The sequence below is a fragment of the Triticum dicoccoides genome, chromosome 6B, assembly GCF_002162155.2.
Source record: "Triticum dicoccoides isolate Atlit2015 ecotype Zavitan chromosome 6B, WEW_v2.0, whole genome shotgun sequence".
NCBI classification, from domain to species: domain Eukaryota; kingdom Viridiplantae; phylum Streptophyta; class Magnoliopsida; order Poales; family Poaceae; genus Triticum; species Triticum dicoccoides.
The window spans coordinates 709,788,081-709,847,570 of record NC_041391.1 but is presented as its reverse complement, the minus strand read 5'-3'; the positions used below and the strand labels follow the sequence as shown (position 1 = coordinate 709,847,570).

Sequence of the window (59,490 nt, the reverse complement as noted above, 5' to 3'; positions counted from 1 at the left end):
GACAGCGGGCCCCACCCCTGGTCAAACCCCAGTCAGCGCTGGGTTTGACCGGGATTAGCTCCTGTGTCACTGACGTGTGGCCCCCACACGTCAGATTTGACCTGGAGGTGCCCAGTTGACCTGCTGACGTCATGATGACGTCAGGCTGGCGCATTAATTCAATTACTGGATTTATTTATTATTCAGAAAATTCCAGAAAATGCCTATAACTTCTAAAAATCATAGAAAATTAACCGTAACTCCAAATGAAATAAATTATATATGAAAAATTATCAGAAAAATTCAAGGAATCCATCTGTACCATTTTCATGCATGTTAGAACAACTTATAGCTGCTGTTTAGCACAAATCATATAAATGGCATCTGAATAATCACATATGGAGTTTGAATTTGAATCTTGTATTCAAACCAACTTCATTTAATCTGTTGCTAGTTGCATTAGCCCAAAACACATTCATTTTGCCATGTCATGATCATGCATCACATTGTGCATTGCATTGATTGTGTTCCCTTCTGTGTTGCCGGTATTTGTCCCCTCTCGATAGACGTGATACCGATGATGTGATCGTTGACACTGATGAAGACTCAATGTTATCTTCAGAAGTGCCAGGCAAGCAAAACCCCCTTGTTCATTCCGATAAAATCCCACTCTCTCGCTCCTGCTCTCTTTTACTGCATTAGGACAACATCGATTCATCTGTTACTTGCTGCGGTAGCTGAACCCCTTTATCCTCTGCATGACCTGTCATTGCCACAGTAAATAGATGAAACCCACTAGTATGAGTAGGAGTTGCTTGAGCCCTGTTGTGCCTACTCATTCTTGCTTGTTTGTCATGCCTGCTACTGCTTAGAGTTGAGTCAGGTCTGATTCATCGGGGATGAATCAGAGGCGTGTGAATCTGTCCTACTGTGTGTGAGCTAAGCGTGTGAACACGATTTGGTAAAGGTAGCGGTGAGAGGCCATGTAGGAGTACATGGTGGGTTGTCTCATTGCAGCCGTCCTCAGGAACTGAGTTCTGTGTTTGTGATCCATGATTCAGCTACTACCACGCATTGGGCCCGAAACCAATGGACCCTCTCGGCTTCTTAATCACCCTTGTCCTCTGTCCAGGAGTTGCAAGTAGTTTCTGGTGTTTGTAGTATGCTGGAGGCCGTGCGCAGCGCTGACCGTAGGGGTGGGCTGTGATGCGGTAGGCACGTGGCACGGTGTACCGGGCGCCCGTTTGGTGTCTCGGGAACCCTGTTCACATCGTTTGGGGCTGTGAGCGAAACTCCGGCCGGATCTCCTCATGGATGGAACCCGAATAGGCGATAAACCTGGACTAGAGACTTAGGTGATTAGGTAGGTCGTGGCCGACACCCACGTTGGGCTTCCGCTTGAAGGTTGCCGAGTACATGTCGTGTAAACGGCGGTAAGTGGTGAGAGCGTGTGTGAAGAAGTACACCCCTGCAGGGTTAATATCATCTATTCGAATAGCCGTGTCCGCGGTAAAGGACTTCTGGGTTGCTTATATCAGTTCATAGACAAGTGAAAGTGGATACTTTAAAATACGCAAGATAAGCGTGAGTGCTATGGATGGCGTTCTCGTAGGGAGACGGGAGCGGATCCATAGTGGTGTATTGATATGGTGAATATGTGGACTCGTGTGCGCCACCTCAAAAGAGTCGCTTGCAGTCGTAGTTAGGATAGCCACCGAGTCAAAGCTGGCTTGCTGCAGTTAAACCCCACCACCCCTTTGTTGATAATGATGCATATGTAGATAGTTCTGATGTAAGTCTTGCTGGGTACATTTGTACTCACGTTTGCCTATTTTATGTTTTTGCAGAGAGACTTCGGTCTCGCTAGTAGTTCCACGTGGACTTCGACGTTTAGCTTGATACCTCAGCTACGATCTTGTGCCCTCGGCAGGATCTGATAGATAGTCAGGCTTCTCAGCCTTTTTTCATTTATAGATGTCTGTACTCAGACATGATAGCTTCCGCGTGTGCTTTGATTTGTATGCTCTGATTGTTGGGTCATGAGACCCATGTTTGTAATATCTCGCTCCCCGGAGCCTATTGATTAAAATACTTGAGTTGTAGAGTCATGTTGTGATGCCATGTTGTATTTGCACATATCGAGCATATTGTGTGTATGTTATTGAAATGCTTGGTATGTGTGGGATCTGACCATCTAGTTGTTTATCTTTAGTAGCCTCTCTTACGGGGAAATGTCTCCTAGTGTTTCCACCGAGCCATGGTAGCTTGCTACTGCTCCGAAACACTTAGGCTGGCCGGCATGTGTCCTTCTTCGTTCCTGTGTCTGTCCCTTCGGGGAAATGTCACGCGATGAATACCGGAGTCCTGTTAGCCCGCTACAGCCCGGTTTACCGGAGTCCTGCTAGCCCAGTGCTACAGCCTGGATTCACTCGCTGATGACCGACACGTTCGATGCTGGGTCATGGATGCCTGTCCCTGTAAGTCTGTGCCACTTTGGGTTTACGACTAGCCATGTCAGCCCGGGCTCCTTATCATGTGGATGCTAGCGACACTGTCATATACGTGTGCCAAAAGGCGCAGACGGTCCCGGGCAAAGGTAAGGCGACACCCGTGGGAATACCGTGCGTGAGGCCGCAAAGTGATATGAGGTGTTACATGCTAGATCGATGTGGCATCGAGTCGGGGTCCTGACATAGGGTTACACAGAGTCGGTTACAAAGGTAGGAGATCTACATATCCGTATCGCCAAGCTTGCCTTCCATGCCAAGGAAAGTCCCATCCGGACACGGGACGAAGTCTTCAATCTTGTAACTTCATAGTCTTGGAGTCCGGCCGATGATGATAGTTCGGCTATCCGGACACCCCCTAGTCCGGAACTCCCTCAACTGTGCTGGCGTCTATCATCCTGTTGCCGAGGCGCGTACGATCCACCCCTTGGGGGAGGGATGGGCACTCGACGTCGATCATCGCGATCGAATCGGGGATCATACTGCTCACGGTTCTTGTACTGATCGTGCCGGTCCCCATGTCCCTCACGCCTCGGGGGCGATCTGGGCTGTGAGCCGACTGAACTGTATTTGCAGCCACGGATCTGCTGTGAATCCTGTTCCGCGACTGCGATACAGCTGAATTTTGATCTCCTGCTGCCCGGAGTAAATCACTGATCTGCATCAAACCTCTGCCAGCCTCTGACTGGGAAGGCTGGATTGACTCTGCTATACGGGCCGCAACTGCTAAATTCTGAATCGGAGTTTGATATACCTGAGTCGATGGTGGAAAGAGCTGACGTCGACTGGAGTCCGGAACCCGTTGTTGCGCACGCTCGTCGAGTGCTTGCTGAAGGTTCTCCAGTCGAGTGCACTCAGCCAGGTTGGCCAAGCGCACGTCCTCTAAGGCACGAGCCTCAGGGGTTTCTCCAACGATAGGAGTGTGAAGTGCGTCCATGTTCCGGCGGCTAAGTTCTTCCCTCTGCAGCGAATTGAGGGGCTCGAAGAGGTACTCTTCATGGGCATGCGACGGGTTGCCTCCGCCGTTGCCTCCTTCGGCGCCGGGAAAACCGGGAGGACCGTGTGGTCCATCGACCATTAGAACCTCCGCCGCTGGATCACTGATGTCGCACTCGGATGCAGTCTCTGCGGAGCCAGTCAAATAGGCCACAGAGAGATTCGTCGGGCTCGATTGTCGCGACTTGGGGGTGGCCGACTGATGGGCCACCGCGTGCCTCACCCACAGCTGAAGCCTTGACCGACCGGAGCGCTTGCGCCGGCGGGAAGCGGGGAGGGAGGATGACAGAACAACTGACCGATACTGGGTTGACGGTTGCCGCAGGAGGACGCCGCGGACGCACACGCGAAAGTGCGTCGCTCCGCGGACTGGGAGCGCGTCGATGTCGAGCGGAGCCTCCTGAAGCCAAGCAGAGTCGTCGGCGACGAACGTGAGCGCGCCGAGACGGATCTCGCGGCCCTCAACCAAAACTCCGCCTGAAACCATGATCAAGGGGATCGGGAAAATTGCAACTTCTCCAATAATTCGCTAAGACACTGGCCCCACGGTGGGTGCCAACTGTCGTGGTTCTAAGTCTGACAGTAGTGTAGGGGGGTACTAATGGAGAGGCAAGATCCTAGCTATGGAGTAGTTGTATACGCAAGAGATTTACGAGTTCAGGCCCTTCTCGGAGGAAGTAACAGCCCTACATCTCAGAGCCCGGAGGCGGTCGACTGGATTATATGCGTATGAGTTACAGGGGTGCGAACCCTTTACACTGAGGAGGGAGGTGGCTTATATAGAGTTTTCCAGACCCCTCCAGCCCTCAGTTATGCAGGGTTTAAAGTACATTGAGACCGGGGGTTACTGGTAACACCCACATAAAGTGCTATGAAGACCATAAAGGCTACTTAATGACAGACCATTACATGCAGAGTGACTTTAGATCTCCTGGCCGTCGAGTGGTTAGCTTCATGGTCGAGTGATTAGCTTCATGGTCCAGTGTCCTCGAGTCTGTCGAGTGGAACACCTCTAGGTCGACTGACAGGTGGTTTCTTCTAGAGATGTCCTTGGGTAGGGTAGTTTGGACAGGTCCATGACCCTACCCTAGGTACATAGCTTCATCAGCGCCCCCCTTTCCTCTTTCCCCCTTCCCCCTTCCTTCTCCAACAAGGCAAGAAGGGGGAGTCCTACTCCCGATGGGAGTAGGACTCCTCCAGGCGCACCCCTAGGGGGCCAGCCGCACCTCCCCCTCCCTCCTTTATATACGGGGGCAGGGGGGCACCTCTAGACACACAAGTTGATCTTCGTCATCGTTCCTTAGCCGTGTGCGGTGCCCCCCTCCACCATATTCCACCTCGATCTTATCGTTGTGGTGCTTAGGCGAAGCCCTACGTCGGTAGAACATCATCATCGTCACCATGCCGTCGTGCTGACGGAACTCATCCCCGACACCCTACTGGATCGGAGTCCGGGGATCGTCATCGAGCTGAACGTGTGCTGAACTCGGAGGTGTCATACGTTCGGTGCTTGGATCGGTCGGATCGTGAAGACGTACGACTACATCAACCGCGTTGTCATAACACTTCCGCTTTCGGTCTACGAGGGTACGTGGACACACTCTCCCCTCTCGTTGCTATGCATCACCATGATCTTGCGTGTGCGTAGGATTTTTTTTTTGAAATTACTACGTTCCCCAACAGTTTTGTTTATCCATTTGCCAGATTTCAGAAAATGCAGCAATTGCTAGCCTGATTCGGACATACTTAAGCATAGATACGAGGGAGAAACTCTCATCGTAGTCAACACCTTGAACTTGTCGAAAACCTTTTTGCGACAATTCTAGCTTTGTAGATAGTAACACTACCATCAGCGTTCGTCTTCCTCTTGAAGATCTATTTATTTTCTATGGCTTGCCGATCATCGGGCAAGTCAACCAAAGTCCATACTTCGTTCTCATACATGGATCCCATCTCAGATTTCATGGCCTCAAGCCATTTTGCGGAATCTGGGCTCACCATCACTTCTTCATAGTTTGTAGGTTCGTCATGGTCTAGTAACATAACCTCCAAAAAAGGATTACCATACCACTCTGGTGCGGATCTTACTCTGATTGACCTACGAGGTTCAGTAACAACTTGATCTGAAGTTTCATGATCATCATCATTAACCTCGTCACTAATTGGTGTAGACGTCACAGGAACCGGTTTCTGTGATGAACTATTTTCCAATAAGGGAGCAGGTACTATTACCTCATCAAGTTCTACTTTCCTCCCACTCACTTCTTTCGAGAGAAACTCCTTCTCTAGAAAGGATCCATCTTAGCAACGAATATTTTGCCTTTGGATCTGTGATAGAAGGTGTACCCCACAGTCTCTTTTGGGTATCCTATGAAGACACATTTCTCCGATTTGGGGGCTTATCAGGTTGAAACTTTTTCACATAAGCATCGCAACTCCAAACTTTAAGAAATGACAGCTTAGGTTTATTTCTAAACCATAGTTCATATGGTGTCGTCTCAACGGATTTAGATGGTGCCCTATTTAACGTGAATGCAGCTATCTCTAATGCATAACCCCAAAACGATATTGGTAAATCGGTAAGAGACATCATTGATCGCACCATATCTAGTAAATTACGATTACGATGTTCGGACACACCATTACGCTGTGGTGTTCCAGTTGGCATGAGTTTGTGAAACTATTCCACATTGTTTTAACTGAAGGCCAAACTCGTAACACAAATATTCATCTCCCCGATCATATCGCGGAAACTTTATTTTCTTGTTACGATGATTATCCACTTCACTCTGAAATTCTTTGAACCTTTCAACTATTTCAGACTTATGTTTCATCAAGTAGATATACCCATATCTGCTCAAATCATCTGCGAAGGTCAGAAAATAACGATACCCGCCATGAGCCTTAATACTCATTGGTCTGCATACATCAGTATGTATTATTTCCAACAAGTCAGTAGCTCGTTCCATTGTTCTGGAGAACGGAGTTTTAGTCATCTTGCCCAAAAGACACGGTTCGCAAGCATCAAATGATTCATAACCAAGTGATTCCGAAAATGCATCTTTATGGAGTTTCTTCATGCGCTTTACACCGATATGACCCAACGGCAGTGCCACAAATAAGTTGCACTATCATTACTAACTTTGCATCTTTTGGCATCAATATTATGAATATGTGTATCACTACGATCGAGATCCAACAAACTATTTTCATTGGGTGTATGACCATTGAAGGTTTTATTCATGTAAACAGAACAACAATTATTCTCCGACTTTAAATGAATAAGCGTATTGCAATAAACATGATCAAATCATATTCATGCTCAATGCAAATGCCAAATAACATTTATTTAGGTCTAACACTAATCCCGAAAGTATAGGGAGTGTGTGATGATGATCATATCAATCTTGGAACTACTTCCAACACCCATCGTCACTTCCCCTCAACTAGTCTCTATTTATTATGTAACTCCTGTTTCGAGTTACTAATCTTAGCAACCGAACAAGTATCAAATACTCGGGGGGCTACTATAAACACTAGTAAGGCACACATCAATAACCTGTATATCAAATATACCCTTGTTCACTTTGCCATCGTTCTTATCCACCAAATATTCAGGGCATTTCCGTTTCTAGTGACCATTTCCTTTGCAGTGTAAGCACTCAATTTCAGGCTTTGGTCCAGCTTTGGGCTTCTTCGCAGGAGTGACAACTTGCTTGTCATTCTACTTGAAGTTCCCTTTCTTTCCCTTTGCACTTTTCTTGAAACTAGTGGTCTTTGTCAACCATCAACACTTGATGCTCTTTCTTGATTTCTACCTTTGCCGATTTCATCATCATGAAGAGCTTGGGAATCGTTTCCGTTATCCCTTGCATATTATAGTTCAGCACGAAGTTCTAGTAACTTGGTGATGGTGACTAGAGAACTCTGTCAATCACTATCTTATCTGGAGGATTAACTCCCACTTGATTCAAGTGATTGTTGTACCCAGACATTCTGAGCACATGCTCACTAGTTGAGCAATTCTCCTCCATATTTTAGGCAAAGTACTTGCCAGGGGTCTCATACCTCTCGACACGGGCATGAGTATGAAATACCAATTTCAACTATTGGAACATCTTATATCCTCCATGGCGTTCAAAACAATTTTCGAAGTCCCGTTTATAAGCCATAAAGCATGGTGCACTAAACTATCAAGTAGTTATCATACCGAGTTTTGTCAAACGTTCATAACGTCTGCATCTACTCCTGCAATAGGTCTGTGACCTAGTGGTGCATCAAGGACATAATTCTTCTGTGCAGAAATGAGGATAATCCTCCGATCACAGATCCAATCCGCATCATTGCTACTTGTTGGAAATATGCCCTAGAGGCAATAATAAAATGGTTATTATTATATTTCCTTGTTCATGATAATTTTCTATTGTTCATGCTAAAATTGTATTAACTCAAAACCGTAATACATGTGTGAATACACAGACCACAACATGTCCCTAGTGAGCCTCTAGTTGACTAGCTCGTTGATCAATAGATGGTTATGGTTTCCTGACCATGGACATAGGATGTCATTGATAACAGGATCACATCATTAGGAGAATGATGTCATGGACAAGACCCAATCCTAAGCATAGTGCAAGATCATATAGTTCATTTGCTAAGAGCTTTTCTAATGTCAAGTATCATTTCCTTAGACCATGAGATTCTGCAACTCCCGGATACCGTAGGAATACTTTGGGTGTACCAAACGTCACAATGTAACTGGGTGGCTATAAAGATGCACTACATGTATCTCCGAAAGTGTCTGTTGGGTTGGCACGAATCAAGACTGGGATTTGTCACTCCATATGATGGAGAGGTATCTCTGGGCCCACTCGGTATTGCATCATCATAATGAGCTCAATGTGACTAAGTAGTTAGTAACAGTATCATGCATTACAGAACGAGTAAAGTGACTTGCCAGTAACGAGATTGAACGATGTATTGGGATACCGATGATCGAATCTCGGGCAAGTAACGTACCGATTGACAAAGGGAATTGTATACGGGATTGCTTGAATCCCCGACATCGTAGTTCATCCGATGAGATAATAGTGGAACATGTGGGAGCCAACATGGGTATCCAGATCCCGCTGTTGGTTATTGGCCGGAGAACGTCTCGATCATGTCTGCATGGTTCCCGAACCCGTAGGGTGTACACACTTAAGGCTCGGTGACGCTAGAGTTGTTATGGGAAATAGTAGGTGGTTACCGAAGGTTGTTCGGAGTCCCGGATGAGATCCCGAATGTGACGAGGAACTCCGGAATGGTCCGGAGGTGAAGATATGTATATTGGATGAAGGGTATTGGAGTCCGGAATTGTTCTGGGAGTACCGGGTGACGACCAGCGTGATCGAAAGGTGTTTCGGAGGCCCCGACAAGCGTTCGGAGGCCTTATGGGCCAAGGGGAGGGGGCACACCAGCCCACTAAGGGGCTGTGCGCCCCTCCCAACCCCTCTCACGTAACCTGGAGAGGTGGGGGCGCCTCCCCTAGGGCAGCTGCCCCTCCCGGCTTGGGGGGCAAGTTTCCTAGGAGTGGGGGCGCCCGAACCCATCTAGGGTTTCCCCTGTGGCCGCCACCCCTCCCCTAGGGAACCCTAGGGCACCTCCTCCACACCCCTTCCCCATATATATAGTGAGGAAGAGAGAGGGCAGCCGCACCCTTCCCCTGGCGCAGCCCCTCCCTCCTCTAACACTTCCTCCTCCTCCGTAGTGCTTAGCGAAGCTCTGCCGGAGAACCATGAGCTCCATCGCCACCACGCTGTCGTGCTGTCGGATCTCTCCCTCAACTTCTCCTCTCCCCTTGCTGGATCAAGAAGGAGGAAACGTCCCCGGGTTGTACGTGTGTTGAACGTGGAGGCGCCGTCCGTTCGGTGCTAGATCGGATCTTCCGCGATTTGAATCACCGCGAGTACGACTCCTTCATCCGCGTTCTTGTAACGCTTCCGCATCGCAATCTTCAAGGGTATGAAGATACACTCATCCTCTCCCTCTCTTGTTGCTAGAATCTCCATAGATTGATCTTGGTGATGCATAGAAAATTTTGAATTATTGCTATGTTCCCCAACAGTGGCATTATGAGCTAGGTCTATGCATAGTTTCTATGCACGAGTAGAACACAAGTTGTTGTGGGCGTCGATTTTGTCAATTTACTTGCCACTACTAGTCTTATCTTGATTCGGCGGCATCGTGAGATGAAGCGGCCTGGACCGACCTTACATGTATGCTTACGTGAGACAGGTTCCATCGACTGACATGCACTTGTTGCATAAGGTGGCTAGCGGGTGCCAGTCTCTCCCACTTTAGTCAGATCGGATTCGATGAAAAGGGTCCTTATGAAGGGTAAATAGCAATTGGCATATCACCGTTGTGACTTTTGCGTAGGTAAGAAACGTTCTTGCTAGAAACCCATAGCACCCATGTAAAACATGCAACAACAATTAGAGGACGTCTAACTTGTTTTTGTAGGGTATGCTATGTGATGTGATATGGCCAAAAAGAATGTGATGAATGATATATGTGATGTATGAGATTGATCATGTTCTTGTAATAGGAATCCCGACTTGCATGTAAATGAGTATGACAACCGGCAGGAGCCATAGGAGTTGTCTTAATTTATTGTATGACCTGCGTGTCATTGAAAACGCCATGTAATTACTTTACTTTATTGCTAACCGTTAGCCATAGTAGTAGAAGTAATAGTTGGCGAGACAACTTCATGAAGACACGATGATGGAGATCATGATGATGGAGATCATGGTGTCATGCCGGTGACGAAGGTGATCATGCCGTGCCTCAAAGATGAAGATCAAAGGCGCGAGATGATATTGGCCATATCATGTCACTCTATGATTTGCATGTGATGTTTGTCATGTTTACATCTTATTTTCTTAGTACGATGGTAGCATAAATAAGATGATCCCTCATAAAATTTCAAGAAAGTGTTCCCTCTAACTGTGCACCGTTGCGAAGGTTCGTTGTTTTTAAGCACCACGTGATGATCGGGTGTGATAGATTCTAACGTTCGCATACAACAGGTGTAAGCCAGATTTACACATGCAAAACACTTAGGTTGACTTGACGAGCCTAGCATGTATAGACATGGCCTCGGAACACAAGAGACCGAAAGGTCGAACATGAGTCGTATAGCAGATATGATCAACATGAAGATGTTCACCGATGATGACTAGTCCGTCTCACGTGATGATCGGACATGGTCTAGTTGACTCAGATCATGTATCACTTGGATGACTAGAGGGATGTCTATCTGAGTGGGAGTTCATTAAATAATTTGATTAGATGAACTTAATTATCATGAACATAGTCAAAAGGTCTTTGCAAATTATGTCGTAGCTTACGCTTTAGTTCTACTATTTAAGATACGTTCCTAGAGAAAATTTTATTTGAAAGTTGATGGTAGAAATTATGCGGACTGGGTCCGTATACTGAGGATTGTCCTCATTGCTGCACAGTAGGCTTATGTCCTTAATGCACCGCTCAGTGTGATGAACCTCGAGCGTCGTTTTTGGATGTTGCGAACATCTGACATACCCGTTTTGATGATTACATGATAGTTCAGTGTGTAATGCTAAATGGTTTAGAACTGAGGCACCAAAGATGTTTTTGAAACATCGCATAACATATGAGATGTTCCAAGGACTGAAATTGGGATTTTAGGCTCGTGCCCACGTCAAGAGGTATGAGACCTCTGACAAATTTCTTAACCTGCAAACTAAGGGAGAAAAGCTCAATCATTGAGCATGTGCTCAGATTGTCTAAGTACTACAATATCTTTAATCGAGTGGGAGTTAATCTTCCAGATGAGATAGTGATGGTTCTTCAGAGGCACTGCCACCAAGCTACTGGAGCTTTGTGATGAACTATAACATATCAGGGATAGACATGATGATCCTTGAGCAATTCGCGATGTTTGACACCGCAAAAGTAGAAATTGAGTAGGAGCATCAATTGTTGATGGTTAGTAAAACCACTAGTTTCAAGAAGGGCAAGGGCAAGAAGGGATACTTCATGAAACGGCAAATTAGTTGCTGCTCTAGTGAAGAAAACCAAGGTTGAACCCAAACCCGAGACTAAGTGCTTCTGTAATGAGGGAACGGTCACTGAAGCAGAACTACCATGGATACTTGGTAGATGAGAAGGCTGGCAAGGTGGACAGAAGTATATTGGATATACATTATATTAAATGTGTACTTTACTAGTACTCCTAGTAGCACCAGGGTATTAAGATACCGGTTCGGTTGTTAAGTGTTAGTAACTCGAAATAAAAGAGCTACGAAATAAACGAAGACTAGCTAAAGGTGAGATGACGATGTGTGTTGGAAGTGTTTCCAAGGTTGATGTGATCAAGCATCGCATGCTCCCTCTACCATCGAGATTGGTGTTAAACCTAAATAATTGTTATTTGGTGTTTGCATTGAGCATAGACATGATTGGATTATGTTTATCGCAATACGATTATTCATTTAAGGACAATAATGGTTACTCTGTTTATTTGAATAATACCTTCCATGTTCTTGCACCTAAAATGAATGGTTTACGATCGTAGTGATACACATGTTCATGCCAAAATATATAAGATAGTAATGATAGTACCACATACTTGTGGCACTGCCATTTGAGTCATATTGGTATAAAACGCACGAAGAAGCTCCATGTTGATGGATCTTTGGACTCACTCCTTTTTGAAAATATTGAGACATGCGAACCATGTCTATTGGTATATATGCATGAAGAAACTCCATGCATATGGATCGTTTGGACTCACTTGATTTTGAATCACTTGAGACATGCAAATCATACCACATGGGCAAGATGACTGAAAGGCCTCGTTTTCAGTGAGATGGAACAAAAGAGCAACTTGTTGGAAGTAATACATATGATGTGTGCAATCCAATGAGTGTTGAGGCACGCAGTGAATATCGTTATGCTCTTACTTCACAGATGATTTGAGTAGATTCTAAGTATATTTACTTGATGAAACACAAGTCTGAAATATTGAAAGGTTCAAGTAATTTCAGAGTGAAGTTGAAGATCATCATGACAAGAGAATAAAATGTCTATGATATGATCATAGAGATAAATATCTGAGTTACGAGTTTGGTACACAATTAAGAAATTGTGGAAATTGTTTCACGACTAATACCGCCTGTAACACCATAGTGTGATGGTGTGTCCGAACATCATAGTTGCACCCTATTGGATATGGTGCATACCATGATGTCCCTTATCAAATTACCACTATCATTTATGGGTTAGGCATTAGAGACAACCGCATTCACTTTAAATAGGGCACCATGTAATTCCGTTGAGATGACACCGTATGAACTACGGTTTAGAGAAACCTAAGTTGTCATTTCCTAAAAGTTTGGGGCTGCGACGCTTATGTGAAAAATTTCAGGCTGATAAGCTCGAACCCAAAGCGGAAAAATGCATCTTCATAGGACACCCCAAAACCATTGGGTATACCTCCTGTCTCAGATCCGGAAGCAAAAGGGATTGTTTCTAGAGTCGGGTCCTTTCTCGAGGAAAAGTTTCTCTCGAAAGAATTGAGTGGGAGGATGGTGGACACTTGATGAGGTTATTGAACCGTCACTTCAACTAGTGTGTAGCAGGGCAAATGAAGTTGTTCCTGTGGCGCTTACACCAATTGAAGTGGAAGCTAATGATATTGATCATGAAACTTCGGATAAAGTTACTACCAAAACTCGTAGGTCGACAAAGATACGTACTACTCTAGAGTGGTACGTAATCCTGTCTTGGAGGTCATGTTGCTAGACAACAATGAACCTACGAGCTATGGAGAAGCGATGGTGGGCCCGGATTCCGACGAATGGCTCGAGGCCATAAAATCCGAGAGAGGATCCATGTATGAAAACAAGGTATAGACTTTGAAAGAACTACTCGATGGTCGTAAGGCTGTTGAGTACAGATGGATTTAAAAAAAAGATGGACAATGATGGTAAGTGTCACCATTAAGAAAGCTCGACTTGTCGCTAAGATGTTTTCCGACAAGTTCAAGTAATTGACTACGATGAGATTTTCTCACTCGTAGCAATGCTAAGAGTCCGTTGGAATTATATTAGCAGTTACTGCATTATTTATGAAATCTTGCAGATAGGATGTCAATACATTGTTTCCTGAATGATTTTCTTGAGGAAAGGTTGTATGTGATACAACTAGAAGGTTTTGTCAATCCTAAAAGATGCTAACAACTATGCAAAGCTCGAGCAATCCTTCTAAGGACTGGAGTAAGCATCTCGGAGTTGGAATATACCCTTTGATGAGATGATCAAAGATTTTGGGTTTATACAAAGTTTATGAGAAACTTGTATTTCCAAAGAAGTGAGTGGGAGCACTATAGCATTTCTGATGAGTATATGTTGTTGACATATTGTTGATCAAAAATGATGTAGAATTTCTGGAAAGCATATAAGGTTATTTGAAAAGTGTTTTTCAATGGAAAACCTGGATTAAGCTACTTGAACATTGAGCATCAAGATCTATAAGGATAGACCAAAATCGCTTGATAGTACTTTCAAATGAGTATGAACCGTGACAAGATTTTGAAGGAGTTCAAAATAGATCGGCAAAGGAGTTCTTGGCTGTGTTATAAGGTGTGAGTATTGAGTAAGACTCAAGACCTGACCACGGCATAAGAGAGAGAAAGGACGAAGGTCGTCCCCTATGCTTTAGACGTAGGCTCTATAGTATGCTATGCCGTGTACCGCACCTCAAGTGTGCCTTGCCATGAGTCAGTCATGGGGTACAAGAGTGATCCAGGAATGGATCACAGGAAAGCGGTCAAGGTTATCCTTGGTGACTAGTGGACTAAGGAATTTTCTCGATTATGGAGGTGGTAAAAGAGTTCGTCGTAAAGGGTTACGCCAATGCAAACTTTGACACTAATCCGGATGACTCTGAGTAGTAAACCGGATTCGTATAGTAGAGCAGTTATTTGGAATAGCTCCAAGTAGCGTCTGCTAGCTGCATCTATAAGATGACATAGATATTTGTAAAGCACACACGGATCTGAAAGGTTCAGACCCGTTGACTAATAAACCTCTCTCACAAGCGAGATATGATCAAACACCATGGGTGTTGGATTCAATACAATCACATAATGATGTGAACTAGATTATTGACTCTAGTGCAAGTGGGAGACTATTGGAAATATGCCCTAGAGGCAATAATAAAATGGTTATTATTATATTTCCTTGTTCATGATAATTTTCTATTGTTCATGCTAAAATTGTATTAACTGGAAACCGTAATACATGTGTGAATACATAGACCACAACATGTCCCTAGTGAGCCTCTAGTTGACTAGCTCGTTGATCAATAGATGGTTATGGTTTCCTGACCTTGGACATAGGATGTCATTGATAACGGGATCACATCATTAGGATAATTATGTGATGGACAAGACCCAATCCTAAGCATAGTGCAAGATCGTATAGTTCGTTTGCTAAGAGCTTTTCTAATGTCAAGTATCATTTCCTTAGACCATGAGATTCTGCAACTCCCGAATACCGTAGGAATACTTTGGGTGTACCAAACATCACAATGTAACTGGGTGGCTATAAAGATGCACTACATGTATCTCCAAAAGTGTCTGTTGGGTTGGCACGAATCAAGACTGGGATTTGTCACTCCGTATGATGGAGAGGTATCTCTGGGCCCACTCGGTATTGCATCATCATAATGAGCTCAATGTGACTAATTAGTTAGTCACGGTATCATGCATTACGGAACGAGTAAAGTGACTTGCCGGTAACGAGATTGAACGATGTATTGGGATACCGATGATCGAATATCGGGCATGTAACGTACCGATTGAAAAAGGGAATTGTATACGGGATTGCTTGAATCCCCGACATCGTGGTTCATCCGATGAGATCATCGTGGAACATGTGGGAGCCAACATGGGTATCCAGATCCCGCTGTTGGTTATTGGCCGGAGAACGTCTCAGTCATGTCTGCATGGTTCTCGAACCCGTAGGGTCTACACACTTAAGGTTCGGTGACGCTAGAGTTGTTATGGGAAATAGTATGTGGTTACCGAAGGTTGTTCGGAGTCTCGGATGAGATCCCAGATGTGACGAGGAACTCCAGAATGGTCTGGAGGTGAAGAGCGGTATATTGGATGAAGGGTATTGGCGTCTGGAATTGTTCTGGGAGTACCGGGTGACGACCAGCGTGATCGAAAGGTGTTTCGGAGGCCCCGACAAGCGTTCGGGGGCCTTATGGGCCAAGGGGAGGGGGCACACCAGCCCACTAAGGGGCTGTGCGCCCCTCCCAACCCCTCTCACGTAACCTGGAGAGGTGGGGGCGCCTCCCCTAGGGCAGCCGCCCCTCCCGGCTTGGGAGGCATGTTTCCTAGGGGTGGGGGCGCCCAAACCCATCTAGGGTTTCCCCTGTGGCCGCCACCCCTCCCCTAGGGCGCCTCCTCCACCCCTTCCCCGTATATATAGTGAGGGAGAGAGAGGGAAACCGCACCCTTCCCCTGGCGCAGCCCCTCCCTCCTCCAACACTTCCTCCTCCTCCGTAGTGCTTAGCGAAGCTCTGCCGGAGAACCACGAGCTCCATCACCACCACGCCGCCGTGCTGTCGGAGCTCCCCCTCAACTTCTCCTCTCCCCTTGCTGGATCAAGAAGGAGGAAACGTCCCCGGGCTGTACGTGTGTTGAACGCGGTGGCGCCGTCCGTTCGGCGCTAGATCGGATCTTCCGTGATTTGAATCACCGCGAGTACGACTCCTTCATTCGCGTTCTTGTAACGCTTACGCATCGCAATCTTCAAGTGTATGAAGATACACTCATCCTCTCCCTCTCTTATTGCTAGAATCTCCATAGATTGATCTTGGTGATGCATAGAAAATTTTGAATTATTGCTACGTTCCCCATCACTACTAACATCTTTCAACATAGTTTTTCTCTAGGAACATATCAAAATAAACATAGGGAAGCAACAACGTGAGCTATTGATCTACAACATAATTTGCAAAATACTATGAGGACTAAGTTCGTGATAAATTTAAGTTCAATTAATCATATTACTTAAGAACTCCCACTTAGATAGACATCCCTCTAATCATCTAAGTGATCACGTGATCCAAATCAACTAAATCATAACCGATCATCACGTGAAATGGAGTAGTTTTCAATGATGAACATCACTATGTTGATCATATCTACTACATGATTCATGCTCGACCTTTCGGTCTCAGTGTTCCGAGGCCATATCTGCATATGCTAGGCTCGTCAAGTTTAACCTGAGTATTCTGCGTGTGCAAAACTGGCTTGCACCCGTTGTAGATAGACGTAGAGCTTATCACACCCGATCATCACGTGGTGTCTGGGCACGACAAACTTTGGCAACGGTGCATACTCAGGGAGAACACTTTTATCTTGAAATTTAGTGCGAGATCATCTTATAATGCTACCGTCAATCAAAGCAAAATAAGATGCATAAAAGATAAACATCACATGCAATCAATATAAGTGATATGATATGGCCATCATCATCTTGTGCTTGTGATCTCCATCTCCGAAGCACCATCATGATCACCATCGTCACCGGCACGACACCTTGATGTCCATCGTAGCATCGTTGTCGTCTCGCCAACTATTCCTTCTATGACTATCGCTACCGCTTAGTGATAAAGTAAAGCAATTACAGGGCGATTGCATTGCATACAATAAAGCGACAACCATATGGCTCCTGCCAGTTGCCGATAACTCGGTTACAAAACATGATCATCTCATACAATAAAATATAGCATCATGCCTTGACCATATCACATCACAACATGCCCTGCAAAAACAAGTTAGACATCCTCTACTTTGTTGTTGCAAATTTTACATGGCTGTTATGGGCTGAGCAAGAACCATTTTTACCTACGCATCAAAACCACAACGATAGTTCGTCAAGTTAGTGCTGTTTTAACCTTCTCAAGGACCGGGCGTAGCCACTCTCGGTTTAACTAAAGTTGGAGAAACTGACACCCGCTAGTCACCTGTGTGCATAGCACTGCGGTAAAACCAGTCTCGCGTAAGCATACGCGTAATGTCGGTCCGGGCCGCTTCATCCAACAATACCACCGAACCAAAGTGTGACATGCTGGTAAGCAGTATGACTTGTATCGCCCACAACTCACTTGTGTTCTACTCGTGTATATAACATCAATGCAAAAAACCAGGCTCGGATGCCACTGTTGGGGAACGTAGTAATTTCAAAAAAATCCTACGCACACGCAAGATCATGGTGATGCATAGCGACGAGAGGGGAGAGTGTGTCCACGTACCCTCGTAGACCGAAAGCGGAAGCGTTAGCACAACGCGGTTGATGTAGTCGTACGTCTTCACGATCCGACCGATCAAGTACCGAACGCACGACACCTCCGAGTTCTTGCACACGTTTAGCTCGATGGCGTCCCTCAAACTCCGATCCAGCCGAGCTTTGAGGGAGAGTTCCATCAGCACGAAGGCGTGGTGACGATGATGATGTTCTACCGATGCAGGGCTTCGCCTAAGCACCTCTACAATATTATCGAGGTGGATTATGGTGGAGGGGGCACCGCACACGGCTAAGAGATCCAAGGGATCAATTGTTGTGTCTATGGGGTGCCCCTCCTCCGTATATAAAGGAGGGGATGAGAGGGGCGGCCAGGAGGAGGAGGCGCGCCCAATGGGGGGAGTTCTACTCCCACCGGGAGTAGGATTCCTCCCTTCCAAGTAGTAGGAGTAGGAGTCAAGAAAGGGGAGAGAGAAGAGAAGGAAGGAGGGGGCGCAGCCCCTCCCCCTAGTCCAATTCGGACTAGGCCGTGAGGGGCGCCCATCCTCTCCTCTCTCTTTCCCCTAAAGCCCAATAAGGCCCATATACTCCCCGGCGAATTCCCGTAACTCTTCGGTACTCCGAAAAATACCCGAATCACTCGGAACCTTTCCGATGTCCGAATATAGTCGTCCAATATATCAATCTTTAAACCATTTCGAGACTCCTCGTCATGTCCCCGATCTCATCCGGGACTCCGAACTACCTTCGGTACATCAAAACACATAAACTCACAATATAACCATCATCGAACTTTAAGCGTGCAGACCCTACGGGTTCGAGAACATTGTAGACATGACCGAGACACGTCTCCGTTCAATAACCAATAGCGGAACCTGGATGCTCATATTGGCTCCCACATATTCTACGGAGATCTTTGTCGGTCAAACCGCATAACAACATACGTTGTTCCCTTTGTCATAGGTATGTTACTTGCCCGAGATTCGATCGTCGGTATCTCAATATCTAGTTCAATCTCGTTACCGGCAAGTCTCTTTACTCATTCCGTAATACATCATCCTGCAACTAACCCATTAGTTACAATGCTTGCAAGGCTTATAGTGATGTGCATTACTGAGTGGGCCCAGAGATACCTCTCCGACAATCGGAGTGACAAATCCTAATCTCGAAATACGCCAACCCAACAAGTACCTTCGTAGACACCCGTAGAGCACCTGTATAATCACCCAGTTACGTTGTGACGTTTGGTAGCACGCAAAGTGTCCCTCCGGTAAACGGGAGTTGCATAATCTCATAGTCATTGGAACATGTATAAGTCATGAAGAAAGCAATAGCAACATACTAAACGATCAAGTGCTAAGCTAACGGAATGGGTCAAGTCAATCACATCATTCTCCTAATGATGTGATCCCGTTAATCAAATGACAACTCATGTCTATGGTTAGGAAACATAACCATCTTTAATTAATGAGCTAGTCAAGTAGAGGCATACTAGTGACACTCTGTTTGTCTATGTATTCACACATGTATTATGTTTCTGGTTAGTGCAATTCTAGCATGAATAATAAACATTTATCATGATATAAGGAAATAAATAATTACTTTATTATTGCCTCTAGGGCATATTTACTTCATTAGGTTCCAGAGTTGTATGGATTGTGAAATTCACACAATTGAGAAATCTTGAAGAAAAATGTCACTTAGAGAAACAGATTATGAACAGATGATTGTGTGAGGTGTTTAGAGTGTGGAAGTTGAAGAATAAACACCTTTTAAAGATTTTTTGAAAATCATCAGAATCAACAAAGGCAGTAAAAGTAACTTTTAATTACCCTTGACGAAAAACATGACGAACTGAGTGTGTAGATTTGAAGTTCGTCAGTCCAGATCTTCCACGCCCTAACTTGGCAGAGGAAGACAGCTACGGCGGCGGCAGAGTGAAGATATCTGCGGCCGGCGCGAGTACGACAGCGACGAGGTTGAGGCAGTGAAGCTCTTCCTCACCGGCGGCGGTGAAGGTAGCGGCGGCGCTAGGGCTTGAGAGCTCGAGCAAGGTGAAAAACCGGTCGCCCGAGGAAAATGGACGAACGTGCCCCTGACCCTTCTCATCCTAGCATATAGTGTGGTGGAGATCGTGTGAGATCGTGAGTGAATAGATAAATCTTATCATGAGATGTGGAACGGTTTGAGCGGCAAAACCCGTAGGCCATCACGCAAGACCGAGAAATGAAAACTATGTGTGATATCGTCCACACGGTTCTAATAGAAGAATCCTTTGCGAAGTCTTAAATTATAATCCACGGGTTTAAAAAGGGAACTGTGTGCATTTAGGGTGCACATAATTTCACCAACACAATTGTCTGTGATGACTTTGCACACATAAGTTATAGGACAATCGTGTGTGTTAACCAACAAACGGTTCATATTGACACACCGTGTGAGATATATATGTTTTCCATCACATACAATTATCATGAAGACTGTGTGCGATAAAACACTTACTAGACCATAAAAGATACTTTCCTCCTCGACACCTCTGTGACCTGATATTTTAAGCGTTTGCAAACTTTGACGGAAGATAACCATGACCGTCGAACATAGATCCAGCAACCAAAAGAGTCCACCCAAAACCCTCACAAACGTACCATGGAGATCTCATCGAACGGACAAAGGGAAGACACGACACCACTCACACCAACTTCTTATTTTAGATCAACGACATGACATGGGAGCACGACGAACAACTGACAATTGGCTGCAGCAGGGTGCATGCTCAAAGCTGGCCGGAGTCGGCGATGATGACAGACTTGGCACACATGCCACTACGGGTGCCCACCTTCTTGATGTTCCTGACGACGTCCATGCCCTTGACGACCTCACCGAATACGACATGCCTACCGTCGAGCCACTGGCAGGGGATGGTGCAGATGAAGAACTGGGAACTATTGGTGTTCGGCCCCACATTGGCCATGGACACCATCCCGGGCTTGGTGTGCTTGAGGACGGACTTCTCGTCGCGGAACTTGTCGCCATAGATGGACTCACTGCCGGTGTTGTTGCCCTTGGTGATGTCGCCGCTCAGGCAGATGAAGCCGGGTATCACGCGGTGGAACTTGCTGCCCTTGAAGTGCATCAGCTTGCCGTTCCTGCCGACGCCCTGCTCGCCAGTGCAGAGTGTGCGGAAGTTCTCCGCCGTCTTGGGCACGTCCTTGGCGAAGAGCTCCATTACGATGCGGCCTGCGGGGGCGCCGCCGATGGTCACGTTGAAGAACACCATTGGAGGAAGGGGCTTGTGGGCGTCGAGGAGGGCACGCCACACAAGGCAGACGCACCGGGACTTGGCGACGGCGCGGCAGGGGAGGCGACGGAGGATGTCGAGTAGTACATCGTAGGGGAAGCACACACCATTGCTGTCGCCGTCGGTCTCCTCCATGTGCAGATCGATCAGCAAGGAGAAGGCGCGGATGTTGGGATCGATAGAGGGAAACAAAGGAGTCCGTCTCCGTCCATAGTTGAGCTGTGCGTAATATCCATCTGTCCGGTACGTGTACGTGCGTGTGTTGGTTCGAATTCCATGTTCAACACGCAACGCAACGCACGTTTTGTCTTTCTTCTATATGCGGGGATTGATTTTGCTTTTGTCTTTCTATATTTTGAGAATGGTGAAGAAAATTTATATTATTTTGGCAAATTTTTACAAATGTTCTAAGAGCTTGCAAAGTGTCATCATGAAATCACATTTGTGGAAATCATGGCAAAAAAAATATCAATACTCCGAAAATGCTACTTTCGAAAGCATTTTGGAGCACTGATTTTGTTTTTGTCATGACTTTTACAAATGCGATTTCATGATAAAATTTTACAAGCTCTTAGAACATTTGTGAAAGTTTTTGAACATTTTAAAAAAAAATTGAGTTACTGAGCTTGGGGTGAAGAAAGGGAGTTTAGTCTCGCCAGCTTCAGCATATAACATTTCATATTTTTCTTCTCGTATGTATATTGATCAGCATGGCCCGTGAATTAATTGATTGAAAACTATTAAAATATTCTTACAACGGTTTATCATACGAAGGGTGGAACGCTACTCACTAGAAAACCATTGGAACGAGTATATTGAAACTAAACTTGGTGATCTCATGTGCCATCAAGCTTGCTTGCCTTTTGATCTTGATCAACTCGAAGGTTTGGAAAAGCTTTGTCAACCCCAGCGTTTCTTTTTTTTAGATCGATGCACGGCTGAATGCAGATCTGTCCACACCATCATTTGCAAGGAAAGGAGTATACAAAGGCGTCCCCAAAATAATAGGTCAGTGAAGAGTGTCACCGATGTACAGGCCTGCTAGGCAAGCACAAAGTGTTGGAAATATGCCCTAGAGGCAATAATAAAAGCATTATTATTATATTTCCTTGTTCATGATAATTGTCTTTTATTCATGCTATAACTGTATTATCTGGAAATCGTAATACACGTGTGAATACATAGACCATAACATGTCCCTAGTGAACCTCTAGTTGACTAGCTCGTTGGTAAACAGATAGTCATGGTTTCCTGACTATGGACATTAGATGTCATTGACAACGGGATCACATCATTAGGAGAATGACGTGATGGACAAGACCCAATCCTAAGCATAGCACAAGATCGTGTAGTTCGTTTTGCTAGAGCTTTTCCAATGTCAAGTATCTCTTCCTTAGACCATGAGATCGTGTAACTCTCGGATACCGTAGGAGTGCTTTGGGTGTACCAAACGTCACAACGTAACTGGGTGACTATAAAGGTGCACTATAGGTATCTCCAAAAGTGTCTGTTGGGTTGACACGGATCGAGACTGGGATTTGTCACTCCGTATGACGGAGAGGTATCTCTGGGCCCACTCGGTAATGCATCATCATAATGAGCTCAAAGTGACCAAGTGTTTGGTCACGGGATCATGCATTATGATACGAGTAAAGTGACTTGCCGGTAACGGGACTGAATGAGGTATTAGGATACCGACGATCGAGTCTCGGGCAAGTAACGTACCGATTGACAAAGGGAATTGTATACGGGGTTGTTCGAATCCTCGACATCATGGTTCATCCGATGAGATCATCGAGGAGTATGTGGGAACCAACATGGGTATCCAGATCCAGCTGTTGGTTATTTCCCGAGAGCCGTCTCGGTCATGTCTACGTGTCTCCCGAACCCGTAGGGTCTACACACTTAAGGTTCGGTGACGCTAGGGTTGTATGAATATGAGTATGCAGTATACCGAATGTTGTTCGGAGTCCCGGATGAGATCCCGGACATCACGAGGAGTTTCGGAATGGTCCGGAGGTAAAGAATTATATCTAGGAAGTGGTATTTCGGCCATCAGGAAAGTTTCGGGGTCACCCGGTATTGTACCGGGACCACCGGAAGGGTCCCGGGGGTCCACCGGGTGGGGCCACCCATCCCGGAGGGCCCCATGGGCTGAAGTGGGAGGGGAACCAGCCCATAGTGGGCTGGTGCGCCCCCCTAGGCCCACCCCCTGCGCCTAGGGTTGAAACCCTAGGGTGGGGGGCGCACCACATGCCTTGGGGGGCACTCCTCCCCCCTTGGCCGCCGCCCCCTTGGGAGATTGAATCTCCCAGGGCCAGCGCCCCCCCCTGGGGGCCTATATAAAGGGAGGGGGGGAGGGGCAGCCGCACCCCTGAAGTTCTGGCGCCCCCTCCCCCTGCTACACCTCTTCCTCACCCGTCACGTGCTTGGCGAAGCCCTGCCGGAGTGCTGTTGTTCCACCACCACCACGCCGTTGTGCTGCTGCTGGAGCCATCATCATCAACCTCTCCTTCCCCCTTGCTGGATCAAGACGGAGGAGACGTTACGCTGACCGTACGTGTGTTGAACGCGGAGGTGCCGTCCGTTCGGCGCTAGGATCTCCGGTGATAGGATCACGACGAGAACGACTACTTCAACCCCATTCTTTTGAACGCTTCCGCGTGATCTACAAGTGGTATGTAGATGCAATCACTCTCCCATGACTCGTTGCTAGATGAACTCATAGATGGATCTTGGTGAAACCGTAGGAAAATTTTAATTTTCTACAACGTTCCCCAACAGTGGCATCATGAGCTAGGTCTATGCGTAGTTCTCTATTGCACGAGTAGAACACAATTTTGTTGTGGGCATAGATCTTGTCAACTTGCTTGCCGCTACTAGTCTTATCTTGCTTCAGCGGTATTGTGGGATGAAGCGGCCCGGACCAACCTTACACGTACGCTTACGTGAGACCGGTTCCACCGACTGACATGCACTAGTTGCATAAGGTGGCTGGCGGGTGTCTGTCTCTCCCACTTTAGTTGGAGCGGATTCGATGAAAAGGGTCCTTATGAAGGGTAAATAGAAGTTGTCAAAATCACGTTGTGGTTATTCGTAGGTAAGAAAACGTTCTTGCTAGAACCCAATTGCAGCCACGTAAAAGATGCAACAACAATTAGAGGACGTCTAACTTGTTTTTGCAGCAATTGTCATGTGATGTGATATGGCCAGAAGTGTGATGAATGATGAATGATATATTGTGATGTATGAGATCATGTTCTTGTAATAGGAATCACGACTTGCATGTCGATGAGTATGACAACCGGCAGGAGCCATAGGAGTTGTCTTTTTTTTGTATGACCTGCGTGTCATTGAAGAACGCCATGTAAACTACTTTACTTTATTGCTAAACGCGTTAGTCATAGAAGTAGAAGTAGTCGTTGGCGTGACAACTTCATGAAGACACGATGATGGAGATCATGATGATGGAGATCATGGTGTCATGCCGGTGACAAGATGATCATGGAGCCCCGAAGATGAAGATCAAAGGAGCTATATGATATTGGCCATATCATGTCACTACTTTATATAATTGCATGTGATGTTTATTATGTTTTATGCATCTTGTTTACTTAGAACGACGGTAGTAAATAAGATGATCCCTTACAACAATTTCAAGAAGTGTTCTCCCCTAACTGTGCACCGTTGCTAAAGTTCGTCGTTTCGAAGCACCACGTGATGATCGGGTGTCATAGATCCTTACGTTCACATACAACGGGTGTAAGACAGTTTTACACATGCAAAACACTTAGGGTTAACTTGACGAGCCTAGCATGTATAGACATGGCCTCAGAACACGGAGACCGAAAGGTCGAACACGAGTCGTATGGAAGATACGATCAACATGAGAATGTTCACCGACCATGACTAGTCCGTCTCACGTGATGATCGGACACGGCCTAGTCGACTCGGATCGTGTAACACTTAGATGACCAGAGGGATGTCTAATCTGAGTGGGAGTTCATTATATTAATTTGATTAGATGAACTTAATTATCATGAACTTAGTCTAAAACCTTTGCAAAATATGTCTTGTAGATCAAATGGCCAACGCTCATGTCAACATGAACTTCAACGCGTTCCTAGAGAAAACCAAGCTGAAAGATGATGGCAGCAACTATACGGACTGGGTCCGGAACCTGAGGATCATCCTCATAGCTGCCAGGAAACAATATGTCCTAGAAGGACCGCTAGGTGACGCTCCCGTCCCAGAGAACCAAGACATTATGAATGCTTGGCAGTCTCGTGCTGATGATTACTCCCTCATTCAGTGCGGCATGCTTTACAGCTTAGAACCGGGGCTCCAAAAGCGTTTTGAGCAACACGGAGCATATGAGATGTTCGAGGAGCTGAAACTAGTTTTCCAAGCTCATGCCCGGGTCGAGAGATATGACGTCTCCGACAAGTTCTATAGTTGTAAGATGGAGGAAAATAGTTCTGTCAGTGAGCACATACTCAAAATGTCTGGGTTGCACAACCGCCTATCCCAGCTGGACATTAACCTCCCGGATGAGGCGGTCATTGACAGAATCCTTCAGTCGCTCCCACCAAGCTACAAGAGCTTTGTGATGAACTACAATATGCAGGGGATGGTGAAGACCATTCCTGAAGCATTCTCGATGCTGAAGTCAGCAGAGGTTGAAATCAGGAAAAAACATCAAGTGTTGATGGTCAATAAGACCACTAAGTTCAAGAAGGGCAAGGGTAAGAAGAACTTCAAGAAGGACGGCAAAGATGTTGCCGCGCCCGGTAAGCCAGTTGCCGGGAAGAAGTCAAAGAATGGACCCAAGCCTGAGACTGAGTGCTTTTATTGCAAGGGGAAGGGTCACTGGAAGCGGAACTGCCCCAAATACTTAGCGGATAAGAAGGCCGGCAACACCAGAGGTATATTTGATATACATGTAATTGATGTGTACCTTACCAGTACTCGTAGTAACTCCTGGGTATTTGATACCGGTGCCGTTGCTCATATTTGTAACTCACAGCAGGAGCTGCGGAATAAGCGGAGACTGGCGAAGGACGAGGTGACGATGCGCGTCGGGAATGGTTCCAGAGTCGATGTGATCGCCGTCGGCACGCTACCTCTACATTTACCTACGGGATTAGTTTTGAACCTTAATAATTGTTATTTGGTGCCAAGTTTGAGCATGAACATTGTATCTGGATCTCGTTTGATACGAGATGGCTACTCATTTAAATCCGAGAATAATGGTTGTTCTATTTATATGAGAGATATATTTTATGGTCATGCCCCAATGGTCAATGATTTATTCTTAATGAATCTCGAACGTAATATTACACATATTCATAGCATGAATACCAAAAGATGTAAAGTTGATAACGATAGTCCCACATACTTGTGGCACTGCCGCCTTGGTCACATTGGTGTCAAGCGCATGAAGAAGCTCCATGCTGATGGACTTTTAGAGTCTCTCGATTATGAATCATTTGACACATGCGAACCATGCCTCATGGGCAAAATGACGAAGACTCCGTTCTCCGGAACAATGGAGCGAGCAACCAACTTGTTGGAAATCATACATACCGATGTGTGCGGTCCAATGAGTGTTGAGGCTCGCGGAGGATATCGTTATGTTCTCACTCTCACTGATGACTTGAGTAGATATGGGTATGTCTACTTGATGAAACACAAGTCTGAGACCTTTGAAAAGTTCAAGGAATTTCAGAATGAAGTAGAGAATCAACGTGACCGAAAGATAAAATTCTTACGATCGGATCGTGGAGGAGAATATTTAAGTCACGAATTTGGTACACACTTAAGAAAATGTGGAATCGTTTCACAACTCACGCCACCTGGAACACCTCAGCGAAACGGTGTGTCCGAACGTCGTAATCGCACTCTATTGGATATGGTGCGATCTATGATGTCTCTTACCGATTTACCGCTATCATTTTGGGGATACGCTCTGGAGACAGCTACATTCACTTTAAATAGGGCACCGTCTAAATCCGTTGAGACGACACCGTATGAATTATGGTTTGGGAAGAAACCTAAGCTGTCGTTTCTAAAAGTTTGGGGATGCGATGCTTATGTCAAGAAACTTCAACCTGAAAAGCTCGAACCCAAGTCGGAAAAATGCGTCTTCATAGGATACCCTAAAGAAACCATTGGGTATACCTTCTACTTAAGATCCGAGGGCAAGATCTTTGTTGCCAAGAACGGATCCTTTCTGGAAAAGGAGTTTCTCTCGAAAGAACTAAGTGGGAGGAAAGTAGAACTCGATGAAGTACTACCTCTCGAACGGGAAAGTAGTGCAGCTCAGGAAAATGTTCCTGTGATGCCTACACCAACTGAAGAGGAAAATAATGATGATGATCAAGGTACTTCGGATCAAGTTGCTACTGAACTTCGTAGGTCCACAAGGACACGTTCCGCACCAGAGTGGTACGGCAACCCTGTCCTGGAAATCATGTTGTTAGACAACGGTGAACCTTCGAACTATGAAGAAGCGATGGCGGGCCCAGATTCCAACAAATGGCTAGAAGCCATGAAATCCGAGATAGAATCCATGTATGAAAACAAAGTATGGACTTTGACTGACTTGCCCGATGATCGGCGAGCGATAGAAAACAAATGGACCTTTAAGAAGAAGACGGACGCGGATGGTAATGTTACCGTCTATAAAGCTCGACTTGTCGCTAAGGGTTATCGGCAAGTTCAAGGGATTGACTACGAGGAGACTTTCTCTCCCGTAGCAAAGCTTAAGTCCGTCCGAATCATGTTACCAATTGTCGCATACTATGATTATGAGATATGGCAAATGGACGTCAAAACGGCATTCCTTAACGGGCATCTTAAGGAAGAACTGTATATGATGCAGCCGGAGGGTTTTGTCGATCCTAAGAATGCTAACAAAGTATGCAAGCTCCAGCGATCCATTTATGGGCTGGTGCAAGCATCTCGGAGTTGGAACATTCGCTTTGATGAAATGATCAAAGCGTTTGGGTTTTCGCAGACTTATGGAGAAGCCTGCGTTTACAAGAAAGTGAGTGGGAGCTCTGTAGCATTTCTCATATTATATGTAGATGACATACTATTGATGGGAAATGATATAGAATTCTTGGACAGCATTAAGGCCTACTTGAATAAGTGTTTTTCAATGAAGGACCTTGGAGAAGCTGCTTATATATTAGGCATCAAGATCTACAGAGATAGATCAAGACGCCTCATAGGTCTTTCACAAAGCACATACCTTGATAAGATTTTGAAGAAGTTCAAAATGGATCAGTCCAAGAAGGGGTTCTTGCCTGTATTGCAAGGTGTGAGATTGAGCTCGGCTCAATGCCCGACCACGACAAAAGATAAAGAAGAGATGAGCGTCATCCCCTATGCCTCAGCCATAGGATCTATTATGTATGCCATGCTGTGTACCAGACCTGATGTAAACCTTGCCGTAAGTTTGGTAGGAAGGTAACAAAGTAATCCCGGTAAGGAACACTGGACAGCGGTCAAGAATATCCTAAAGTACCTGAAAAGGACGAAGGACATGTTTCTCGTTTATGGAGGTGATGAAGAGCTCATCGTAAAGGGTTACGTCGATGCTAGCTTCGACACAGATCTGGATGACTCTAAGTCACAAACCGGATACGTGTATATGTTGAATAGTGGAGCAGTAAGCTGGTGCAGTTGCAAGTAGAGCGTCGTGGCGGGATCTACATGTGAAGCGGAGTACATGGCAGCCTCGGAGGCAGCGCATGAAGCAATTTGAGTGAAGGAGTTCATCACCGACCTAGGAGTCATACCTAATGCGTCGGGGCCGATCAAACTCTTCTGTGACAACACTGGAGCTATTGCCCTTGCCAAGGAGCCCAGGTTTCACAAGAAGACCAGGCACATCAAGCGTCGTTTCAACTCCATATGTGAAAATGTTCAAGATGGAGACATAGATATTTGCAAAGTACATACGGATCTGAATGTCGCAGATCCGTTAACTAAACCTCTCTCGCGAGCAACACATGATCAACACCAGAACTCTATGGGTGTTCGATTCATCATAATGTAACTAGATTATTGACTCTAGTGCAAGTGGGAGACTGTTGGAAATATGCCCTAGAGGCAATAATAAAAGCATTATTATTATATTTCCTTGTTCATGATAATTGTCTTTTATTCATGCTATAACTGTATTATCCGGAAATCGTAATACACGTGTGAATACATAGACCATAACATGTCCCTAGTGAGCCTCTAGTTGACTAGCTCGTTGGTCAACAGATAGTCATGGTTTCCTGACTATGGACATTAGATGTCATTGACAACGGGATCACATCATTAGGAGAATGATGTGATGGACAAGACCCAATCCTAAGCATAGCACAAGATCGTGTAGTTCGTTTTGCTAGAGCTTTTCCAATGTCAAGTATCTCTTCCTTAGACCATGAGATCGTGTAACTCCCGGATACCGTAGGAGTGCTTTGGGTGTACCAAACGTCACAACGTAACTGGGTGACTATAAAGGTGCACTACAGGTATCTCCGAAAGTGTCTGTTGGGTTGACACGGATCGAGACTGGGATTTGTCACTCCGTATGACGGAGAGGTATCTCTGGGCCCACTCGGTAATGCATCATCATAATGAGCTCAAAGTGACCAAGTGTTTGGTCACGGGATCATGCATTACGGTATGAGTAAAGTGACTTGCCGGTAATGGGACTGAACGAGGTATTGGGATACCGACGATCGAGTCTCGGGCAAGTAACGTACCGATTGACAAAGGGAATTGTATACGGGGTTGTTCGAATCCTCGACATCGTGGTTCATCCGATGAGATCATCGAGGAGCATGTGGGAACCAACATCGGTATCCAGATCCCGCTGTTGGTTATTGCCCGAGAGTCGTCTCGGTCATGTCTACGTGTCTCCCGAACCCGTAGGGTCTACACACTTAAGGTTCGGTGACGCTAGGGTTGTATGAATATGAGTATGCAGTATACCGAATGTTGTTCGGAGTCCCGTATGAGATCCCGGACGTCACGAGGAGTTTCGGAATGGTCCGGAGGTAAAGAATTATATATAGGAAGTGGTATTTCGGCCATCGGGAAAGTTTCGGGGTCACCCGGTATTGTACCGGGACCACCGGAAGGGTCCCGGGGGTCCACCGGGTGGGGCCACCCATCCCGGAGGGCCCCATGGGCTGAAGTGGGAGGGGAACCAGCCTATAGTGGGCTGGTGCGCCCCCCTAGGCCCACCCCCTGCGCCTAGGGTTGAAACCCTAGGGTGGGGGGGGGGGCGCACCGCAAGCCTTGGGGGGCACTCCTCCCCCCTTGGCCGCCGCCCCCTTGGGAGATTGAATCTCCCAGGGCCGGCGCCCCCCCTGGGGCCTATATAAAGGGAGGGGGGAGAGGGGCAGCCGCACCCCTGAAGTTCTGGCGCCCCCTCCCCCAGCTACACCTCTTCCTCCTCCGTCACGTGCTTGGCGAAGCCCTGCCGAAGTGCTGCTGTTCCACCACCACCACGCCGTTGTGCTGCTGCTGGAGCCATCATCATCAACCTCTCCTTCCCCCTTGCTGGATCAAGACGGAGGAGACGTTACACTGACCGTACGTGTGTTGAACGTGAAGGTGCCGTCCGTTCGGCGCTAGGATCTCCGGTGATAGGATCACGACGAGAACGACTACTTCAACCCCGTTCTTTTGAACGCTTCCGCGCGATCTACAAGTGGTATGTAGATGCAATCACTCTCCCATGACTCGTTGCTAGATGAACTCTGTTAGATAATCTGCTCACACACACATTCAGGTTTCAGGTTACAGCGTTCTGAATAAACACAGACCGTCAGCGTGTGTATGTGCACGTACGGTTTCAGAAGTTTCAGTTAGGCTTTATTTCTGTCAGTAGTTTTCAGTTAGTCTGTTAGCTGTTTTTGCTCGCCTTACCAGGTCATGGGATGGCATGATCGCCGTGGTTCGTGCGGGCAAAGTAGTCGCCCGATCCTAGCTAGGCGTCGTGGGATGGCACGACCAGTAGGCCAGCAAGAGACGTGGTCTTTTCCCTTGTAATTCGGCGGCCGTTGGAGCTAGCCTGATAATAACAGAAAAGCAGAGAAAAGCTGCAGTTAAGTGCGCAGCACAAAATACCTCTGTCAGACTAGTTCCTCTTCCTCCTCGCGATCCGATCTTCCTCCTCATCTCTCTCGCGCTCGGCAGGCCAGTTTCTGCAACAACAAGTGGCATCAGAGCCTCGGTGGTGTTCGATCCATCCAGGGCGCCGACGGTGTTTGATCCGTCGGAGAGATGGCCGGCAGCGATAAAGAGAAGGCGAAGAAGAAGGAAGAGGAAGAAGAGGCCAAGGCGGAGGCCTCGGCACTTGGAAAATCCCTGGCCCGTCTCTCCACCGAGGAGGGGTCGGGGGTGCGTGTCGTGGAGCGCATCGTGCACGGCGGCGGCGGCGCGCCTCCGATGATGCTCACCCGCACTAACTACTCTGATTGGGCCATGATCACTAAACTTCAGTTGCAGGCTGATGAGTTGTGGCATGTGGTGGAAACAGGCCAAGGGACGGACCGCGACGACTGGCGCGCCATGATTGCTCTCCTCAAGGGGGTACCGCCGGAGCTCATGCGGATCCCGGGCGCAAAGGCCACTGCCAAGGAGGCATGGGACACTCTGAAGACCATGCGGATCGGCGTCGAGCGCGTGCGCGAGGCCAAGGCTCAAACTCGTCGCTCAGAGTACGAGGCGCTCCGGTACAAGGACGGCGAGGGAATCGAGTCGTACGTGATGCGGCTCAGGACGATCATCGACGAGCTGCAGGGGCTCGGCGATCCAGTGGACGAGCACAAGGCCGTCCTCAAGGTGCTCCGCACCGTGCCACGCCCGTACCGCGAGATGGCCGTGGCGATCGAGTCGCTGGTCGACACCAAACAACTCTCCCTGGAGGAACTCTGTGGCCGGCTCCTTGTCGTCGAGGAGCGAGAGCGCGAGGAGACTCCGGCGACCGGCACGCAGCTGTTGTACACCATCGATCAGTGGCGGGCGCACGAGAAGCAGCTGGACCAAAGCGGCGCGTCCTCAGGCTCTGGAGCAGGGCGGGGACGCGGGAACGGCAAGGCAAAGAACTTCCACGGAGGGGGTGGCCGTGGCCAGGGCGGTGGCCGCGGCAATGGTGGTCCGGCGACGCCCAAACGGAAGGGCAACTGCCGCTACTGCGGCATCCCAGGTCACTGGGCCAAGGAATGCCGCAAGAAGGAAAGGGAGCAGCGGGAGCAGACGGACCAACAGGCGAACGTCGCCTAGGTCGACGTCGAGCAGCCGGGCTTGCTGCTGGCCACCTTCGCGGCAGTGAGCGGCGAGAGCGCGAACAGCGGCGCACGTGAACCGGGCGCGGAGATCTTCCTCAACGAAGCACGGGTCGTGCCCGTGGCGACGGACGACGACAGATGGTATCTCGACACCGGCGCTAGCAATCACATGACGGGGCACCGCGACATGCTCTCGGAGCTCGACGAGACGGTACGAGGTACTGTACGTTTTGGTGACGGCTCTGTCGTGCAGATTTGCGGATGCGGAGTGGTGATGTTCTCCTGTAAGAACGGCGAGCACCGCGCACTCTCGGACGTCTACTACATCCCCCAACTGCGGACGAGCATCGTGAGCCTCGGACAGCTCGACGAGCACGGGTGCAAGTCCGTGATCGAGGGCGGCGTGCTCTGTCTCTACGACAGGCAGCGCGTGCTTCTGGCACGGGTGCAGCGGACGAGCAACCGGCTCTACGCCGTGGCTCTGAACTTGGCTGCGCCCGTGTGCCTCCTGGCGCACGGCGGCGACGAAGCGTGGCGTTGGCATGGACGTTTCGGCCACCTCCACTTCCGGGCACTGCACGATCTTGGCGCGAAGGGGATGGTGCGTGGCATGCCGGCGATTCAGCATGTCGAACAGTTCTGCGAGGGCTGCACACTCGGGAAGATGCACCGTACGCCATTCCCACGCGCGTCACCGTACCGCGCGGAGCAGGGGCTTGATCTCATCCACGGCGACCTCTGCGGGCCCATCACACCGGCGACCACGTCCGGTAACAAGTACTTTCTGCTCATCGTTGATGATCACAGTAGATACATGTGGTTGGAAGTGCTCAGGAGCAAGGATGAGGCGTTCAAATTCTTCAGAAAGATCAAGGCGGCTGCGGAGACACAGTGCGGTGCAAAGCTCAGAGCGTTCCGCACCGACCGCGGCGGGGAGTTCAACTCGAGCGAGTTCACCGCGTACTGCGAAGAGCACGGCATCCTAAGGAACACGACGACTCCGTACTCTCCTCAACAAAACAGAGTCGTCGAACGCCGCAACCAGTCCGTGGTCGAGATGGCTCGCAGCCTGATGAAAAGCATGGGCGTGCCGAGCACGTTTTGGGGCGAGGCAGTGCGCACGGCGGTGCACATCCTCAACCGCTCACCGACGAGGAGTCTGCAGGGCATGACACCCTATGAGGCGTGGCGCAAGAAGAAGCCGACGGTCGATTACATCCGCACTTTTGGCTGCGTCGCGCACGTCAAGCTCGTCGGCCCTGGCGTGACCAAGCTGGCGGACAGGACACGGCCGGGCATATTTCTGGGCTATGAGGCGGCCACAAAGGGCTATCGGGTGTACGACCCGATTGGCAAGCGCTTGTACATCACACGCGATGTGTGTTTCGAGGAGGATCGGCGCAGGGACTGGAGCAAGGATGGTAGCGACTCGGAGCGCGCCAACCAGTTCACGGTCGTGTACTCCGACACGGGCGTGCCCACAACCACGACCTACTCCGTGTCACCAGCCCCGGTGATGCCACCTGGCGCATTGACAACACCAACCGCGCCAGGCTCACCGCTTGCTCCAAGCACGCCGCGGACGCCCACGTCTAGCGGTTCCGCCGCGGACACGCCGAGCGCGTCGAGCACGCAGGCATGGGCGGACTCAAGCCCGTCCACACCAGTTACTCCTTACAACTCTGATGACGGGTGGGTGACGCCGCCCACCGGCGAGGATTTCGACGCCGAGGGGGTGCCAGTCCGCTGGAAATCCATGGAGTACATCATCGACCACGCTCCGGCATGCACTCTGGAGTACAGTGGGCTCTGTCTCTCCGCAGCAGAGGAACCTGCGTCTGTCGAAGATGCACTGGATGAGCCTGCCTGGCGCAGCGCAATGGAGGCGGAGATGGACTCGATCCGCTCCAACGGCACCTGGTCTCTTGCCTCCCTGCCCGCTGGACATCGCGCCATTGGACTAAAGTGGGTGTTCAAGGTGAAGCGCGACCCAGATGGAAACATTGTGAAACACAAAGCTCGTCTGGTGGCAAAGGGATATGCACAGAGGCAGGGGGTGGACTTTGACGAAGTGTTCGCTCCCGTAGCTCGTCTGGAAACAGTGAGACTGTTGCTTGCAGTAGCAGCGCAACGGCGATGGTCAGTGCATCACATGGATGTGCGATCTGCCTTTCTGAATGGAGAACTGCAGGAAGAAGTATATGTGCATCAGCCTGCAGGTTTCATCGACAGCTGCAATCCCAACAAGGTTCTGAAGCTGCAGAAGGCTCTGTATGGGCTCCATCAGGCACCCCGAGCATGGAATACCAAGCTGGACACTACGCTGGTTTCCCTTGGTTTTGAGAAGTGTCAGTTGGATCATGCCCTATACAAGCGTGGCAGAGGAACAGATCATCTGCTAGTTGGGGTGTACGTTGACGATCTGATCATCTCTGGGTCGTCTAAAGATGCTATCAAGCAGTTCAAGCAGCAGATGCAGGACATGTTTCAGATGAGCGATCTTGGTCTCCTGACTTACTATCTGGGTTTAGAAGTGAAGCAGGACAAGGATGGAATCAGTGTTTGCCAGTCCAGCTATGCTAAGAAGATCCTGGAAGATGCTGGTATGGATCAGTGCAATGCCAGTCATACACCACTGGAAAAATCGTCTGAAATTGAGGAAGAACCAGGGAGGAGCAGTGGATGCATCTGAATATCGAAGCCTCATTGGGAGCCTGCGGTACTTGGTAAACACACGACCGGATATTGGATATGCAGTGGGGCTTCTAAGCCGTTTCATGGAAGCACCAGGAAAGGAGCATTGGATTGCAATCAAGCAAGTTCTGAGGTACATCAAGGGCACCCTGAATCTTGGGTGTATCTACAGAGCAGAAGGGGAAACTGTTCTCACTGGTTTCAGTGACAGTGACCACGCAGGAGATCTTGATGACAGGAAAAGTACCACGGGTACTGTGTTCTTCCTCGGATCGGGTGCTATTACTTGGTCCTCCCAGAAGCAGAAGGTGGTTGCAAAATCTTCATGCGAGGCCGAGTACATAGCAGCAGCAATAGCAGCAAGTCAGGCTGTGTGGCTGAGCAGGTTGCTTGCTGAAATGCTGGGTACAACAGTTCAGAAGGTCAAGCTGAGTGTTGACAACAGATCTGCAATTGAATTGAGCAAAAATCCGGTGCATCATGAGAGGAGTAAACACATTGATCTCAGGTATCACTATATCAGAGAGTGTGTTGAGCTGGGGCGAGTGGATGTCGTCCATGTCAGAACCGGAGACCAAGTTGCAGACATTTTCACAAAATCCCTTGGAAGGAGCCGGTTCTCTGAGCTACGGCACAAGTTAGGGGTGATCCAGTGTGTGGCAGATTAGGGGGTGATTTGTTAGATAATCTGCTCACACACACATTCAGGTTTCAGGTTACAGCGTTCTGAATAAACACAGACCGTCAGCGTGTGTATGTGCACGTACGGTTTCAGAAGTTTCAGTTAGGCTTTATTTCTGTCAGTAGTTTTCAGTTAGTCTGTTAGCTGTTTTTGCTCGCCTTACCAGGTCATGGGATGGCATGATCGCCGTGGTTCGTGCGGGCAAAGTAGTCGCCCGATCCTAGCTAGGCGTCGTGGGATGGCACGACCAGTAGGCCAGCTAGAGACGTGGTCTTTTCCCTTGTAATTCGGCAGCCGTTGGAGCTAGCCTGATAATAACAGAAAAGCAGAGAAAAGCTGCAGTTAAGTGCGCAGCACAAAATACCTCTGTCAGACTAGTTCCTCTTCCTCCTCGCGATCCGATCTTCCTCCTCATCTCTCTCGCGCTCGGCAGGCCAGTTTCTGCAACAACAAACTCATAGATGGATCTTGGTGAAACCGTAGGAAAATTTTAATTTTCTACAACGTTCCCCAACACAAAGCTCCGAACTAGAGCAAATAGGAATTACATCTCAAAAAAACGCAATGACCTCGCCATCCGAGTTCCTAGCTACGACCGCGATACTAGCTGACCCGAGAGTAATGATAAAGTTGACGTCCACATTTATATTAATACAGTCAGCTGAAGGAGGCAGCCGCACAACATTTGTAACCGTGGGAGGGAGGTCAACATGGCACTCAGATAATACAGATTTGCTACGAGAATGACACTCAATAGCTTTGCAGAAATTTAACTGAACTGAGGACGGTCTCCCTTCCCTCTCCAAAAAATCACGTCATTTCTCAAAAGTCATGCTCCAAAAAATAAACAGGAACTGTGAGCGCATCGCACAGCTTATGATGTCAAGAACAATTAACAACCACAACAGGCTGGAGTTGGCAAAAAAATTCATCTCCGTGGAGATCCCATATATACCTCATCATCAAACGCAACGCGTGAGTTTTTGTGGAACACACTAGGAGCATAAAACGTATTTTTCTCCTCAACACCGCAAATTGACACGCATATCTGAGAAGGCTTGGTGGTGGTAAAACAAAATAGCAATCGAAATAAAAATTAAAAAAGAATTATGAAACTTTGTGGCTTTGAAGATAACCATGACCGTCGAACACAGATCCAGCAGCCTAAAGAGTTCACCTAAAACCCTCCTAAACCAACGATCCATGGAGATCTCATCGGACGGACAAAGGGAAGACACAACACGACCCATGCCAACTTATTTTAGATCAACACAGGGTGACATGGAAGGACGATGAATGGCTAGGGGAGGGCGCAGGCCTAGAGCTGGCCACAGTCGGCGATGACGACGGGCTTGGAGCATGTGGCACTGCGGGAGCCCACCTTCTCGATGTTCCTGACGACGTCCATGCAAAGTGTCATCATGAAATCACATTTGTGGAAATCATGGCAAAAAAAAATCAATACTCCGAAAATGCTACTTTCGAAAGCATTTTGGAGCACTGTTTTTTTGTCATGACTTTCACAAATGCGATTTCATGATAAAATTTTACAAGCTCTTAGAACATTTGTGAAAATTTGCCACTAATTTTTTTCGGAGTTTTTGAAAAAAAAATTATATATGTTTTTTGAGTTACTGTTTATCTCAAGCTCATTTGAGCTCGGGTGTAGAAAGGGAGTTTCATCTCGCCAGCTTCATCATATAACATTTCATATTTTTCTTCTCGTACGTATATTGATCAGCATGGCCCGTGAATTAATTGATTGAAAATTATTAAAATATTCTTACAACGGTTTATCATACGAAGGGTGGAACGCTACTCACTAGAAAACCATTGGAACGACTATTGAAACTAAACTTGGTGATCTCATGTGCCATAAAGCTCGCTTGCCTTTTGATCTTGATCAACTCGAAGGTTTGGAAAAGCTTTGTCAACCCCAGCGTTTCTTTTTTTTTAGATCTATGCACGGCTGAATGCAGATCTGTCCACGCAATCATTTGCAAGGAAAGGAGTATACAAAGGCGTCTCCAAAATAATAGGTCGGTGAAGAGTGTCACCGATGTAGAGGCCTGCTAGGTAAGCACAAAGCTCCGAACTGGAGCAAATAGGAATTACATCTCAAAAAAATGCAATGACCTCGCCATCGGAGTTCCTAGCTACCACCGCGATACTAGCTGACCCGAGAGTAATGATAAAGTTGACGTCCACATTTATATTAAGTTGAAAACTGGTGTGTGACCGAACTGCTAAACGCCCACACACCGGCCCCTCTGTGTGGTAAAACGGATGTGTGGACGACCTCTCTCACACACCACACACGCGCCTTGTCCTACATGACACAAAAAATCGGCCAGATTGTGCCAAGATTCGTGCATATAGTACTGGATGGTGATGGATGCATGTGGTCGAGATGGTCAACGCCCACACGTGTGGGCGTTAACATTTTCGTATATTAATACAATCAGATGAAGGAGGCAGCCGCACAACATTTGTAACCATGGGAGGGAGGTCAACATGGCACTCAGATAATACAGATTTGCTACGTGAATGACACTCAATAGCTTTGCAGAAATTTAACTGAACTGAGAATGGTCTTCCTTCCTCTTCAAAAAATCACATCGTTTCTCAAAAGTCATGCTCCAAAAAATAAACAGGAATTGTGAGCGCATCGCACAGCTTATGATGTCAAGAACAATTAACAACCACAACGGGCTGGAATTGGCAAAAAAAATCATCTCCGTGGAGATCCCATATATATCTCATCGTCAAACGCAACGCGTGAGTTTTTGTGCAAGGCACTAGGAACAGAAAACATATTTTTCGCCCAACACCACAAATTGACACATATACCTGAGAAGGCTTGGTGGTGGTAAAACAAAATAGCAACCGAAATAAAAAAGAATTATGAAACTCTGTGGCTTTGAAGATAACCATGGCCGTCGAACACAGATCCAGCAGCCTAAAGAGTTCTCCTAAAACCCTCCTAAACCAACGACGGAGATCTCATCGGACGGACAAAGGGAAGACACGACACAGCTCACGCCAACTAATTTTAGATCAACGACGTGACATGGGAGGACGATGACTGGCTAGGGGAGGGCGCAGGCCTAGAGCTGGCCGGAGTCGGCGATGACGACGGGCTTGGAGCACGTGCCGCTGCGGGAGCCCACCTTCTCGATGTTTCGGACGACGGCCATGCCCACGATGACCTCGCCGAAGACAACGTGCTTGCCGTCGAGCCACGGCCAGGGCACGGTGGAGATGAAGAAGTGGGAGCTGTTGGTGTTGGGCCCGGCGTTGGCCATAGAGATCATCCCGGGCATGTGTTTGTAGACAAACTTCTCGTCGGGGAAGTCGCCCCCATAGATGGACTCGCCGCCGAGGCCGTTGCCCCTGGTGATGCCGCCGCCCTGGCACATGAAGCCGGGGATCACGCGGTGGAACGCGCTGCCCTTGTAGTGCAGCGGCTTGCCGCTCTTGCCGACGCCCTTCTCACCGGTGCAGAGCGCGCGGAAGTTCTCCGCCGTCTTGGGCACGTCCTTGGCGAACAGCCTCATCACGATGCGGCCTGCGGGAGCGCCGCCGATGGTCACGTCGAAGAACACCGTCGGGAGGAGGAGGAGGTTGTGGGCGTCGACGAGGGCGCGTCATGCACGGCAGACATGCCGGGACTTGGCGATGGCGTGGCAGGGGAGGCGGCGGAGGATGTCGAGTAGCACGTCGTAGGGGAAGCACACACCATTGCCGTCGCCGTGGGTCCCTTCCATGTGGCCGGCTGGCAGGCGTGTAGATCGATCAGCAAGTAGAAGGCGCAGATCTCTGGATCGATAGAGGGAAACGCAGGAGTCCGTCTCCGTCCGTAGTTTGGCCTATGGTTTTTTTAGGGGGAAACTGCCGCTTTATTTAAAGAATTAAATCAAGTCTGGGATCTCCGTAGAGACCATCGAAAGTACAAACTCCGGATGAACCATAAGCCAAACCTTACAAAGTTCATTTCCTATTCTTACTTTTGCTAACTTATGCGCGGCAGAATTCGCAGAGCGACCAACCCAGGAAACTTTCACCTCGTCGAAAAAACGAAACATGTCTTTAATCTCTTGCACTCTTGGCCCCATGGCAGCCAATCTTTTCTCTTTCGCCTGAAGTATCGATGCCACCGTTTTGTTATCAGTCTCCAGGTGGAGTTTTCTGACGTTGATCTTGGCAGCTAGCTGGAAAGTTTGGCCTACGTTGATATGTGCCTAATATCGATCTATCCGGTACGTGTGCGTTTGTGAGTTCGTTCGGGATCCATGTCCAACACGCAACGCACGTTTTTGTCTTTCCATGTGGTGTTTGATTTTGCTTTGGTTTCAGCGCATGTTTTTATTTCTAAAAATATAATACATATGCAAACGTTTATACATATGCACATACATTCATCTCTATAAACGTACGCATGCATATCCTATTTTTATAAGCTTCTCCAAGAGACTAGCTGGCACGTCATCTTAGATTGACGAAGTCGTCATACACGCCTTCGTAGTCAACGAAAACATCTCTCCTCCCACTGAACTTACATCGCCGAAAATGCGAGTATCAAAGTTTAGGACTTAAACCCTGATGACATGGAGATACCACTGTCCTTGATTAACTATTGCAACCAGGATGAATTAATTCAAGAAAAACTCTTAGTACTATCTAACCATACCGAGTACACATTCACTAGCCACAGCTTTATAAATCAATTTCAACTAAAAGCTATAAAATTAAATCTTAGATCCTCTCACAACCATGCATCCATATGTTTTTAGCTGCACTCAACTGATAAATTAACAAGCTGCGGGTAGACTGGTAAAAGATGCATAATTATTTACCTATGATCTACCTTTCTTCCAAAAAGTTACACACCACGGAATAAGACGGATCACCGACCACAATAGGAGAGTGGCTGAGGTGCTGAAAGGGCATCGACGAAGCATGGACGATAAGGAAATGCAACATCGGCAACATAAAATGAGTGAGGATCTCGAAGCCGCTTTCCTAAATATTGTATTCTCGAAGTCATGACATGGTATGCTGCAACGGCATTGCGAGGGGTTAGGAAAAGCACCACGTCCTTCTGCGGATGTAATCCTATGAGAAGGTAATTCCCATAGTTCTTGGGTTGGGCAGCACTTTCATCCATGTCAATGAAGTTGTCCTCATCCGAGTCCCAAGAGTAATAGGAACGCTCTTCGCTTTTGAATTGGCAATCATCAGCTTCGTGAGCATCTCCTTCATCTTGAGCACCATCATCAACATCAGCAGTTGTCTCGCTTAAGTCATCAGCATGATAGATGCCATCTTCGTCATCGTCTTCGCCATCAACATCATCAGCTGTCTCTCTAAACCCATGTGCCTCATGGACGCCATCTTCATCATTGTCACTGTTGCCATCAACGCCATCAGTTGTTTCCTTGAAATTATCTGCATCATAATCGCCATTGTCATTGTCGTCTTTGTCGCCATCGACGTCATCACTTGTGTTGCTCTGGCGATCCTCCTCATCGTATATGATTTCCTCAATGTTACGAGCATTGAACGAGCTAAATAGAGCGTTCTTCCTGTCGACCGCCTCCCACTGCAGTCTCGGCTCCGTGTAAGAGTAAGCATCTATTTTACGACCATAAGGACCAAGGTCAGCCTCGTGTGTTAGCATCCACCCCACCTGGCCATCAACTGATTCTGTCAACATCCATATATGTAGTTGGTAGTTTTCGAGTGTCACATAGTGAACCCCTTTCTCATAGCTCACGAAGACAGACCTCCTTAGCAGCGTCATTAACCTCCATATATGTAGTTTGCATAAGGAACTCATGGATTTGTAAAAGGATCCACCAACACCATGCAGCTCTGGAGCTACCGGAGTAGATCTATTCCACTAGCTACATTGCCCACGCAGGAGGGGTGTCCTTTGTGAGCATCCATTTTCCTCTAGGATGCCTGTTTAAGCCTTCAGAAGGGAATTCCCAAACAAAGGTGATTTATCTTCACCCTAGTACTACTGATCTGTAGTTAATCAATGTTTATGTTATTGTAAAAAGCAATCTGTTATCTATGATTCTTTTCCATCAGATGTGTTATGTTACATGATACACCTGCTGCTGCTATATAGAAATACTTGAATTGCAACGCACATGCTTTTGATGTGTATAGTTTAATCGCTGGTAAAATTTGACATTCATAAGAACATAATAGAATCGGTTTGTCAGACTCAACAATGCTTCAGCTTGGTCATGCTAGCTTGGTATCTTTAAAGGTAAGAGTGCCAAGAGAATGTAGAAAACTGGAGGCTAAACAACTTTTAATTTTTCTCATATCCTGAAGCACAACAGTGGTGGTTCTGTCCTGTCAAGTAGTACGCCTTAATGCTACTTTCAAGAATGTGCAAGGATTTTATTCCCATCCATAACCAATGATGCCGATGTCTAATTCTTATCCACTAGCAGGTTCTGTTGATAAGAAACGTGTTGCCTAATCAAGCCTTTTGTGACTTACATGAAGATATGCTTTACAGTTATGTGAATCATTAACATGCAATGCTTCACTCAATATTCGATAGTGGATAGTACCAACATGAGTAAGATATGGCTAGTTTGGTTCGCGTCCTCATGTCCACTCGCCTGGCCTGGAGCATGCCTGCATGTTGCCTGAATTGTGTTTGGATGCTGTCCTCAAAATGCCTGGACTTGCCTGGCCTGAAATAGTACAAACGTGATTAGCCTGGATGGAATTGGATAGAGAAGCCAGGCAAGGCTGTTAGCCTGGCCCAGGTGTCAGAATTCCAGCGTCCGGCGATGCATGATGGCTGCTTGGGGTTGCAAGTACGGAGTTGGCCTTGATAGATGTGCTCATGAATTGATTTTTTAAAGTCTAATGAGTCTCCAGGCCAGGCCCAAACCAAACACCTTCCTACCTACGCTGCCTGACCAGAAAACTATCTCTCCCTAATAATAAAGTACGGATTGGATCTCCGGGTTCACCGTCGTGAACTTTTTACACAAAGGTATCTGTAGTTTTTAACAATTGAACCCGCGGTACTGTTTTTAAGTGGTGAACAGAGAAAGCGTTTCGTGGCCGGTGGGTTGTGCCTCATGGACTCGGAGCAGATTTATAAAAAAGAACACACGAACTTGGGATCTCCTCCCCGATGCGTAAAGGTATGGCGCCGCCGCCGCCGCTGCCGCCACGCGCGGCCGGTCTTCTCGGATCTCCTCCTCGATGCGTAAGGGTACGGTGCCACCGCCACCACCGCCACGCGCGGCCGGTCTTCTCCGTCCATCCGTTCTTGGGGTCCCCTGCTTCTGTTTTTCTCCCCGCAAGCAATCCCCGGCTCCTACTGACCCCGCAGCTTCATCATCGCAGTCGCCACCACCGTCGCCTCCATGAACCAGCCGGTGCAGAAGAACACCCCCTACATAGGTACACGGTGGCACCATCCTCCCTCACTAACCTCTTCTCTGCCGCCGTTGTCCGCGCTCGGTCGCTCGCCAGTTGTTTGACGAAATTTCTCAGCGAGATGCGCATGGTTCGCCCCCGGCTGCTCTCCGGGTTGCTTCCCCGGGTGCGGAAGGACCTTGCCTTTTCTTGTTCCTGTGCGATGGAAAACTAAGCCGAGCTCCGTCCCTGCTTTCGTCGGCGCAGGTGGACTGGCGGAGGAGGGGGAGAGAAGATCCTGCATGCGGTGTTCGTGCCGTCCTGGTTCAGGGAGATCAAGGGCGTCAAGAGGCCGCTCGACCGGGCCACGCAGAAGCACTGCTCCTTTGGGTTCTTCACGTTCCTGGAGCGCGAGAACACCGCCACCGCCATGGACAACATGGATGGCGCCGAGTTCTTCGGCCGCGTCCTCACCGTGAACTACGCCTTCCCCGAGAAAATCAAGGCAGGGGAGCAGGGATGGGCCGCGCAGCCAGGTATGTCATGTGTCCCGTGCTTCTCCTCTGCTCAATTACGTTACGCTCTGCTTTCGTGCTTGCGTACCTGGTTGCTTGACACTAGGGTTAGGGCTGCCAAATGTTTTTCTTACCTGGTATGAAGTTGGAAGATTAAGGGCGAGGAATTTTTAGGACGCGATTAGACTAAAGCCTAAAGATCGATATGGTGTTAATGTCTGTGAATTATGCTTTTGTATTGTGGTTTGTCTTTACGTTCTCATTATAAGGATTTACTACAGTTCAAATTGATAGAAAAATGAATTGTCCATGTACATTAAGTTTTTGTGCTGAGTCAAGGAGAAAAGTCAGCCACCACCGCTGCGACATGTCGCGGCCGTGTGAGTGTGTGGACGGGCTGACTGGTGATGGGACTTGGGGAACAAGAGCATGGGAAGCCAGGCCTTAGGGCAAGGGCGATGGGCAGCGCGAGGACCTCGACAGTGTAGCGGTGCCTACTGGTTCTACAGGTTCCTCTCTCTCCCTTGCTTTCTCTGCCTCAATCCCAATCTTACCTCTACTTGCTGTACCATGTACATCATGTAGAACAAACTGGTTATGGAGGTGAGTGTCCCATCCATGACAAGCATAGAGCACCTACAAACTGAAATAGAGCACTGGTGTTCAGTTAGACCAGAGCATAGAGCACCCATCCATTACACACACGATCATGTTTCGGGAACCACTGCATCATAATTTTTCGTTTTAAACTGAGTGCTGGTTAAATAAGCACAACCCTCTTATTACAAGGTTAAGTTCAACTCGACACCAGCAATATTGGCTTGTAATGAGCTAGATTGGCTGAGACTGGACATTATGGATTTGGTAGTGTATATACTATATACTGGAAAATGGTAGCATAGTCTTTGTATGCTTATTTTTTTAATCGACAACACTCTAGAGTCTTGATGCTTAACTGTTGCTTTGAAATATTTGGATTGCATATTAAACTAGAGTTTCAGTGTTGAAATTTGATACCTTGCATTAGAGAGGTATAAACACTAGACAACAAGGTCACTTTGATGCAAGCTAACCGTTTACATGAGGCTTCAACGATGTGGATTCCAGCTTACTTTGATGTTTACATGAGACTATTTCCAGATTACCTGATCTAATATTTGCTGATTGTAGTGTGAGCCAATGAAATCAGATGACGTTTCTCAATGGGGAAATTTGGATGTTGTGTGTTACCTGTTGTTTCTTCATAACACACAGCTAAATTTCAGATTATCTTCATTGTATAGCTAATCCTCTGCCGCTCTGTAGTAAGCCTAGAATTTGAATATTTTGTACTTTGACAGTTTAGCATATACCATCTTCTTAGATTTCTTCTATTAATGTTAATAGAGTGTATAATTATTTCCTAATCAGAATTAAGAACTGTTCCCGACCAAAATAATTAAGCCAGGACCCAGATTAGTGATGAAATACTTGAGTTGTACAACAACTGAATTGCATCATTTCTATTTTATACAGCAGCCAGGACCCAGATTAGTGATGTTTATATGAACAGAAAACCGTATGAGATTTTCATGACAATATGTATGATCTCTACTTGTAAAGACTGGTACTTTAAGCCTAGAGGGACCCCTTTTGGAAAATATAAAGAAATTTTCATCTTAGAATGACCCAACGAATTTCCTCATTGAGAAATTTTCAGCTTAGAATGACTGAACAATTTCCAGTTTACTTTAAGTAAGCTTAGAATGACCCAATGAAGTGTACTTTGCATCATACAAAAGGAAATTGTCGTGTACTCAGTATATACTTGTAAAATATAACTAACACATACATAAGAACAGTAAACCATGTGTAAAGTTTGGATCTGTACATAATTTTTTGGTCTACTGAATCTGATTATATTAACTTGGTTGGTGGTCATTGCTTCCTGTTTTAGCTATTTGTACACCTATTTGAGCACACACAATTATTTCTGGCAACTATTCTATAGGGACAGATGAGGCCGCCACAATCCCATGTCTAGCTCAATGTATGAATGACCCCTGAGTATAATTTGCGCCAAGTACTTCAGCTTAGCCTACTTATGTTGTTTTAAGGACAGTCATTCTATTTTAGACCATTTGAAAATAAATTGATCTGAAATGTGTAATGCATCTTTTAGTCCTATAATTTTGGATGATAGGCAGTTTGTCAAGTTCACTGGAAGATATTTTAGGAATGGATGATGCAATCTCTGCGGGACTGTGGACCATGCTACTCGGGTCAGAGCGCAAGCTAGCTACTATTTTTAAGAAGGGGTGCCAAGTTGATATAGAGGAGCATGGAGTTGTGGGGGTCTTGAACAATATTTATTCGGCTAGAGTGTGATATTTTTTTTATCATTTATTTGGCTAGAGTATGTGATATTATTTTTATCCCGTTGGGCATGTTTGCTATATACTAATAAAGTATACGGATTGCTTCTGCCCGTTCACCGTCAACATATTACAGAAACTCCTTATGTTTTAAAACGTTTCAATGTTTTGTTAAAAAAATTGACGCATGGTTCGTCCGTTTCTAAACGTCAACCCCGTATATGTACTTACTGGGCCATAGATACTAATGGGCCTGCTCCTGGGCTTCAGAAGATAAGCGAAAATAGAATTTTTGGGTGGGGATTCGAACTCGGGTCGTTTCCTTCCACCTGCCCAGCAAAACATTATAGTTAGAGATAGAGGCAGGACCAGAGATGGAGGCGAGCTTTCTCGATCTTGGCAAAGTTGGCTTTGTGAAGTTAGGTTAATGCATGACTGGCTTGAAAGGAGCTGGAGTGCTACCAAACAACCCGTAAGTCGGTGATGTCTTCATAGTTCTTCTACACATATTGTTGTTGTTTTTAACATCACCGGGAGGCAGAAAAACTGCCCACCTGAATTTTCATATAACCAGATCAAACAAGAGTTACAGAGTAGAGAGGGGTCGAGAGGGAGGCCCCCCACGCAAGTTACAACTGCACCGAAAAAGCAGCGGAGCTTCTACACATATTGTCACTGGTTTCCATCACTTTTCTTTCCCATAAGGACACCAAATTCCATGGGCATAATGATGATCACTAGAAAATGACTATGTACTCCCTCCTCTTCTAAATACAAGTCTTTTTTAAAGGTTTCAATACAAAATACATACAGATTTATATAGACATACTTTAGAGTATAGATTTACGCATTTTGCTTCGTATGTAGTCCCTTATCGAAATCTCTAGACAAACTTATATTTAGGAACGGTGGGAGTACATATTAAATCTACATACAATTGATGCCCCGTGTAATCACGAAATCAAGGGTTTGGACTAACATTTATTCAAGGCATTTATGTATCATTCAATATAAGTCATTGTTTTAAAATAAATTTACTGAGCTAGAGAGACGAGAAGTTTTTTTTCTCCTGTTGCACTATAGTTATTTTGTTCTCAATGGCTTGATTTGAACGCCGAAATTTTATTATCCCTTATCCCGTTGCAACGCACGGGCCCTTTTGCTAGTGCATGCAAAAGTGAAGTCCAGGCCAGGCAGTACTTTTGCTCAGGCACGTAGCTCTGGACGTGAACCAAACTAGCCAATAGTGTCACATGTACATTCACACAATATACTAAATCAGTTTGGTTAATATTTCATAGGGTAATAAGGTTTGTCAAATTCACAATCAATTGTGCCTGCAAGTTTTGTGTTTGGTTTACCCAAGTTGTCGATGCTCCGCTCTAACCTAGTTTGTATATATTTTGGTTGGTTGTGACACCACACTACCACTGTCCTGGGTTTGGTTTACTGCTTAATTGATTGATACCATTGTCCTGGGTTTGGTTTACTGCTTAATTGGTTGGTAGTGACTCCCTCCCAGGTTCTTGTGTAGGAGCATGGCAAAATTCTGTAGCTTGTGTACGATAGCGGGTCATATCTCTGGTTTCTCCTGTTGAGGTTCTGTATGAGTCTAGTTGAAATTTGGCTCTAATTCATATTGTATTTGGTCCGACATGATGTGTGTATGGTTGATGGTCGCATACTAGCTCAGGAGGTTGTTCGATTCTGTCTTGTTCTAGGTCGATTCAGTTTTTTTCTCTTTCTGATTTGAACACGAGTAGATTCCTATATATATGTGATCCTCATTGTGCCATGGAGTTGTAGCATTTGATCAATACTACTAGTTGCAGCAACAATGCCTTAGGAACTCCTGGATTTGTAAAAGGTTCCACAAACACCATGTAGCGCCGGGGGTGCTGGAGTGGATGCATTCCACTAGCTACAATCCCCACGTAGGAGGGGTGTTCTTTGTGAGCATCCATTTTCCTCAAAGCTACCCCTTTAAGCCTTTAGAAATAAATTCCCAAACAAAGGTGAGAAGGTCTTTGTGAGTTATGCTTACCTTGGTACTACTGATATGTTAGTCAATCAATGTCTCTCTCTTTGAGAATTCAAGATGATCGCATTACATTCTGAAATCATATCTTACATAGAGTTGATTCGTTATCTATGACTGATTTCTGTCAGATGTGGGTTATGTTACATGATACACCTGCTGCTGCTATATAGAGATGCTTAAATTGCATCACGCATGATTTGATGTGTGTAGTTTACTCCCTTGTAAATTTTGACATTTATAAGTACATAATAAAATTGGTCTGTGAGACCCAGTAATGGTTCCCTTTAGTTTGGTATCTTTACCGGTAAGAGTGCCATGAGAATTTACAAAACTAGAGGTTAAACAACTATTAATCTTTCTCATATCCAAAAAGCACAGCAGTGTTGGTTCTATCCTGTCAAAATTTCCTTTGGTAATAAAATAGAATGACAGTCAAGTAGTACATCCTAGATCGACTTTCAATTATGTGTAAGGATTTTATTCCTATACATAAACAATGATGCCGATCTCTAATTCTTATCTACTAGCAGGTTTTCTCCATCAGAAAATGTTGACTAATAAGGACTTTTGTGACTTACACAAGGCTCTACTTTACAATTATGTGAATCATTAACATGCAGTGCTTCATTTATAAATCGAATATTTGATAGTACCAACCTGAGTAAGATATTGTCACATGTACATTTACACAATATGATAAATCAGTTGGGTCATATTTCTCTGGGTAATAAATTTTAGGTCGACAAGTAATTGTTTGGCGACATAATTTTGTCCAATGAGTTCTGCCTGAGTCTTTTGTTTGATTAACCAAAGTTGTAAATGCTCTGCTCTAGCCTAGTTTCTATATATTCTAGTTGGTTGTGAAACCAAGCTACCACCTTTCCTGGTGTGGTTTACTGCTTAATTGATTGATGCCACTAGACTCCCTCCCAGGTTCTTGTGTAGGAGAATGACGATATTATATAGTTCGTGTACGATGGTGGGTCATATCTCTAGTTCCTGCCTATTGAGGTCTTGTGTGAGTCTAGTTGAACTTTGACTGCAACTCATATCATATTTGTTCCGGCATGATGTATGTGTGCTTGATGGCCACATACTTGCTCAGGAGGTTGTTCTGTTCCATCTTGTTCTAGGTTGATTCAGTCTTTCTCCCTTTCTGATTTAAACACAAGCAGATTCCTGTATCTATGTGATCATGCTGCTGTGCTGGAATGTAAGTAATGGTTTAGTTGGTTAACGGCCACGATTGTATGTCATACGAGAAATGTCTTTTTTTTTGTTCACTTCATAGTATTCATGTTCCCGTTCTATGTTGCTTAATTTGTTCCCCTTGTGACCTGTTACCGTTTCTACGGTTCTTGTGCCTTAGATGATAATAGTCCTCAAAGTACTGTTGTTATGACCTTGTATACTTTTTATCAAGATTCTGAAAGCAGAGCCTCTTATTTATTTATAATATGAATGGTTGTTCTAATTGATAATAACACTATGTTGGAAACTTAATTTTGCAATGTGCAGAGTCACTCTATCTTAGGGGATCAAGGAGTAGCAGCGCTGATGGAGCTTCATGCACAATTGTGGTCCAAAGAGCCAGACTGGTGGTGGTATCGAGCAGAAGTTTCAGTCGACTCACAAAAGATCTTTTGTGAAGGCTCAGTCTCCTTATGCACAACATACTCTCTCTGCGTGTTGTAAGCCACTTGTCCTCTCCTCTGCTCTCTCTCTAATGCTCTTTGTGTCCATGGCCATCGTGCCATGCTAAATTTGTGTTGGCCTGTGATGCCAACACTTATGCTTCTCGTGAATTTCACATGATAGTTTGTTTGGGTGTTTATATAATAAGTCTTGACAAATAATCCTCACAGTAATGTTGTCTGCGAGTTCATCATTTTCTTGTCTGCCAATCGGTGTGCACCGTATTGGCTAGTTCAATAGTTCAATGGCTTAAATTTTTGGATCTTTACTTCTAGAGCAAAGGGTTCTATGAAATACACCAATGTGTATTAATAATTGCCGAGTTTCAGTTAGCATCGATGCACTAGTAGAAAAAGGGTCAAACGTGAAGCACATTAGTGCCGGTTTGATTTTGGCCCGGTACTAATGGTACCATTAGTGCCGGTTCGAACGGATTTGCATTAATGCCGGTTCGTGTTGAACCTTTAGTACCGGTTCGTGGCACGAACCGGTACTAAAGGGGTGGTGGCAGGCTGGCGTCAGGCCGGGGCCCCACGATCACCTTTAGTACCGGTTCGTGGTATGAACCGGTACTAAAGGTCTAACCTTTAGTACCGGTTCGTGCCATGAACCGGTACTAAAGGGGTCTGACCTATAGTACCGGTTTGTGACACAAACCGGCACTATAGGGCAATTTTCAAACTCTACCCCCCCCCCTCGTGTGTCGCCATTTCAGTTCTGAAAAAATCAAAAGAAAATGATAAAAACTTCAAAAAATAAAATCCTTCGAGAGGTAGTTATATTACTACATCTACTAGTTAGGAAAATATGAAAACTACAATTTAGACATGTTTTGCAAAAAGTATAGGGAAAATGTAAAACGGCTATAACTTTTGCATACGATGTCGGAAAAAAACGTATAATATATCAAAAAATTCAGCACGAAAATCCGCATCCGATGGAGATAGCCTATGGCCTGTTTGGAATTTTTTAGAATCCTCAAATTCCAAAAGGAAAAAAAGATATGGTCAAATTTCAGTTTTTTTGAAAAAATTGGTTAAATCTGGTCAAACTACTTATTCAAGAAGTATTAATGTTACTACATAATTATTCAAGAATATTAGTGTTACTAAATAATTATTTCAATTTTTTGAATTTTTGTCAAATCTGGTCAAACTATGGTCAAACTGTGGTCAAACTATGGTCAAACTATGGTCAAACTATGGTCAAACTTATTCAAGAAATATTAGCGTTACTAAATAATTACTGTTTTTTAGAATAATGCTTGTTGTCTGTGTTGGTGGTCACATGGCTGTGATGTTGTGTTGTTACCATTCTTAGGCTTAGTGGTCAATGGTTTCTATTCGTGAACATGACACTGCAGTTGATTTTATCTCCTGATTTCTGTAGTATGATGCAGAATTTTGGAACTTATTGGGTTGTCTAATTGTTGTTGTGCTCTACATGCTATTTGATTTGAAGTCCTCTCTACCAAGGCATGTGCGCAGTGTAGGTGAGATTTCTTACATGTTCATGGATGTTGTCTTCTTGAATGGGTTCTAGAACATAGCTAGTGTTTTAATTCTAGTTTGGTCGAGCTGTTCTGGAGTAGTTCCTTCTCGTGCACAGTGTTTTTGTCTACCCTAAACATATATTAACATTCTTTGGAGCCATGGTCATTTACTTGCTTATTTTTGTTAGCATGCACCTCTGTCTTGCGTTGTGCTCATTAGAGAGAGAGAGAGTTGACTCGGTTCTTTGAATATTACAGGATATCGTAGCTGAAGGGTGGTTTCCCAGCGACGGTGGTGCACCGCCTTGCTTTGGGTGCCGCCGAGATGGCTGGTTTGTCACCCCGTAACCTCTGCATCGGCTCCCACTGACTACCTCCTTGGCTACCTACCACCACTCAAGTGAGACCCTGGTGTCTCTTTCCTTTGGCTCCTCTGGGACGTAGCCTTCTAGTTAGGGCCATACTGTGCTCTGCTCTAGCCATCGAGCCAATGTTCACTGATATAAGTTGTCCAATTAATTTTTCTTCAGGGTTAAAGAATTGCCTTGATCTGAACATTTCTTCTCTCCCTAGGCCCCAAATCAAGCAGGCCTTGACTGGCGCTCCTGCTGCAGTGGTGCTCCGTGTGGTTCTTGCTTGAGCTCCTTCCAACAACCACGACGGATGATGCGCTCGGTCCACCTCGGGCTCCGCATGTCCATGGCCACGGCCCAGCGCCTGTGACCCGATGCTGGCAGTGGCGAACCCCAGCCCCAACTGGTCGCCGGTGCGGTCAGAGGTCCCTTGTGCTTCTTCGAAGGTGGTGTAGGTAAGCCCCTCTTTCCTCTCCTGTTTGCTCTCATGTGCGGGCTTGGGTAAGAACAAAGGCAGGCAATACTCACTGAGCTTTGTACATATAATTCTCCAAGTTTTTGCTGGAACATAGTATTTTTTTTTACCCGACACCTTGATTGCTTGTGAAGTTTGGAAGTTTCCTGTACCTCCTTCTATTAATTGTTATAATCTTTTAAAATGGAGGTAATATACGTAAAAATAGCCCTGAACTTATTCCAGTCCAAGCTTATCTGGTGTACCTTAGGTATATTGAAATAATTCTTCATGGTTGTTGTGAATATGGTGAAGCCACTGGAACTTGCAAAACTGATCGACCAGTAAGAGAATTCACATGAATGCAATGTATGTTCTCAATTTTGATCTGTATTATGATGCACAGATATAACTCAATTGGTGATGTTGTTTCAGCTCTGAAACTGACAAATAAATTTGCATTGCCTTGTTGTTTCTGTTTTGAAACCTTCAAACAAGATTGTCAAATGCTTAAAAGCAGAAGATGGTAGTGATTATATTAGTGCAGATTACGTATACCTATTGATTATTACACATGTATTCATTGCATGCTCAGCCTAGGCATTATCTTTGAACCGTTTGGTTGATCAGATTGTTGCTTACCAGATTTACAAGTGATTTGTTTTCCTTTTGTAGATTCTAGGATTTCCAAGTGATGTGATGTGATGGATGCGTTGTGCTTCAGCTGCATGAGCAAGTGCAAAGCTTTGGTTGATAGTCTGGTGTTGGTGCCATTGAGATGGATGATATGATGCCGCCAAAAGTCATGAAGTTTCCCGAGTGTCGTGGTTTGGAAGCACTAGCTAGATAAAATGGCAAGACGGTGAGCTGCTTTTTTCTTTGTGCAAGTGTGCGTTCATTGATGATACAGTTGGTTGGTGACTTGGTTGTCGGATTGAACTCCTCATGACTGGAGATGTTGAGGACGAGAAAGAAATTTATGGTGGAGAAGCAGCCGCTGGGGAAGGAAGGTCGGTCGGTCGTTTTTTATCTTGAGGAGAAGGGCTCCAGGTGAGAATACAGATGGGCGAGCGAGATTAGGTTGACTAGATAGAGTCTGTATTTGAAATTGTGTATTCACTGTAACAATGTATAGGAGACCAGAATTGTGTTTCTTTAATGGAGTTGACTTGTTTTGAAGATGTAAAAAGAAATCCTGTGAAATGATACATGTCTTGATAGTACTTGTGATTGATATTGCAAGTTGGAAGTTTATTCCGTTTCATATTGTCTTGTGTAGCTAAACAGATGAGTTTGTTATCACTCTTTATTTTGTAAAAAAAATCAGTTTGGGAGGCATGATGAGATGAAGGCAGTTTTAGAACTTGCTGACCGGTTTTGGGACTTGGGGAATGAATTGTTGCTGAAGTTGGTGGTGTGGAGGTGAATGATGGCTCCTTGGAAGGAATCGATTAGCAGATGAGTTTCTGTCAAATAAATTCTGAGCAGGCTTGAGTTGTTCCTATGTCTATTGATGGGAGAGGCAAGGTAATGCTGGTCTTTGATGGTGCAGGCGTTAACCGTTCCAGATGAATGGTAGGGCGACCAACTCCAACTCCTGGTGGCTTGGCTGGCTCATGTACGTTCCTTCCTGAGGAGCTCATTGTTTCTCTCGCCCATCTCACGAAAAACCATATTGTAAGCATCTATCTATCTATCTATCTATCTATCTATCTATCTGGGTTAGTCTCCTCTCATTATTCCCCAACATCTCAACATATTATCACTGGCATTTGCTAACGAGATTGCCACATAACAACGACAGTGGCACACGCGAAAACAAAAACTGGTGGGTGTTTTGAGGGTATACGCCCATCTAAATTACAGATTCTATCAAAATTTGCTTCTGATTTAAAGGTTTATATACATATAGATAGATACTTTAACACGTAGGGCAACAAGAAAAAACCAACATGAAGATTTATATCCTTTGGTTTCAGACCCAACAACCAAAAACGAGGATATTCTCTTTGGGCCTAACTAACGTAGAGACTCTATCTAGTCAACCCAATCTCGCTCGTTTCACATCCCTCAAAATCAGGGCGCCATTTATTAACCACCAGCAGCCCGCCCCAAGCGCTCCCTTTATCTCCCTCCCGTTCCTTTGGTATGCTCCGATCCAGCCCGCTTCCATCCATTGGCTCCCGCAAGCCTCTCGCGGATCGCCTCCCATCCTGCGACTCCCCTATGGCCACGCTGCACGCTCTCTCGTCTATAAATAAAGGGCCGCCTCTTCCTGCCCGCGTCTCGATCTGCCGCGACCCCGCCTCGTCCTTTCTCCTCAGCGCAACACACCGATTCATCTACAGCCGAGTACATCTAAGCGAGGTCGAGCTGACGCCCGGCCCGACGCCAGTTTGTGGTGGCCATTAGTCTGCCCATGGACTCTTCATGTGACTACCTTCACACACAGGCCATGGATTTGCGCTGCTACCTAGCACTCGTCCTTGCTTGTTGGTTCTCTTCTCTGCAGGTGCATGCCCTTTTCTTGATCAAACCTTCTTTCAAGGAAATCTTGCATGTTCTCGCCCAAACTGACAGGTCTTGTTGTTGTTGGTAATATCTTGCGATGCAGCGACACATATGAATCTACTGGCTGTGGAGGCGGGTATGCAGGAAGAGCTCGCTGGTGGACACACGAACAAATCCGGACGACGGGCTGTGCTCCTGTTGAGGATCTCACATGCCACGTGACGGTGTTCATTTCAGAAGACTCAGATGGACAAACTCAAGCAAAGGTTAGTGGAAAAAAAAATCCTGTATACATATGCATCAGCAGTCCGGTCTAGCACTTGATCGGTTCTCCCATTCATTATTGCTAAAGATGTTTTACTATCATGATTGCAGTTTTTGTTTGTAAAAGTGCGAAAACTATTCCGTGCTTCTTTTAGTCATTCACCTTGAGCATTTGTCTTTAACACAGTTTGTGGTGGTCAATTAGCCATATTTTACTGTCTTTACCCTCTCCATTATATTCATCAAGTTTTCTCCTTTGACCATCACACAAACACAATGCATACTGAATGAACAAATAACAAGGACATGATTTTGCAGTCTACAACTTAGTGCAAGTGAATAATAAACTGCAACATAATGCAAATGAATGAAAATCTGGTGAACAACAGTAAGAACAATAAGGTTCTGAGCAGCGTTATCGACTCATGAATTTGTTCACTGTAAACCTTCGAGGCGCTAACAGTAAACTCAGATTGGAAGATGCCAAGTCTGTCTTTGATTACTCAAAAGAGCTCATCTAGAATTCTGTAGTTAATCTCTCGAGCACCTTCAATTCTAAATGCTTTAGCAGTGTTGGTTTGCCTATAAGCAAGGATATAACGTTGAATCCACACTGTTAATTTCCCACTAAGAAGTTGTCACTGCAAACTTGAAACATAACACTACCACCAATTTAGAAGAATGCCAGCTTTGTTTTTTTTCATGCAGCTTAATACAGATAGATAGGCAACATGGAGGGAAGTTGCAGACCAAACTCATAATGTGTTATGAAACCTATTACTGAAACCCCACTGGATACGTACATATCTTGAGAAGAGAAAAAACGCAGTAATAAGATTAGTACTCTGCTAGTGAAAAACAAAGAGACGGCGCTACTCTAGTAGCAACAGAAATATGATAGCATCAATGAGTTCAGATGCAAACCAATGTGTTTCCTCTTTTCTTTTCATTCATTCTTTCTAGTAGGGAGGAATCTAGCTGCATCAATTGGTTCCAACAACACGCAGATACGGTGCTCGATATTGAGCTCATGCATGCGGATGCATTTTAAATTGGTAATTGAACATATATCAGAGTTTATGATGCTTTTTTTCAGAAAAATAAAAACACATGCATGCACATATATAGGGGTACATCCACAACATATCTTGCTTAAAACAGTACCACATGCATCAGGCCTAAAACTCAAACCTGTTATTCACCTTGGTTGGAGCAATTTAAAATGATTAGCAGAGGCGTTAAAATCTGAGCCAACATCAGATTATCGGCTAGCGAGTACCTGTCCAGATACTTGGCAAGGTTTAGCTGCTGCTGCGCTACCTAAAATTTTGTATATACAGCTTTTAACTGACGAGTGTGCGTTAGGCTCGGTTGCTGACCTCTGTCCTGGTCGGCCTGATGACGCATTGGTCGTCTGTGGCTTGCGAGTTGTGACTTGACTCCACGATCTGTGTGGCCTGATGCATCGGCTTGGACTGTGGTGAGTTGTGACTTTATAGAAGAAAATTGTGTTGTCGCCGGCTACAATAAGCTCCATGAATTGTTCTAGTGATCTCCCGTTGTTGTTGTTGTTATTGTTGTTGTTGAAACTGATCATTATTTTTGAATTCCGGTTGTGCTTGTTGAGGTCATGCGTGGTTGTTGTACGTGCTGGTCTCAACTAATTAATCTAGCTAGTGACCCACCGAAACGCACATGATAGCTAGATATATAGAAGAGGTGGCCGTGGATCGATTTTGTGACGGGGCTGTGAATGCCGCGATACTTTGCTCCCAATGCGTTATGCTGCCGAAATTTCCGGCGAAAATCCCACCGACTAGAGTTGTTATGGGAAATAGTATGTGGTTACTGAAGGTTGTTCAGAGTCCCGGATGAGATCCCGGATGTGACGAGGAACTCCGGAATGGTCCGGAGGTGAAGATCGGTATATTGGATGAATGGTATTGGAGTCCGAAATTGTTCTGGGAGTACCGGGTGATGACCAGCGTAACCGAAAGGTGTTTCGGAGGCCCCGACAAGCGTTCGGGGGCCTTATGGGCCAAGGGGAGGGGGCACACCAGCCCACTAAGGGGCTGTGCGCCCCTCCCAACCCCTATCACGTAACCTGGAGAGGTGGGGGCCCCTTCCCTAGGGCAGCCGCCCCTCCCTTCTTGGATGGCAAGTTTCCTAGGGGTGGGGGCGCCCAAACCCATCTAGGGTTTCCCCTGTGGCCGCCACCCCTCCCCTAGGGAACCCTAGGGCGCCTCCTCCACCCCCCTTCCCCCTATATATATGAGAGAGAGAGGGCAGCCGCACCCTTCCCCTGGAGCTGCCCCTCCCTCATCCAACACTTCCTCCTCCTCCGTAGTGCTTAGCGAAGCTCTGCCGGAGAACCACGAGCTCCATCACCACCACACCGTCGTGCTGTCGGAGCTCTCCCTCAACTTCTCCTCTCCCCTTGCTGGATCAAGAAGGAGGAAACGTCCCCGGGCTGTACGTGTGTTGAACGCGGAGGCGCCGTCCGTTCGGCGCTAGATCGGACCTTCCGCGATTTGAATCACCGCGAGTACGACTCCTTCATCCGCGTTCTTGTAACGCTTACGCATCGCAATCTTCAAGGGTATGAAGATACACTCATCCTCTCCCTCTCTTGTTGCTAGTATCTCCATAGATTGATCTTGGTGATGCATAGAAAATTTTGAATTATTGCTACGTTCCCCAACACTACTAACATCTTTCAACATAGTTTTTCTCTAGGAACATATCAAAATAAACATAGGGAAGCAACAACGTGAGCTATTGATCTACAACATAATTTGCAAAATACTATGAGGACTAATTCATGATAAATTTAAGTTTAATTAATCATATTACTTAAGAACTCCCACTTAGATAGACATCCCTCTAATCATCTAAGTGATCACGTGATCCAAATCAACTAAACCATAACCGATCATCACGTGAAATGCAGTAGTTTTCAATGGTGAACATCACTATGTTGATCATACCTACTATATGATTCTCACTCGACCTTTCGGTCTCAGTGTTCCGAGGCCATATCTACATATGCTAGGCTCGTCAAGTTTAACCTGAGTATTATGCGTGTGCAAAACTGGCTTGCACCCGTTGTAGATGGACGTAGAGCTTATCACACCCGATCATCACGTGGTGTCTGGGCACGACGAACTTTTGCAATGGTGTATACTCAGGGAGAACACTTTTATCTTGAAATTTAGTGCGAGATCATCTTATAATGCTGCCGTCAATCAAAGCAAAATAAGATGCATAAAAGAGAAACATCACATGCAATCAATATAAGTGATATGATATGGCCATCATCATCTTGTGCTTGTGATCTCCATCTCCGAAGCACCGTCATGATCACCATCGTCACCGGCGCGACACCTTGATCTCCATCATAGCATCGTTGTCGTCTCACCAACTATTGCTTCTACGACTATCGCTACCGCTTAGTGATAAAGTAAAGCAATTACAGGGCGATTGCATTGCATACAATAAAGCGACAACCATATGGCTCCTACCCGTTGCCGATAACTCGGTTACAAAACAAGATCATCTCATACAATAAAATATAGCATCATGCCTTGACCATATCACATCACAACATGCCCTGCAAAAACAAGTTAGACGTCCTCTACTTTGTTGTTGCAAGTTTTATGTGGCTTCTACGGGCTGAGCAAGAACCATTCTCACCTACGCATCAAAACCACAACGATAGTCCGTCAAGTTAGTGTTGTTTTAACCTTCTCAAGGACCGGACGTAGCCACTCTCGGTTTAACTAAAGTTGGAGAAACTGACACCCGCTAGTCACCTGTGTGCATAGCACGGCGGTAAAACCAGTCTCGCGTAAGCATACGCGTAATGTCGATCCGGGCCGCTTCATCCAACAATACCGCCGAACCAAAGTGTGACATGCTGGTAAGCAGTATGACTTGTATCGCCCACAACTCACTTGTGTTCTACTCGTGCATATAACATCAACGCATAAAACCAGGCTTGGATGCCACTGTTGGGGAACGTAGTAATTTCAAAAAAAATCCTACGCACACGCAAGATCATGGTGATGCATAGCGATGAGAGGGGAGAGTGTGTCCACGTACCCTCGTAGACCGAAAGCCGAAGCGTTAGCACAACGCGGTTGATGTAGTCGTACGTCTTCACGATCCGACCGATCAAGTACCGAACGCACGACACCTCCGAGTTCTTGCACACGTTCAGCTTGATGACATCCCTCGAACTACGATCCAGCCGAGCTTTGAGGGAGAGTTCCGTCAGCACAACGGCATGGTGACGATGATGATGTTCTACCGATGCGGGGCTTCACCTAAGCACCGCTACGATATTATCGAGGTAGATTATGGTGGAGGGGTGCATCGCACACGGCTAACAGATCCAAGGGATCAATTGTTGTGTCTATGGGGTGCCCCCCTCCTCCGTATGTAAAGGAGGGGATGAGAGGGCCGGCCAGGAGGAGGAGGCGCGCCCAAGGGGGGGAGTTCTACTCCCACCGGGAGTAGGATTCCCCCCTTCCAAGTAGTAGGAGTAGGAGTCAAGGAAAGGGGAGAGAGAAGAGAAGGAAGGAGGGGGCACAGCCCCTCCCCCTAGTCT

General features: G+C 46.3%; 1 protein-coding gene and 1 pseudogene across 1 annotated transcript; both read right to left on the bottom strand.

Moving 5' to 3' along the window:
• Window positions 1–20,603: 20,603 nt before the first annotated feature.
• LOC119321595 (peptidyl-prolyl cis-trans isomerase-like) lies at window positions 20,604–31,082 on the bottom strand. The gene is made up of 2 exons (XM_037595208.1): window positions 31,065–31,082; window positions 20,604–21,347 (listed from the first exon to the last, which is right to left on the bottom strand). The coding sequence occupies exons 1-2, from the start codon at window positions 31,080–31,082 to the stop codon at window positions 20,604–20,606; spliced, it is 762 nt and encodes a 253-aa protein (XP_037451105.1).
• Window positions 31,083–38,911: 7,829 nt separating this feature from the next.
• LOC119324450 lies at window positions 38,912–39,571 on the bottom strand (annotated as a pseudogene).
• Between the last annotated feature and the right edge of the window lie 19,919 nt (window positions 39,572–59,490).